This window comes from Wasmannia auropunctata, unplaced genomic scaffold (assembly GCF_000956235.1).
Source record: "Wasmannia auropunctata unplaced genomic scaffold, wasmannia.A_1.0 LD336076.1, whole genome shotgun sequence".
Lineage (NCBI taxonomy): Eukaryota > Metazoa > Arthropoda > Insecta > Hymenoptera > Formicidae > Wasmannia > Wasmannia auropunctata.
Genome location: NW_012026814.1, coordinates 1,428,220 through 1,500,308, shown reverse-complemented (window position 1 = coordinate 1,500,308; position 72,089 = coordinate 1,428,220). Strand labels below are relative to the sequence as shown.

Genomic DNA, 72,089 nt, shown 5'->3' with positions numbered 1-72,089 from the left:
TATAATATTTACATTAGATAGTAATCGACGTTAAATTAAAGTATCTCTATATGAAAGCACAAAACATACATCATCGAAGAGGGAGATTATGAGCAGATCGAGAGTTTTCATTCTTCCAGAATTGCGTTGGGCCCCCTCGTTTGGATACAGCCAATTACAAAAGTGCAATCGTTACCTCGACGCAGTTACAAAAGAAGAAAAGAACTGATAAGCCAAGCAACTATCAAAAAAAAGTGAATAAAAGATTAATTAAAAATAAGAGATTAACAGATTAGAAGAAGCGTCTTTTATCGTCTTTTATCAGTCACAGACCGTCGCTGTACTTCGATCGCAACGATATGATCGTGACGATGTAGCTTTCCGCGGCGATTGCAAACAGGGTGTTAAAAAAAAAAATTTCAAGTTCGATCGGCGGGGTAAGGGAGGGTGTAGACTCGCGGCGCGCGACAGGGCGGCTCGCGACGCGCGCGGATTTGCTGCGCGACGTGAAAGCTCGCGTGACAAACGTTATTTTCCACTTTCGACTTTGCATTTCGCGAGGAAACGCAGCCGACTTGCACCGTGCACATTCGGCATTATTTTTCAAAGTGGTTGACAATTCTCTTCGTTTCGGACGACGAGGCCGAAACCGAAGAAGGCGGCGAAAGCTTCGTTAGGTAAGGAGCTCCCAAATCAAAGTTCTTATTAAAGAGGCCTACTAAGTGGATATTTCTTCTCCTGAATTTTTTGTTGCTTCCTCGAAGCATTGATCAGGTACGATCATTGCAATAGAGGAGGCTGCGCCGCTGTCGAAATAACGCTTTCACGTATAGAATATTTGTCTCTTGTTTCTCTCTAAAAGTAAATCAGTGAAATCATCATTGATTTTCAGTGTATTTCATTTTCCAATGGCATACTTTGAACTGTAATAAGCAGTGACTGTTTTAATGTTGTTTCAGTGATAATATGCCGATTTAAATAAATATCACTGAAAGATAGTGAGTTTTACTGTCAAACAGTTTTGAGAACTAAAATTCATTGTTTTTCAGCGATATTCACTGTTTGAATCAGTATATATTATCACTGCAACAACATTGAAGTAGTCACTGTTTATCACAGTTCAAAATACGTCGTTGGAAAATGATATACACTGAAAATCAGTGATGATTCCACTGATTCACTTTTAGAGAGTACGCTCTTCGTATCCGAAGATGCGAGATTTCGATTTATTCTTTCGATTATATTTCAATTACTGTTCAGCCGCGTGTCTTGTATATCCGCCGAGTTTCTCTCTATGACATATCAATGAAGGTTTTCGATCGACGGCTATAATTTCGCTCGATGAGCAGGCGGCGGTCGTGTGAATCATATAAAAGAGGAAAAGAAAACGAAAGCGACCTTGAGTCGCTGCGGCGATGACGAATCTTAAGTATCGGATAAAAATAGAGATGGAAGGAATGGCGAGGTTCGATCTTCTCGTACGTTCCGTTTCGTTTAACGTCGTGGATAGTGAAAAAGCGTAACGCCTATATACTCTTTCCAAGTGTTTCTTCGGGTTCAGCAAGCCGGAACTCGCGCAACGAAAGTTACGTCTTCGTCCTGAAAGTCTCGCTGCCCGCGATTCTTATTCCGTTTTAATCCCCTTTTCTTCTTTTTATTTTCTATTGTCCGCGCACATATACAGCACACATCACGGATGGAATTATGCCCACCAGTAAAGTCCTACTCTGTGCGCGTCGTAACTGCTAGAGGTAGCGTTTACGAGCTATAGACTTAATCCTTTGCACTTGGACGTCGGTGTTAGGCGAATAATATTTTGTATTGTTGTTGTAACCTAGTTACTACACTCGAGAATACTCAACGAGCATGTCGCAAATGCATACTGAGAAATCGGCGAGTGCTCTCGTATGATTCGTTAGAACGTTGCCGGAAGGAGATTATAGCGCCGATCCCGAATTCCAGGACTGGGCATGGGTATACATTTATAATTGGCGCAAATATTCTAAATAGGATTGTCTTTTTTTTTTTAAATTAAGTCGCAAATATTGCATTTTAAGTCTTGCAACATTTTTTCTGATCAGTTTTCAGATATTTGGAAATACATACTCTCGGAAAATATTGCAGCAATATTTTTCTATTTCTGTTTTTGTGAAATATATATTTGTAGCATATTTTGGCACCCAGTTCTGGAATCGAGAATGTGATATCCGACAAAGAATTCGAGAATCTCGCATCTTCTCGATCCTTTGCCCATGCGTACTTTCCCATAGATGTTCTGACACAGCGGGAAAGAGCGTGGGGAGCTCTGAAAGGAAAGAAATTAAGAGAGAAAAATTCTGCGAGAAAGAGCACTCGAAGGATTTGAGCATCCGTTCGTAAGTAGTATGTTCTCGAATATAGTTAATAAAGCGTCGGGGCGAAGAGTATTTTTTCTAGGAATGTTAGTGGACCAGGCAGCAGGAACATTAATATCGTAAAACCGCGGCGAATTTCATAATTTATAAATTGCAGGAAAATCCAAAAAAAAAAAAAAGAAAAGAATGCAAAACCGAAGCTGTAAGTAACGGAGGAAAATTTACGCGTACGGAAAAAAGAGAAACGTCGCCCATCGGTTAAGGGGAGAGCAGTGGGACTTGTGGGGCAGTCAAATGATACTTGAATGATAGTATAAATGCAGAATTTACGTAGGCAGTAAAAAAACTTTTTTTAGACGTCCTGGAGAGAGGAAAAGGAAGTCAGTGAAAACGAGAGAGAGCGCGAAAGAGAGAGAGAGAGAGAGAGAGAGAGAGAGAGAAATTGAAAAAGAGCGAGAGAGTGTGTGAGAAAGAGAGAAAAAAAGAGTGAGAATGCGTGAGTGGCTGGAAATAAGAGGCTAAAAAGAAAGATGAGGGAAGTATGTGAGAGTGAGAGAGAGAAAGAGAGAGAATGTGAGGAGAAGTTGAGAAAGAGAGGCATTAACAGAGGTAGGAAAACAATATGAAAACGATAATATTATAAGCAACAAGAAGTGCTTTTATGAAATACAATATTATTTATACCATCCTGATGACGTATATATATATATGCATATATATATATATATAAATATCTATATCTATATACATTATATCTATATATGGTAAGTGATAAGAGAGAGAGGAATGTGTATTATGTAACAACAAGGTATAGATAAGTATATTAATATATTACAAATACACATATAAGTATACATATAAATATACACATATATATTAAAAATTATGACCTATTATGACTATGATAATATTATTAATATTGTAATAATTCGTAGTATTATATTGTGACTAGTACAGCATTAAGTAATAAAGGTTGTCCTGTATGTGAACATGGGTATATTATCATGGTGCATATATTGACTTGAAAACATTGATAAACTTTCCGCACTATACTTCCTCTTCCTATGTTCCACTTTGTCATTATCACAATATTGTAGTTTATTTTACGTTACGTATTCGTTTTGTCTCTACTGGCGGCGACCGAAGGTCTTTTAAAATAAGCATGAAGTAATGAAGGTAAGTGCAATTAAAAATTCATATAAATAACTTTTGTTAAAAAATTAATCTTTACTTAGCTAGCCAGTAGTACAGCTCGATAGATTGACTTTGTTAGTAATTAAGCAATATACGATTTATTTAATTACATTATAGTTGTTGATTGCCTTAAAGCAGATGGGACATGACGAATCATTAATATTATCATGTATAAATATTTGTCAATAATTACTGATATAATAAATATGAGATACTGATATCTGAAAATCTTCGTATTAAAAATTCCGATTGCATAGATAAGGGACATTTACGCTTAAAATTGTAATCGCACGCGCGCGTTCGGAATTCGCACAAAGCTTTCAACCAAAGAAAAATGCAAACAAGATATTAAATATTACGTAATCAAAATTACATAAACGTACGTATATCGAGCAATATTACGTTAAAATGAAATTAAACCAATTTTGCGCTTGTCTCATCGGGGAGATCAATGTTCGAATAATTAGTACCTAAATAATTAACGCTGTAAACTATCTCGGTTCAATAAAATTCGAGACTATTTTTTTAAATTTTATTAGTAAAACAAAACTACGATAACACTTCTGATACAGACTCGTCTCTCTTGACTTGTTTTGTCGCACAGATACGTGATGTATCTCCATATAAATTTTTAATTTCACTTTATTCGTGATTGTGCCAACTAATCTCGGCGATAAGACCATTAGCAGCGGGAGAAACGAAGAGATTCCGCGGAGAGAAAAAGACAGAGACACTTTTATCGAATCTCTCAATGTCGCTTGCAATGAACGGAGCTCGTACTCAATTGGGTTACACAATCGTGCGTAAGCGCCGTATGCAATCTTACGTCATTTTCACAACGTTCGAAGTAAAACGACACGTGCAGAGGGGCGTCCCCGCACTGAGCGTCGATTCGTTCCTCTGTGATGACCGACGGACGTCGCGTGAACGACGAATTGGTGAGCCGTATATAATAGCGAACGGGTCTGTACGATCGTGATCAGTGAAGTGATATACAACGCGCGATGGAGAATGGCACGTCCGACTCCCGAACCATTATTCGGTCTCCCGAAGGTTAGTGAAATTTTCGAGCAAGGTCCCCATTACAATTAGGAGAAGTTCCCTTGTAGTTCCTTGTTGAGAAAAATCGTAAAAGTATTTTTTTATAAACTAGTATTCTTCTACTGTGTTTTAATCTCAGATAATAATAATAATTTTCGCTTATCATCCGTGCTATTTTCTTTCTGAAAAATTCATTTACTTCTAAAGCACAATACAAAAGTTACTGTGAAATAAAAAATTGATTTTATAATTTAATTTTATTTATTAATAATTAAATTATTATCTTAATTATATTTTATATCGACGATGAAATAACAGTGATAAATAAGATGAAAATGACAGTAATAATTTTTTATGACAAGAATTTACTATAATATCACGCCACTTATTTCGATTATTATATAATAATTCAAAGTCATTAATAAAATTTATAAATTGTATTTTGTAAGCGAATCATTTATCAATCTTATCATTGTCATCATTTATCAATTATCATTTATCAATTTTATAAAATATTTATAAATATGAAAGTGCATTTTTAATAAATTTTCTAGTTCCCACAACCTTGCGAATATATAATTTCCGCACTAACAATAAGTGAATAAAATTTAACCTTTTCACTACAGTGCTAACACAGCTAAAAAACATTAGCGACAGGTGAAAATTTATTCAAACGACGTTTGCAGAAATTTTTATACCTCAGCGATATTCGAATATATCAGGCGATTACTGTTACTATGCTACGTCAATAGGAGCATTTTATCGATTAAACGATAAAATAAACGTACAGGGTTGAATGTACTCAAGAATTTAACAAAATTTTAAAGTATCAGAAAAAATTGTAATCTCAAATCTGTCAAAGTCTCGTTAGAATTCTGTCTTTGATATAAAGTCACAGTCATTAATTAAAAATTAATGTTTCGGTGGTTCAATGATTTTTCTTTCTGTGTCGCAAAATTAATTGATGTTATGAAAAATAAGATTTGTTTTATATACGAAATCTTTAATAGAATCGATTTCTTTACGTATATTATGTCCTTTCGGATTACTAAATGCTTGTTTATCATTTATGATTTATTATAATAAGCTAGCTGATTACGTCACATTATGTACATCGTATTTATCCGTACGTGGAACATGTAATAGCTTGACTTGTGATCTTTGAGACTTAGTAATTGTCAGGTAAGTGTCAGCTTTAAAATCACTCACATCCGTCGTGAAAAAAAACTACTTAAATTTGCATCTGTTTTTCGTAAACATTACATCGAGTATCCTCATAAAGCTTGAGCATACTATTGTTGAATAAGTATTGTTTGAAATTATTTAAAAATATTATAATGTTAGAATAAAGATATACAATATAATAATATGACTGCGGTGTAATAAAAGCGTAAAAATTAAATGAAAAACTGTATTCGAAGGGCAAAGCTCTTGCATAATGTTAAGAATCAATTTCAATTCACTAATATATATCAACGCTTATGATTACAATTGATTTCGTTACTTTATAAGCACATGGGGTAGGGAATTGGGTCAATTTGCGGATCGCGACCATGAAATAGTAGCTGCGAGATTAATCATGTGTTATTGAACACATATATACGTGAAACACTTATACGCGTAGACTAACACAGTCCAGTGTACTCCATTTTAACATTTTATCTCATCTTACAACTACATATATAGTAATGCTTCGTGAAACATATTAGAAACATTAGTATAGCATTACTTGCAAGTTTTCAAAGCATTTTTTTCGTAGCTACATCGCAGGTAATATTATTTTGACATACTTAATTTTCAGACACGGCAAAAGAGTTCCAAGCTTATTTGAGAAAATACGAAAAAGATGACAAGTTGGTGATTCTGGAGGCCACGGACAGGCCAGGGTCAAAACTCGGCGACAATTATACGTCGGTGATGATCAGAACGAAACTCGTCGGTACACGCGGAGACGGAAGTCGTTAGTATCGTTACTTAATTTATATTTAGCATTGCGTTATTACAAACGAAAATTGTCGGAAACAATGATGTCTGATTCAACAAAACGAAATAATTTTATGTTACGTAACTTCACAAATCACGTCCCGACAGATTGAAAGAGAGAGACAAAACAATGCTATCTTATTATTTATTTGTCGTTGATTTTAGAATTACGTAACATATAAGAAAAGCATATATTTGATATGCTTCTATTTTAAAGGAAAAATTATTTTACCACGAATCCGAATGATTCGGGTTGCATATTAAATCACAATTTTAAAAAATACCTACTGTATGCAGAAGTGAATTTTCTATAATTCTTTTAAATTTTATCATTGAATTTGCTTAACGTATCTTTACTAACAGCTTGGTAAATTTTTATTTTAATATATTGGTTTACCTGTTAAAAATATTGTATTCGTTGAGTATGCGAGAAAATAAATGACAAAGTACAAATACACAGTATGCATACATTTCTTGTGTATTTGTGCACAGCATATGCCAAGACTTTTATGACCAAGAAGATCCTGCGTGGGGTCACCATCAACAAAGTAATAGACCTAACTGATTTATTCCGTATGGAGTCGCATGCCTATACGAAAATATTACCTGTCCTTGGATCTTTTGGCCCACCCTGTATATATGCTGACTCGGACACTATAATAATGGAAGATTTGGCGGAGAAAGGATACGTCAATTGCGAGAGGCGCGATATGTTGGATTTAGATCATACTGTCTTTGCCTTAAAGGTACGTTTTTCAACCGACATTCCGGAACACATGCGCTGCTCTTTTATCTTATCTCGATATAGATAAAACACAATAGATAAGAAAAGATAGTTATACAACATCCAATTACTTGATGTTTCCTCCGGGATGTAATTGCAATTCTGAAGCGTGCGCAATACTTAGATAATTTATTATTAGGAGACAATGAGAAATCTTTCCTCTAGAGACGTAATAAAATAGAGATATTGCTTCAACTAGCTGTTTGGATGCTGAACTTTAAAGATTATGAAGTTTTGTTATCATACGGGGAACAAGTAAAAGTGTTGCTAGACATGACACAGTAATAGTAGTAGCGGCATACGACGGTCAATCCCATGGCTTCATTTATCTTGTCGGTAATAGCCGATAATTACTGACCAATATGACTAATATTATCCTCAGATCCAGGTAGAAATGCATTTCAAAGATTGACTAATCGCAGATTAACATGATTAACGATACTTACGATATTTGTCAAGCTTTTGTACATTAGAATAGTATTAATATGGACTTTTAATACTAAAGCTATCCCTATTCACGTATTACAATAACATCAATAAATCTCGAATTCTTTGATTAATTTAACGTTGAATTTTATCAACAAAAATTTTATCAGACGACACTTTTTTTCTAAATTTTCATTATGTGCCGACGATCAGAGCAGTCTTAAATTTCGAAAATTAACAGCGAAATGATACTTTAATATTTTTATTTATTTGTAAAAGTGTTGTCAAAAAATATTTAATTTTTAGTTCTTCGAATGCAATTTCTAATTCATCAAATTTTAATCGACTTCATTTTTCTCATTGAAGAATTTGTCAGTACGGTAATTCCGAAACTACATATATCGATTCTTTAAAATAATTATATTTAACACAAACGCATGTTTTTGCTCATCTAAATTTCACCTGAATCGCACATATATGTTTTATATTCTCTACAGAAACTTGCCAAGTTACACGCGTCGGCTTTAGCCATAAAGATCAACAATCCGCGGCTGTTCGACGAGTTGAACAGTCATCTGGAAGAGGTAATCTACACGGATAATTCCGAAACGTCGGTAATGAGGCTATGTACCGAAACGTGCGTGAAGACAATAGTACAATATTTAGATATGGTAGAGCCGCGGACGCCGGAGTGGCAGAGTGTTAGAGATCACATGGCCAGCTATCTTGATAAGGCCTACGACACGATGCAGCGGATGTTCACCATGCCGAAGCAAAAGTACGACACGATCTGCCACGGTGACCCGTGGGTCAATAATTTGCTCTTCCTGCATGACAACGACGGCAGGATAATCGATTTGAAGATGGTGGATTACCAGATAATCAGGTATGCCTCGCTGTCCTCGGACATCCTCTACTTCATATATAGCAGCGTGCAAACGTCGCTGATCGAGAGGAGCTTCGAGAGCCTTCTCAAGATCTATCACAACGAGTTCCTCAGCGAGCTCCGTCGATCGCACGTAGACGAGAACGTGCTCGCGGAGCTCGGGATGGACTGGCTGAACTCGGAGCTGCGAGCTTACTCGTTTTACGGAGCGCTCATTGGATGCTTCTTCATAAATCCGCTTTTGGCGGAGGAGGAGGACGTTAAAGAATTTGAAAAGGTCGAGTTCGGCCCGATGAATCCGATGTACCAAATAGACACAAAGTCGCCGACGGCCCACAAGAAGATCGATCGCGTCAAACGCGTCGCGTTTCAATATTACAGGCGACTTAAATTGGGTATTATTAATGACGATATCGAACCGATTCCTATTACGGGATAGTATATTTGCTCGGCATATGATAATGTCTATCGTCTAATCATTTGATATTATCGTCTAATAAACAACTGTAAATTGTGGCGTTTATGAGACATAAAAGAAAGCAATCGTAATTTAAGCCCGTGTCAATGTAGATAGATTACCGGTGTGTACAAAGAGAGAAAGAGTGAGTAATTCTTATATTGTATACATCTGAAAATATAATTGTTTTTAGAAAAATATTGATTGAAACATTTTTATGGAATATTTCTTTTTACAATCATTGCTTGAAATTTTATACCGACTCCCAAATGTGACAATTAATATAAAGTGAAATAACGCACAATTAGCTTTGGTATCGATATCGTAAATGTATGTGTTTAAAAATTGCTACTACTTTATAGAAAATTGAATTTTCGCGAAATACCTCAACAAAGCGTATTTTTAATACATACATCAAATAATTTCAATAATTTATTACGATTAAATCATAATTAAATAATGTGCCGAATTGAATTATAATTTAAATAATGTATCATTTAATATGTATATTAAGTATAATAAAAAAAAAATTCTATAATTTTTGTGTAGCATGTTAATAAATATGTTACGCAAAATATACTGTGCGTTTTGAAAAGCTTATGGAGATATATATTATACACGGATGGAGATTATTTTAGAAATCGTATCTTATCCTAATGCGTCGGTATGACATGGAGGTAAGTGGTATAATTTGCATTGACTCTAATTCTAAGTTGCACAAAACCGTTTCTTAACAAAGCCGTTGTGTAACAATGTTCTAAACGGTGATTTGTGCAAACGGCGGCGTCTTTCTCACAACACAATTTCGTCGTTTCGAACTCGTGCCGAAATATATATCCGCGACGCCCATCTGTTTCATCGCTGCGGTATTATTTCCATTATTTCAAAGCGATATTCTACTGCGATTATTGTTACCGGCGCGGGACCGCATTACGGACATCTCGGGGTGAGGTAATCCCTGAATGTTTATTAGCCTCATTATTTTATATTACGTGAGTGAAGCGTAAGTTAATAATACTCATTTCAGTAATCCCGCGCTGAAAAGGTCATAAAAGTGGAATCGCGGTCAGCGCGGGCGATATCATCTTTATCAAAATCATTTTTATTTGCACACGCCGGGAGATTGTGTATATTAGCGCAAAATATTTATATCGACTGTTGCATGCAACAGCGAGGTCAGCGTTGGGGATTAAATTGCGCATCCTGCATGATTAATACATTCGCAAGTTTAATCGCTGCATTTAGAGTCGATTGAAAATGGGAATGGGATTGAGGGGGGGGGAGGGGGGCACAAAAATATATTTCCAATCGAATTTCGTGTGTAACTATATACGCAAACGTGTTGCATATACAAACGGAAAGGTGAAGGATCAGCAGCGGAGAAAGCGGCGGTAATATCGAAGGTTAAATCACTCGACACCGGTGTGCAGCAGCGGTGTGCACCTACACGATTTCGATATATAGTTGAATTAACGGCGCAGAGGGAGGGACGCGAGTTATGATGTCGTTTTGGACATAGGATGGATGCGTGCGATAAGTTAAGGGTGTCGGTTTCGCAGCTTGTGCGCTGCAGCGCTTGGGCCAATGTCCCAGGGCGTGGGAGCCGCGTGTCGCTTAATTGCCACATCTCCTCTCATCTCGTCCCACCGGCGGGTCGCATTGTTGTACCGCCGCACAGGCACGCGGAAACACGCGTGTAACACCGAGAGGAATATTAAAATGCCGGAAGGACGCGTTCTCTCGCGCCTTCTCGCCGCGTTACGTGGGGAGCTCCCCCCCCCCCTCCTCCTTTTGCCTATTGTTCGACGACGACGACGCCGTCGTCGGTGTCCCGGGGCCGCCGCGCGCCGCGCGCGGTAGAAAGACATCGATAAGGATCCACGAATGGATCCCGCCGGCGGATTAAGGCGTCCTCTCCTCGACGACGACGACGACGACGACGACGACGACGACGTAACGTTACGTCGTCCCACACCGGCGGGGTAGGAACATTTTTAGAAAGTACGAACATCGACGCGCGTTGGACGATCGTTATCTCCGTTCTCAATTCCCGCTTTGCAAGCTTATTTTCTTTCCTCGCCTGCACGTTTCGTCCGATCCGTTCATTATCGCGCGGAGCGATAATAATTATATACGACTGTCGTATATTGCACATGGAAATTATGTATCGCGGCGTATCGTCCCGATCGATTTGCTCGCCGCGTTTGGTAGTGCGAATTTCACGATTTATGCGTTTTCATTTCATCCTATCGGATCGCGTTGGCTTTATACACCCACGCGAGCTCCGTTTATCTGTCTCGCGCATCGGATATACCTTCTTCGAAAGGAAATGCATCACTGTATTGAAATGTTCTGTTCGGTTATCGGAAAACGTAATTGATAACTTCATTACAGTGACTCTTTCACTGATATTAATCACTCTCTTTGGCATAAGTGCTCGTAAAGTAAAAATAATAATTGACAATTAACATGCAGTCATTTCCACGATTTTCTTCAATTAAATAAATTCTTCAATAAAAGATATATTAAGAGGTTACACTACCCAGGCGCGTCGAAAAAATAAGCTTTTTTTGTGAATTTTTCTCTCGAGTTCTAGGTGGTGGATAAAAAAAAAATTTAGGGCTTTATTACACATATTAAAGTTCTCAAAAATATTTTTTATTTATATATGTATAACAAAATGGCGTCGTGGCAGTATAAAACAGAAAAAAAATTTTTTTGTAGGAGAAAAACGGTGTACACCGTATCTCGCTCAATTTTTGTCCGATTGACTTGAAATTTTAACTGCAACTTCTTAGGTAGATTTTCCGTGGAAGTACCGAGGATTTTAAATTTTGTTTGAAAATTCACAAATTTGTATGAGTTTAAATTTTTTTTAAAATTTTTTAGCAAAAAATCGTCCTTAAATTGTTAACTGCAAACGTAATAATTTATCAATCATAAAAATCGTGTGTACCTCCACGGAAAATCTACCTAAGAAGTTGCAGTTAAAATTTCAAGTCAATCAGACAAAAATTGAGCGAGATACGGTGTACACCGTTTTTCTCCTACAAAAAAATTTTTTTTCTGTTTTATACTGCCATTTTGTTATACATATATAAATAAAAAATATTTTTGAGAACTTTAATATATGTGTAATAAAGCCCTAAATTTTTTTTTATCCACCACCTAGAACTCGAGAAAAAAATTCACAAAAAAAGCTTATTTTTTCGACGCGCCTGAGTAGTGTAACCCCTTAAATTATACTTAATTTGCAAAAACGTTCGCTGTTTCGCAAAGACTTCTAAGCAGGTTTCTGGTGCGTTTTCAAATGAATTCGGATGATTAACAATCAAAGCGTATAAAATGCGTGAAAGCAAAAATGAGAGACTTTGGGCAAACTTTTAACTTTCATATGAGAAGTTAACATTAGCATTGGAAACGTGAAATAGAAATGTACAAATCACAAAATGGCACGACATAATTGAAAGGTATATATTGATTATTTATTAATTATAAACTTATTAATATAGTTTTATATACGTAAAATTGTGTTTCCGTGGTACTTATTATATGTATTTCGATTTCTACTACGCGTACAATCCTTGAATATAATACTGAATTTCAATTTTTGACCAATCGTATTGCTGTAGTACATTAATGTGATCATGAATTTTTGAACGCATCGCGCGATATTAGGGTCGCTATATTATCGAAACGCGCCGGACACGGAACGCGGTGGACACACGGAACGCGGTGGACACACGGGACGCGGTGGACAAGGAACGCATCGGCTCCGCGACACGAGCGTCGCCCGCGCGTCGCGATTTACGTTGGTAAGCAAAATCCGAGAACCCGGTGGATTTATCCTCGATTGCAACATCTTACTATCGCGCAACGTAGACGCGACGCTCGTAGACGTTGACGATCGCGTTAAAACGCGCGTATTTCGCAAGCTCGCTCGAAGAACTCTGTCGCGCGAATAGTCGACAAAGCGCGACTCTCGTATTTTTGGTTATCGCGATCATCGGAGTCCGTATATAATTTCTGTCTATATACTCTGTCTGCAATTTCGACTCACATATTTGGCTTGCGTTGCAATGCAGGATAATGACCGCCGTGAAAGTAGACGAGCGTATATTATATTATTTGTTGGTCCGAAACGCGCGGGGGGGGGGGGATGCATGAAAGCGCGAAGCAGCAGGAGCAACAGGTGCAGCACCGCCGCGTCACTCCTGCCGCGTGAAGTTGACCGCGCGACGTCTACGCTCCCGTCCTCCCCCCCCCCTCCGCCCCTCTCGCCATCTTAGACGCGTTCACGCTTCATTTGGCGCATCGTCGCGGGTGTCGGAACGCGCCGCCGGTCCTATTTTTCCCGCTGTCGCCGGCGTGATTGAGTGCCGCGTCGCGCGTGCGATCAACATCGGGAGTGCGAATATCGTATACATAGGAAGTGCCGCGCGATCGAGTGAGCGCGATTAATCGTAACTATAATCGTGTTTTCGCGAACGGATTTGCCGGTGGCGTCGGTCGGCGCCGCGCGCCGGAGACGCCGCCGCGGTGAAACAAGGAAGGAGGAGCGAGAGGGATGCCAAGGAGAGGAGGTATCGGACGACGGCGGAGCAACCGTGAGGTGAGCCATCCATTTCGTAATCCATTTCATTATTCAGTTACTGACGGAAGTAATCGTTCGCGTTCGCGCGGTGGAGAATCATTTCAGATCACTTAAATTTGTGATATAATAGCGGACCGCATACAATGCGGCTGTTTGTGTAATATTGTAAAATATTACGGGCTATATTTTAAGATTTTCTCGAAATATTTTACGGCACAGTTTTAATAGCGACGAATATATATATATATATGTACGAAATATTTCAAAATATCTAAAATTTATAATTAATTTAAATTACATCTATTAATTGCATAGGATTAGGTTATGTCTTAGGATAAATCTTTCGACGAAATAGATTTTCTTTTCGTATTTAATTAATATCTCGCAAATTAATCGTCCGAATTAAACCATTTTGCACTTGTTAGAATTGTCAGACTTTTCAGCTTCAGAGCTTTCGAACGAGCCTAAAATTATCTTGTTGCGATTTTTTTTGCATAAAAATTGACGATTATATCAATCGCGAGATCGCGATTTAACCGCGGCGTGCCGCTACGTTGGCCATTTCATTATTTATTGTTACTGACAGAAGTAATCGTTCGCGCGGTGGAGAATCATTTCAGATCACTTAAATTTGTGATATAATAGTGGACCGCATACAATGCGGCTGTTTACGTAATATTATAAAATATTATGAGCAATATTTTAAGATTTTCTCGAAATATTTTACAGCGCAGTGTTAATAGCGATAAATATATACGAAATGTTTCAAAATATCTAAAATTTATAATTAGTTTAAATCGCATTTATTAATTGTATAGGATTAGATTATATCTTAGGATAAAAATCTTTCGACGAAATAGATTTTCTTTTCGTATTTAATCAATATGTATCTCGCAAATTAATCGCTCGAGTTAAACCATCTTGCACTTGTTAGAATTGTCAGAATTTGAGCTTTCAAACTAGCCTAAAATTACCTTGTTGCGATTTTTTTTGCATAAAGATATTGACAATTATATCACTCGCGAGATCGCGATCTAACTGCGGCGTGCCGCGGCGTTGGCCAGCGCGTTCTCGCGCTTCAGCGCGGCGGCGCGGCGGCACGTATCGCGTTTCAAAGCACTCGTACTGCACGTGTTTTCGCACTTGTTTTTTTTTCAGTAACGCAGCCTGTCGAGTTACGTGCAAAAATACGCGCGGTATTCTTTCACGTACGGTGCGTGCGCGTGCCGGATTTTCAAAACGCTGTAACTTAACGACAAATTGACGTAGCGACATGCGACGAAAATTGATTTTCTGCGTTTCGCGTTTCACAGATGCCTATGTTGAATACGTACTCTTTTAAAAAAAATTCAACATGCATAATAATTAATTTTTGAATTATTGATTATTAAGAGCGCTATTTTAATATGTTAAATTTGTATTATGTTTCAGTATCACAGACATGATCACCGTGCTATCATTCGTGTGGACAAGCATCAGCCGCGTGAGCTACTACATTCTCGACTACATATGTCATTATTACTTTTTAAAGCGCAGTTATTCTTTGAACAATTAGCGATTATCGGTTCGCGCAATTAGTTAATTCGTTTAATAATTCACGAGTGTACGCAAAATTTCGGATGCTGATATTTCGCGCATTTTATTCATTTCACATTGAAACTGAAGCGATAACGAGTAGAATTTATAAATGATTGTAGTATGATACTTTCGGATGAAAATTATTTCCCTATGGCGCTCAGGTTCGAATATCTCTCACATCTCTCTTTGAATATTTCATCAATGTATTTAAACGTATATAATTTGCGCACTATTTTCGCATGAAGAGCGTATAGAATAATGTATAAATCGTCAGTTTGATTCACGTAGCGGAAAGCCTTGACACATATCGATTGCTCATTAATGACATTTCGCGTAAATTTATGCCGTTTTCGAGATTTATGCGTTCCAGTTACATTTGGAGCGCAGTATTAAACTTCGATTGCATACTTTCGCGGTACGTCACGCTTCAATTAACTATCGATTCGAGTTTATCAGTAATCCCTTTATATCAATAATTTTTTCATATCGTATCGTATGATAAATTAACACGAAATCTTTAAGGGCTCATATTTGAATACGGGATTGGCAATTCCGAAATACCCGAGCTATCCGATTGCCATCTTAAATCCTGGGCCCTTTCGGGCTTAGAAAGCAGCGGTAAAACGGGAGCGTCGTTACTGTTTGCGTGCATTACACTTCTCTCGCGTTATTCTCCCCGTCACAATATATAATCAAATGCACGTTTTATAATCAAAAAATAATCGCGTGCGATTAACGTCGCAAGTGTCGTTTAAAGTGCCGCGCGATCATTGTCTTCTCGGTGATTAGTGCGCGCACGATTATAATTAACCGCGTTTTCGCGAGTGAGTATTGTGTAAATGACACGAAAGTACGCGAGAGGAAGAGGAGGAGGCCTGGGAGAGAGACATCACACACGGGCGACAACGAAATAACCGTGAGGTAATCTTTATTATTTAAATTTATTGTGTAATCTATATATGCGTATATATAAATGCACATCAATCTTTTCCATCGAAATCTAAGCTATTGGTGTTTACATATACGAATCATCATAAGCATAAATCTACTTGTTGCTCTATTAATATATTAACAGGAGAATAATTCCTCATTAGAATACATAAACTAAAAAAAAAAGAACTTTCGCGTGTATTTGAAGATATTAAAATCGCGCACGAATAATGTGTGAAGATTTATGGAGAGGATATTCCCAAGAGATCGTAATTTCCTTTGTTTTGAAACTAAACATTTTTCAACTAATTCGCACTCGTGGATTATCTGAAAGCAAATCGTGGCCGAAAGAATTGCAACACTTTTTCTTTCAAATTTTGGTACGCGCAAAAAATCGCAAGGACGATCTCACGACATTTTGGGCGGTTTCTCAGTCAAATTCGTTGAAGGTAAATGTTGCAACTTTTCTGTCCACGGTCGTACGTTCGTGTCGATTGGTTCAGTTGGTGCATAATAAATTAAAAAAAAAAAAAAAAATTGAACACCCTCTTCGAACTGGCCGGCGATCATCGTGCACGTCGGCATGCATCTCGTAGGATCCGTTATTTCCGTCTCCGTTTGTTCGATCAAGATCCTCAATTCCCTTTCAGCGGATCGCGCCGTAAGATCGATGTGACGGCGATGAACTTTCGTTAGCGATCGGTCGCACCGGCTCTTCGTCGGTAATATCACGAAAGGGCGTCCTCTTTTTCCGTGACTCGAGGAACGTTAGTAAGTAATACGCTTTCCCCCCTCCCCCCCTCCTCCTCTCTTTCAACAGATGTTATCCAATCCCCCGCTGTCCTCTTGAGAATCCTCTCCGGCATAATGGATGTCCTTCCATCCATCGGTGACATTTCGCCTCCGAGGATTTGAGATTGGCTAACAAGTCGTAATAAGTTTCACGCGGAGATCATTATTCTCTTATTAGACCCCCGTCTGATTGTTCCTTGTATTAGGAAAGCGGACGCAAATGCATATAATAATATCGCTTTATGCCATTATCGTCTTAACTCCATACTGCGAGGTTGTTAGAAAACCAATTGATTTTTATAGAGGCAACTTTACAATATAATACAAACAATTCTCGCGAGTTTATTCTGTTGAAATATCAATTCTAATACGTCAAGGATGTAAAAAACATGCTTATTGCTCATATATCTAAAAAAAAAATAATCTGCGAACTATTGTGATTTCTACATTATCGTATTTATTAATAAAAAATTGAGAAGAAAACGTAAAAAGCTTCTTCGTAGAATAAGCTTTAAATCTTTTTATCCTTTAAAAAAATAATACAGAATTGTGACAGCATTAACCTGTAAAGTTGCACGAAATATCTAAATATTTATTTTAATACTTTAATACTTAATTAATTAAACAGTACAATTTTATTTTCACGTTAAAACAAATGTATGCAATAAAATCATGTTGAAAGAAGCGTTTATATATAGCAATCATAACTTTTTATCGCCGTCTATACTATTATCTTATATTATTACCAACGGTTTCACTGCTACTCGGAAAGCTTTTGATCCTTCAATTTTTAATTTTTGCTTTATGTGCTTACGCTACTTCCTGAAACGTGTGCGAATAGCATGCCGGCCGGCGCGGCGGGGTGTACTGTAAATGAAAAATTGAATATTCAACCGTAACGCTTTATCGATGCACCGTCAAAGTGTTTGCCACGATAGGTTTTCCGTGTATTTTCCGGAGCTGTTTCTCACGTCTCGATAGGAATATTTAAAAGCTTTTTAAAGTTACCCGAGCGTTTCTCGGTGGCTGTTTTGCCAATATGTACAACGTGTCCGATAAAATACGTTTTGACGTACGTATAGAGCCGAGCTATTATACGATACTTAATCTCTACTTAAGACCGTGTACCGGTCATTATAGTCGTTGGATTTTACGACATCATATGCGAGAAACCGTAGGTAATTTTTGTTTGCAATACGCGAAATAAATGCGTGTTTTTTTTTCCATATGCCATCATTCCCGCTTTCTACAGATTATCTTGTAAAATGCGTCGCAAATTTTCTTTTCATCTCTCTCTCCTTCTGTCTCTTATATTGATTAATGATTATATAATTTATTTTGAATATGCTTTGCGAGACCGAATTTTTCGATGGCTGGCCGATCGCTTATTATTCATAATTATTGAATCGTAAAACAAAGAAACGCAAGCAAAGATGCAAAGATGACGTTTTACAACTATATTCTACTACAAGAAGAAATTACATATATACGGTTTCTCGCTACTGGCACCGCAGATTCAATATGATTAGTCTGATGCCTTCACTCTGACGGAGAATAATAGCTCGAGTTGAGATGATAATTCCACGTTTCGCTATAGTGTGCTATTGGATCTGCGAAATTACAGTTTGCTGATTTGTTTCCCACATCTGACATCGTTACGAAGTACCATGTATTCTCATACACCCGTGAAAATACTTTTTACGCATCGTAAAGCGAAATGAAATACCGCTGCTGTGTGTGGTGTTTAAGAAACTAATCAACAAGTTTCAGTCGCAACGACCCCAAGACTCTCGTTGCTCCTTGATTGCTTTCTTAGGTTACTGAGATGCTCTTAAAATCATTTTTACAGCGTCCAATTCTCTCTACCAAATTGCGCTTCTCTTTACGATATTTTTCCAAATTAATTGCTGATAGTCTGAACGTGATTAATATAATAATATATATTAAATAATTATATATAGTCATATATATTAAATAATTCACGATCTCAGTATTTCTTTCACGATAATTACATTTAAAATATTAAAAATAATTTCTTTGCTGTTTCGTTACGCTATATACATATAGAGTATATCAAATGTTGCTAAATTTCCATTAGTTTCATTATCTTTCTTTACGGGAAATTTTTAGCTTATTCATTTCATTTTGTACGTAACGTGATAAAGATAAGACATTCCATCAAAATCTTTTTTTTTTTTTTCAAATTAATATCGATTTTGAATTTTCTTGGGCCTCTTGAATAATATTGAATTATATTGGTAACGTGTTGCTTTGAATGAATGTGAAAGAAATTTAAATGCGATATCATCAGTAGTACAAATTGATCGTATGGTGTTTGTGTTTCTTTCTACGATTAAACGAATTAGCAATCCGCTTATTGAAATACCAGGTGGCAAGCTAGGCGTAACGAAAACGCAAAGAAGCCGGAGGACAACGACCGAGCAATTAGTTTGCATCATGACAGGGAAGAAAGTAAGTCCTCAGGCTGGCTGACGCGACGTCAACAAACTGTCGGCTGTAATTTATAGCGCGTGATGAATAATTCTTGATTCTATAGTCGCGAAGTTGTGGGACACGCCGCCTAACTTTCCAAAATGGAATTGAATGTTCAGGCAAGTTAATGCAACGCAACGTGACGCGACGCGTAACAAAACTATTGCGAATAATCAACAAGCTGCTTATTAAAAATTTTACCATAAAATCAACAGTGCATTTAACAAGCATCAGTATCGACAGCAATATTACGATAAAATTACATCTTTGACAATATCGATAACGTGCGTTGTTGATTTTGTATTAAATTTTTTAGGTTTATGTTTTTTTTAGGTTTAGGCAATTTTATTAAATACTGATAAATTTGAATATAATTGAATATTAAATATTACAAATGATATTTAATAATTACATCTTTTTAATTATCTGTAGAAATATTGAACAAAATGGAGCATTTTAATGCGTTTAAATAACATTAAATTAGAGAATATAATGACATAAATATAAAATATAATATTAATATGAAACTCTGCACCGCGAGTTTTATATCAATCAGACAGAAGGACATTTTAATTCCCTGCAAGTTTTTTTTATTCAGTTATCAAATGCAGCAGTTACGTCCGTCTTAAAGGATTTATTTTGTTGCCTCCGCGCTTCGCATTGAAACGATGATAACGTTGAGAAAATAATATAGGTTGTGTCAACAAAGAAAAAAAAACATCACGTTCACATTAATTCTGTTTCTAATTCAAAAGTTCCACGGTTTTCCTGGTTTCCCCGGGGTGCGAGAATGCACATTTAAAAATATCCTTTCTCATACTTCAACGCCTCGTAAGTGCCGCCTAGCTTCGTCGTTACGTCGCGGCGTAACCACGTCCGTATACGTTATTCAAGAAAAGTGCTCGCCGTGAGGCGCTGCGCCGGTACCTCCACTGTAATTTGACTTTTTCGCGAGGGGGTATATTTTTCCACCTTTTTTTTTCAACACGTGCTGCTGTTATTACTAGCACGAAGAAGTGCATCGGGAGACAATGGTGCGCGCACAGCAGCGTCATTTCGTTTGCACGTACAATATACGACAGAAAAGGAGGACAGTACACAGGATTAAACCAAACACTGGCTCTCATATCCTCGTCACTGTCACGTTCGCAGATCGTAATCACGTTAAGCAGCTCGTGTTAAAATAGGAAAACCGCATTAAAAAAGAAATACGAGAATTGAACCACGTATAATAAATCACTTAAACTATACCGAATAGTAATTGCAAATGAATTCGGCTCACGTGCGGAGCTCTATACTGCTCAGTCAGCTAATGTATTTCTTCTTTCATTTTCGTAAATTAACACAATCCTCGGCGTAACACGCATCGCGAAGGAAGAAAGAACTCCTGCAATTATTTATTGTTAGATTCTCCGCTTCGCAAAAGTATCTCTATTTTAATTTTAAATTTAGGACTTTATTCGAGAGCTCGGATTGTCGGTATACAGAAGTCTCGATAAACGTTTTACTTAGCATTCTATTTCTATCCCGTCGACTCGCATCGGTGTCAAACACCCTCACGGGTTAATCGTCCGTGCGAGGACGTTTATGGACGCTCGGCGGGCCTCGATCGTGTCCCGGCGCGCGCGAATCGAAAGGCGAATCGCGCGCGCCTTGCGCCTTCGCTCGCCTTGGCTCGGCTAATATCACAGATGAAAGTGAGTTTACTGGCGCGACGCGTTCATCAGTAAAAGGATGCGTCCCGCAAGATTTTACCTCTCTCTTCGCTGCGCGCGCGCGCGCGAGAGAGAGAGAGAGAAAGGAGAACTTCCTCTCCGCCTCGCGCGCACAGCCAGTCAAGAAGACGAATAGAGAGGCGTGGGAGATCGTGTCATTCACTAGGTAGTGCTTACTACGGGACGCTATCGGTACGTCGCATCACGAGAAACGATCGAAAGTTGCGCTCCGCGCGGCTGTGTGGTTACTTTTACGATTCCGGCTGCACGGTATGGCACACGTCGTGACCCTCACGGCAATTCGCAAAACGTTCCGCGGAGCGTCTAAGCCGTATGATACATTGCATCGCCTCGGGGACTTCGTCGCGCTTCCGCTATTATCCTTCGGTGTATCTGACGATCTTTTCCCCGGCGAAAAGAGATCCGATTTGCCAAGTTTCCTGTTTTACAGTGTCTCGAGAGTTTTAATACTTGCAATCGGTCTTGGGAGCGAAGCGACGAACTAAAATAGAGCTGCGTGTGAGAAAGGGCAAGAATAGGACGAAGAGGTAGAAACGCGTTTATTATAGTTTGCATTTTAATCGACTTTTTGATTGATCGTCGATCCTCGACACGCCTATACCTAAGGCGTGAACCCATCTATCCACGCCTTGACATTGAAACTTACGCTAGCCTTTTTATATCGGCCTACATTACTTGCCGGGTCGGGGAGAAAGTGCCCGCGGTGCGCTCAAGATCGTATATCAACTGTTTCGTAAGATTCGCATCAATCTTTAGGGGCGTCGTATCTGATGAATTTGGAGGTGATAAAGTTTTATACGCAACTTTTTTCCATGCTTTATAGAATTTTACTTTCATTTTGTAACGCATTATGTCAGCCGCGCGATGACGCAAGAGGAAAAGGATCCCTTATAGCTGATTAAAGAAATTGAATATATCTGTGACTTATAATAAGAAAAGGAGAAAGCAGTAAAGGCCAAATTAGTAAGACTAGCCTTTCGATCGCGATGAGAAGGATGACGAAGATCGGAAAGAATAGGATTCCTTTTTTCGTCTCTTCTTCCCGCGCCTCAGGCATTTCTTTATCTTTCCACTTGATATTGCAAATCAATCACTTGGTACATTGTTATTTCACATTTTGTATTTCTTGCTTTAAGTTTTATGGAAAACGTTAAATCTTAAAGTTTTAGTACACACTTTGATATTCAATTTACGCTTTCTAATATTTTTACTTGCAAATGCGTCATTTCTATTATTGCAGTCGATAACGCGATTGGAAGTTGGCAGTTTTGTGCCTTCTTGTATACATAATAATGACGATACGTAATAAACGGCGCAATCCTGGAGAAGATTCAGATAAGGATCAGAGAGTCGTGACATCGAAAGTTCATAGCAATAGAATGCGCGCGTCCTGAATGGAACGGCTGGATGCAGCCGCAGGTACGTAGTATCGTATATAGATAGGTATAACTAGAAACAACTATTACGACAGCGTTTTATCGGTGAATAAACATTTACATTTAAATATTTGGCGTTATCTTTATTGCGCGCGCGTGCGCGCGCTAAATTTACAAAAGCCGAAAGGTATAGTTTTAGAAACGAGATGAGTGTTTCAAACAAACCCGATTCATGAAACGCGATAGAATTTCATGATGCAATGCGTGCGTGACCACGCAGGCTTAGCATTATTGCTCTAAATTAATGTTTATCTAATGATTTTTAAATAACCGGCTTTAAAACTTTAAAGACATTGATATTTCGAGAATTTTGACAATTCCTTTAATCGTAAAACATCGACATTACTCGAAAAAAATTTCGACAAGTTTAGCGTAAAAAGAACGAATATTATCTGTGTTTTGATGTAATTACAATTATAATTTTTTTTTCTCTTATGCAATCGATAGGATATATTAAAAATACTTTAGGTCTAAGGTATATCAAGGATACAACAAGAAGGATACTGCCAATTTGAATCATAAGTAGAGTCAATTAATTTCCTCGATGAGCTAAGATTAACTTCTAATTTGTTACTGGAAAAAAGCGCGATGACTGTGATGACGGTTAATTACGCTTAATACAGACATCCATATAATCAATACCCGTTCATTAAATTTATTTCTATTTATTTCCATATCTTGCGATTCAAGTATTGCTTAAATAATTACACTGTCACTTAAGCTGTCCGTGCGTCTTATATAATTAACGCGGATTAAGTGATTATCTGTTTGCATCAATGTAAAATCAGTTATCTTATTTTAAGCAGCGTAAAAATTGTTTACATAATAAAACCTATGTTTTTTTCGGGCGGTCACACGTACAGCTTTCTCTCTACTAGTCGATAGTCCCAAAGATTGCCTCTAGTCTTTTTTTCGCCACACAATCACGTAACTTTTAATTCTCTCGATCTTAACTCGTCCATTCGGGAAGGTTTGCCTTGCTCGTGTTCGTTCACATCAACTGTCTGAACGATTGAAAGGCACAAAGAAAATCTAAGAGCGGAAAGCATGACGTAATAACGAGATCGTTTCGCAAAAAAAAAAGAACCTGAAACATACTTCGTAAAAGGACGTTTGTCGTTTTAACGATGATATGTAATTATCGGATACTTTCGAATATTGGACACTCACCAAAGAATCACAATTATGGAGTACTGGAAGGGTCAGAAAACTTAAGGGCGTTCTGTGAAACTGAAATTTTTCGGAAGCGACGCTCCGTTTGCGACGAGCCGATGGCTTTTTACGGTCGCGCGTTAACCCACATGCGGTCAACTAATCAACCCTAACGCGGCAGACGATTGGGGGATCGCGGCAATCCACCGTTGATCAACCGGCCCTGAATATCGGCGCCGCGCCACGCCGGATCGGTGGGGATGGAGATCCTGGCATGAGGTCCGTGCGCCCCACGGACGACTCGTCAGTATCGTGCCGCGACTCCCTCGCGTCGAGAGAGAGAGAGCTCGCTCCAAGTTCCTTCGGCCCCGGCCTGTACGCTGTTGACTCTTCCCTTTCCTCCCTCTCCTTTTTCTCTTTTTCTCTCTATCTCCGTCTCTCTTTCTCTCTCTCTCTTTCTCTCCCTTTTCCTCCTGACGATCGTTCGCGTGAACGAGAGATCGCGTCCGTGGCGTTCGCGCGCGTGCGAACGGCTTCGCTCCGGTATCGTACTCCGGAGCCGGCCGCGTGTGTGCTACGACTTTTTTTTTGGAGATTTAGGGTATTCAGCAGTCGAGGATTCAGGATAGTATTTTCGCCACCATCGGCGATCGTTACCGGACGCACGCGGGGCTTAACACCAGGTACGAGGTCGCCGTTTTACAACGTTTTACAACGATATGAAATCGTATAAATCAGAATAGATACACGCGATATATTAGTGGTAGTATCATTCTATTTAAAAAACTTCGATAAGTATTTATTCTTATCTGCCGTCTATTTTATTTATTCATCTAGATTTAAGACTGCTATTGTCCTTTTCGAATTTTAAAGTCAAATCGGAATAATTAATCGAAAAACAAGGAGTAGACTAATTAATGTCATACACGTAATTTCCCTTATTTTAGACTATGTAATTTTTTTAGTATTAAATTTTTTAATAATAAAGATAACCAAACTTTTAATAACAAAATTAATTAATATGTAAATGATACGTTATAGTCACGTATATATGAAACAAAGAACAAGATTATTCAGATGATTCTGATAAAATTTCATTTCGTTTAATGAATTCAAAATGCACAGCAATTTTGCATACTCAGCATAGCTGTAATTCGGCTAGGACTGTTCTATACAGAGTGCCTGATAATTTTATTCAAAGTTTAAGATTCGGTTCGGTTTACTTCTCGGATTACAAGAATATTAGATATTATCGCGACATTCTGCATTATGCGCGTGCTTTTAAACATAGATCAGATTACGATTTCTCGCTTAAACATCCTTTCGAGTTACTTACCAGCTTGCCCGTTATTGTTATTTAGCTTAAGAGTGGTTTTCCTCTTTATTTAATGCGGTACATCACTTATATCGGAGAGAGGATTACGCGCCCAAAACAGCTGATTACACGGTGTACACGCTTGTAAATACCGCACTCGCGCAAAAATGCAAGAAGTAAATTCAACCGAAATTTAAAAGCGCATTAAGTATATACGGAGAATTTTCCGACAACGCGTCCAAGTGAAGGGTCATCGTCGGGCATTTTCGTAGCCGGAGATGTAACGCGAGCTGACGGCGGATCGATGGAGCATTACTTTACAAGAAGGAGATCTTTAACGAGTAATCCTCTTAACTTTTGAGCAAATCGCATTTTTGGCACTTTGCCGTTCAGATCTATTTCTCGGCGAAATCTCAGCGTCAAGTGTATCTCGGCTCGTTCAGCTGTTTTATCGGCTAGTTTTATCATTAATTACGCGCGATAAGGTAAAAATTTGGCATTGTTATTTCTTTTTTATCGTGAAAATAGTCGACCTGTATGTATATTTATATTATTTTTTTAATAGAATGATGGAACGTGCGTATATAAAACTGAAAATATGAATGCAAACAGAAAATACGTAAATTGAATTAATGCAAAAATCTTTATTACGTGTAACTATACGATTCTGGCAATTAGCTCCGCTACGTCATGTAAAATCGGATTTTTAATGGAAATTTCGAATAATTTCATCGGGTGTTCCCCAACATTTTATCGCTTAATTTCGTTACGTTTTACCCGACGCTTCTACCGTCCCTGAGGGTTATAAACGCATCAGGGGAAAGGGTTGCCATTGAATCGAACAAACTTTGGCGCGTTTCCACGCGTCGCGTCGCCCCTCCCTCCTCGCCCCCGCGCTCATGCGAACCATTTTTATTATTCTCGTCGACACCAGGAAAGGCGCAGTTTTTCAAAAGCGTACATTTAAATAGCGGGGCCACCGGGGCCCGACATCATGAAAGGCATTTGTCATGCAATAACTTCTCGTTTATTTTCGGCGGATTATTTCCCGCGTCGTTAACGTCTGCGCAATATTATTTAAGCGTACTAAAAAGGAATGTGAGTGAATTTGTATGAATTTTTTAAATTTATTTTCTTAAGTTTTAATTCAGCGCTACTTTCGGCACAGATTCGAATGAAATTCAAAATTCACGTGTATATCTCGGAAGTCACGGGAGTCAATAAAAAAATGATACAGCTCGCGGATGCTCGGGATATCACGTTAAATCTTTAAATATTTCGAAGGATTAGCTTCAGGAGCAGCTCTGAGATGTCAGGTATTTGTATTATTCGTAATGTTCAACATCCGCCGCGTTGCACAATATACCGGAGAGAGTGTGTATACCGGGCATCCCGGGCATCTTCCGCTCCCGTTCATTGCGCGAAACTGGATACGGAATATTTGCGGTGTATCGCAAACTAAGATTGAAGATCCGTGATGCATTCGCAATGCGAAATGTCGCGATATCAATGATATTAGGTTCCCGGAGTATCATTATCCGCTTCGCATCCGTCGCTGACAGTCGACTCGGTGGAATTATTTACTGAAAGGTGTAGCTGCGCGCGAATGTATAAGGGAAATTTCGCTGCTCCGTTATCGCGCGAGCAGACTGACAGATTCTTCCGAGAATCTTTAGCTTTCGCTTCGTCGTCAAACTTCGTGCTTAAGTTGGATGTACCAGTTGATATAATAATGATATTCTTGCGCTTGCTGTTTATTAATTTTCTCACGATTATTTCATTTACGTTATCGTGAAATTAACGAATGTTGCCTCCGATAATTCTTTCCATTAAATATTGTATTTTAAATCTGTTTAATTATGTCTCAATTAATGTATAGCGTAAAAAATACTTTTATGTAATTATAATTATATATTATTAATTATTTTTCCGCGTTTATAAATGATAGATGAATGATATTAATCTTCTATACAGACAGAAATAACGCACGATAGAATAACTTGAAAGATAGTTGCGCGATGTCAGGCAAATTTCATTCCCTTAGGAGGTTCTTACGTGCGGACGGGGCAGACCCAATTTGCGCTATCGTGCCGACAGATCCTTCTGAAAGTCCTTAACTTTAGCAAGAGAGGAAACGAGCGAGCTCTACATTCAGTATTACTGACATCAAATTCAAAAACGTTTTTATCTAAAATGTCTTTATTTCTATTTTTGCGATGTTTATAAATTGCATTGTTTCCACTCTGAATGCATTTTTGTATTTGACATTATATTATTCGAGAAGTAAATTAATTTAACAAGTAAATATAGTGAAATGTTTAATGTTATAATGAATGGCATTATTATTTGCTTTGTAAAGTTTATATAATAAAATATAGCAAAACTCTCGTTACGTTCGTTAGTTAACATACGTATACGTGTAAATCTAATTAGAGTCGAGTCCTTTGGTCATGAGAATCAACTTCTTGCGCGACTCGATGTCGAACACGACGTCGAGTATAGAGACCGAGAAGCCCCTAGGTCGAACTCGTCGAGGTCGCCGTAATTAATTAATCTTGTCTCCAGCTAATTAATCTGTGCTCGCCAGTTAGGTGAATGAGGCACGCAGAATGCGATGTCGGACAAAGCGGTGGATCGTCGTTGAGCAATACGTCATAACGAAATGTGTGTATGACCCATTTTTGCACGCGAACTTCCAAGCACGCGAAGTGGCTTGTGGAAATCTCGTCCCGTCCGTCGTTTCGCCTTCTCTCTCTCTTCATCTCACCTCGTTTTGTGTCGGTCTGACAAAAACCGTGGCGCAAAAGAGTCTCACGCTGTATGACCAACATCAGTGTAATTACACGCGGGTGTAACACGTCGCCCGGCACACTCGAGCTTGTAGGCGCGCACGAGAGAAGCTCGCGCGAGAGGGAGAATGTACGGACGAAACGTTCCGCGCGTTAATAAAGCAATAAAATTTCTTCATCCCGTTAATTTTTGCATGCGCCATTCAGTCGTTTCCACTTCTGCCTTTGCGAAAGGGAGGGACTATTGGATACCGCTCCGTTCGCTCGGTTCGCTTGAAATTTTCGTTCGATGGGGAATTTTATTAAATACGCGTAGTCTCTGTGTACAAAATTGTGAATTACTTCGAGTTTATTACATTACATCTAAGCCAGCTTTGATAAATTTAATAGATTTAACGAAATTACGTAAAAGACAATATCGAGTGTTTTTCATCTTTCGCTAATTCTTCCTTTTTACTAAAACAAGTATCAAGATAATGGCGTATATCCGTGTATTCTGACTTTAAGAAGCAATTCATCTCATTTCGTTAGATAATGCGCAAAACGTTCTACTTTCGTAACTGTGTAGTTTTACTTATCGCTCGGACAGATCTCGCGCCTGCTTTTAACGCCATTCGAGGAACTTATTATTTACAGAGTTACCGAGTTACAAGGATTAAGAGCTGATGCTAAAGAATGCTATTATTCATACAAGAGTGTAGACACAGATATATATTGTTTCGCATTAAATTAAAAGATTTAATTGATGCACTCTCGCTCTCATGTACGCGCTCTCGTACGCTGCAGAAATTACGCCTGAATATGGATGGCATTCATCTATATCATTGTTACCTCCATTTGTCTTTATATGATTGCCATTTGATACAAATCAAGTTTCCTGCAATTATTATCCCCGATTGATCCGGGCGGGAGCTTCACTCGCTGCCCCGGCACGGCGCCAGATTAGATCCGGATTACGGTGATTAGTTCTGGATTTGATTGTACCCTAATTCCGAAACGCGTGTGTGATACCTAATACAAAAACCGCAAGTTCTAAAAGGGAGTCGCTAATCGATTCAGCGTCAAATTGGCCGTTTAATCAGAATAGCGGGGAAAAGCGATCGTTCGGAGTTAGGATTAACGCGATCAGTGCGAGTGAAAATAAATCTGTCGGACGTCGTATAATAAAATCCGTGCGTTTTGTATCGTATATGCGATATTATTAAACGGTACGCGATACGTGTGGGGCTGAATTGCTAATTTATTATTTTATTGGATTTTGTTTCGACGTGAAATTGTATATATATCGCGACACGTGAAATCCGAGTTTCGAAAATGACAAATCCGGCGATAAACAACAATCTGCATATTATGACAGTAGAAAGTTTTTCAACGGGGCAACACAAAATATCGCATGACAAAACAGGGATTATTTCGCAATTTAATAATTCTCCCTCTCGCGTCGGATGCGACGACCGATTTTTATACTCCGCCCGACACGAGCGTCCCTCTTCAATTTCCGAAATAACGGTATCAACGTGCGTGTTGCGACATTATGACCGCGATATGACGGCGCAATCACAAACGCGATAATCACAGACGCGCGTTTGATGTAATTTAATATGTAATAGATGGATACTAATTCGGGCACACGGCGCAATGACGAGCTCCCGGGTTATATCGAGGTTCAATGCATTTCGGAGGGCGTGCTTTTGCGCAACGCGCATAATTCGCCTCACCGAGTGACGTTAATCGCGCGCAATGTAAATGCTCTTGTTCAGCATTACGCGCCGCATTAAGCCCGTTCTGCGACAGAACGAAACGAGGAGGGGGGGGGAACGTATACGTGGGGGAGATTTATTTATGTAGCTTTTTTTTTGCCAGACTAATGATTGTGGCATTTGTAATTAAGCAGAATGTTGTTATGTAACAGAAAAAGAATCAAGTGTACATCTGCGGGAGTACATGCGCTATTAAATGCAGCGACTTCCTTGCCCCTTTTAAATTCCATATTGTCGCGGCAAAAATACGCAGCCGGGCGATACGTAAATCCTTTAACGCATTATGCTTCACGTTAATTCAAATGTTGAACGCGAGATAAATCACGCGAGCAAACATTCGCTCGGTCCCTTTTTCAGTTGTTTGCTCTACGGGCGAGGGGGGGAGGGGTGGTGGTAATATCGCGCGCGATGGATTTGCGTTATCCGGGCGACTGCACGTTATACGGTCGCATTCGTACTTAAACCGGCGGGGAATCGGGAAATGACTCCGAGCTGGAAGCGACGGGGGCTACATCAAAGTTTCGATATTGCCGTAATTCCCAATTTGCCGAAGGTACCGCGCGCGGAACCGTGGGCCGTCCGCTAATGCGATAAACGATCCGGCGGACGCCTGGTTTCTGGCTATACTACTAGCGGCGTCCGACCGGTTTCCACATCAAAGCGGTCCCGGCTGCCACTCCCGCGGACAAGTCGCGCGGCCAACGCGAATCCTATTATCGAGAAAATGTAATACGCTTTGACGTGAACATCGTATAATGCCGCAAGATCCTTTTCTTTCACCTCAAACGATCGCGGTATTTATATAGGGATACGTGATCGTGCGTAAAAAAAAAAAAAAATAGTGAGTTACGTTATTTGTTGTATTTTTAATAACGGATTTGACGACGTCTAGACCATCGAGGTTATAGATTTGTCAATTATTTCTTCTGTTTCTGCGCCAGGATTCCTTTTTAATTTTATCGAGTAAATGTTTAGCGCGAGTGAAATGTTTAATTAAAGTATTACAGAGAGAAGAGTTTACGTGATTTAAACTCAAACTTTTTCATTTACAGTTCTACAATTTGCAAAACATTTGTAATTAATTATAATTACGATCTTCTTAGCATTTAAAGACTGATCAAGTAATACAGTAAGAAAGAAATTTCTTAAAATTTTTTCACATACATACGAACACGCATAAATAAGCATAGCAATTTATAAATTTAACTTATATTAAGTACGCCACTTTTGTGAAAGCGATTGCCTTAAAGGACCTTTCCTACATTACCAGGAGATTAACGTTTCCCTATTAGGCAGGACGTGAACGAACTGCAGCACTAAATTTATGTTTCAGCTGTTTCACACTATGTATTCTTGTCCAAAAGGACATTTACAGTAGAAACGGTGTGTGTAAGGAACTCAGCATATTAATAAGAAATTGTTATTGTAAATCTCAGAACGAAATTGTGCGCGAATACGAACGCATCCTACAGTATAAATATATTATGTACTTATACTGTACGTTCGATATTTGTAGATACAAGATTTGTTTGATTGATTCTCTGAAGTTGGAAAAAATACATGCGGCGATCGGATATGACGTGCCTCGAGATAACAATTAAAAAGGAAAACTAGCGCAGGCATACGAATCGACTCCGATTTCAATCCAGATACTTGATATTTCGCGTAACTCAAAGGTTTCCGCGAGGTTTACAATATCGAACTTGTGAAATGCATACTGCTATCCGAAATATGTGATGGATGATCGAAAATGATTATCCACCAATGCAATTTAATAGGTTGTTCGCTATTGGATTCTCCATAGTTTCTCCCAAACGGCATTGTTTCTGATTTTGCGCGAGGTACATGTCCGTCTGTAGAGGAAAATTTTACAAAAAGAAATGACATCGTATTTTAACTAAGTGGATATACATAAAGAACATCGTTAACGAATGTTTTTTATTTTTAAAACAAATTGAAACTCTTTATATTTAAAACAGATATTAAAAACATTGTCTCTCTGCTGCTTGCAAATGAATTTTAATCAAAATTCTTTTTGAAATTAATTATTGTAATATTTCACTTATAATTACTAAAATATGTTTTTAAATTTTAAAAACGTTGTGTAATCTTTAATTAAAAATGACAGTCGCAATATTGAAACATTTTGCATGTTTTCCAGGTCTGTTTATTGAAAAATATTGAAAAATTATTGAAGAGGCATTATTGGAACTGTAAACAACAGTTCGCCGTTATTACTTTTTTCGTGGTCTTTGAGTTTCACGTATTCGACGTCGGTACAACGGACGAAAGTCGAAATCGATCGACAGCTGTGTACCGACGAGGGTACATCGGTGAATGTTCAAAGTTATTGATCTAATAGCAGCAGCAGCAGAGAGAGAGAGAGAGAGAGAGAGAGAGAGAGCATGCTATAGATCTCGTGCACGTTCCGCCGCCGCGATTCGATGTCGTCGCGCGTGCGACCATATCGATATTATACCCTACGGCATGTTGCTTGGCACTTACCCTGTACTTCACTGACAAACAAACTTTACGTGCCATTTTTTATCTCGAATTCGAAAAGTTCGACGATAAACGCCGTCGCGAAAATGCACCGCAATACCCGGGTCGCGAAATTTCGTGGCTCGCCGTGGCTATACGGGCAAACAGAATGCGTGCTTTTGCGGATCACAAAGAGAAGCGTACATGTATGGATCACGCGAGAGTATACATTCCGTCTACATGGTTTATTTTATCAAACCGGAAATTTGTGACGACGCTTGAAAATAAATTTAATGCATTAATTTCTGTAAACAGTTCTGTAAATTTTCGCTTAATGCAGATTAAATCGATTGCAACGGTATATATTGACATATCTCTCATTATATTTTTGTTAACCTGATCATTAATTTAGAACTTAGCTTATTGTCGCTGCTTTAATTAATTTCGGTTTATAGCTGGTTTTGAACAGAATTTTCATTTTAAAGAGCAATTTGACGTTGGAAATTTTTGAGCGAGGCTTCGTGGGCGGAAAAGCGATTCTACACATATATACGAAGCGTATTATTAAAATATTTGTAATGCAGTGGAGTTATGGAGTGCACTTTGCGTACAGATTGACATGCGTCAATTTGCAGAAGGTAAAGTAGGATTTTATTCGACAAAAGTGAATGAATATCCAATCCATGCGTAAAATCTCCAAATCCGTTTATGAAAGATTATCCTACTCACTTTGGACAAATTCCATCGCACTTTTCGACGCACATACGTCTTCTTTTCTCAGATACTTGTAAACCTCCGCTCTCCCTCAGCTAATCCTGCTGAAATAATTATCGAATTAGCATTACAAAGGAGGAAGGAGGTACGTACGTAGTGCCTTCTGAGTCGAGATGCCTAGCTTTGCTTCGTTATCTCGGTTGCCTTTGTTCCGACATCGGACTTCCCTCCTGAGCGACTATCAGAAACGTGAAACTCGTTCTCGTTGTGCCCAGAGGAGTCCTCCGGGCCGCTGTCACGTTAATTAAACACACGATGTAGTATAACTCGCATAAGACAGCATTCGACCTGAACGCTAAACCATCTCAAAATGTCCCAGAAACGTGAAATGTTGAAGGAGAGGAACAATTTCAAACTTAGGAGCAAATATCATAACGTCGGGAATTGATTGACTTTGCAGTAATTGAAGAGGGAAGAGGGGGAGGGGGGAGCAGGATCTTGGAGAAATCACAAGATTTAAAGATTCGTTATTGTACTGAGAGAACAAGAACCTGAAACTAAATTTTAAGCTTCATTAACAATAAATGAAATAGTTAAGCGCAAAGAGATAACTTAGGAGATAACTAATGGAACGTGAATAAATTAGGGCTCGAATTAGATTTTCGTCCGGGATATTAGAATGCAAATTAGTTGCGGAATATTTTCTCCTCGTTACACGGGATGTCCCTGATGCGCGACGCGTCCTTTTCTATGATACGTCAACAGCCCTTTAATGAATTCAGAATCGATTCGCCAAGAGAATGCTCCCATTTCTCTCTCTAGAAGCACAATTTTTAATCTACGATACAAAATTACGCGAGAACGTAGTAAAAAATGTGAAAGTTGAAAATTAGTTGAAATGATAATTAGCACGAAGCTTTTGGCAGTTGTAATTTCAGGAAAACCTTTTGAAAAATTCTTTTTTCCCAAGGTAGGAAACCTTTTTTTTTCTCCCTCGAATCGCTCCTGTTTTGCGCAGTGTTTTATAATGCTTAATTTATTGTTAAAAGAGTGTATGCAAAAAAGCTTCCTCCCTGGAGTTATACACCGTGAATAGCTGAGCGTGCTAAAAGGAAATCGTTGTTGGTTCGATCTCGAGATTTCCCGGAGCTCCCCGTCGTACTACTATTATAGGTTTTTGCGTTTAAATATCGCGAAGCAGATGGAAATTTCGATCCTATTATAAAGCTTGTACAATATTATGTCGAAAAATATTACGGTAATACGATAGTTTACTATTAAATTATTATTCTAAACTGACGTTCATTACGAGAGCAACAATAGTTGTTTTATGATATAATTGTCAATTATTCAGCGGGTAAATTTCATTTAACTTTTTTTTACATTAACATAATTATTAATAATTGTGTGAATTATATATTTATGAAGCCGGAAATTTGCGGTACTTGAAAGTAAATTAGAATATTATTTTGATGAACTGTTGCTGGAACGTAGATATACATATTTCATTGTTATTTAAACGAACAAATTGATAATTATGTTAGCAAAATTTAATATATTATTTAGTATAGTTTCAAAAATGTTTAATGCGAATGGCATTAAAGATCGCATTAAGTGATAATCACGTCAAACGGCACGCAGCGCTGACGGTTTCAATCGTGAAAGGTACGATAGGCAGCATGTCAAAAGTTAACGCGGAGAGAAATGCAGCCGGTGGCTCTGAAAGGAGTAAATCTCCTGTTACAGAACAAGAGATTCCCCGCTGTGTTATGTGTGTGCGAACAGAACAAAATCCTCTCGGGCGATATCGCTCGCTGCCGCGCTGGCGCGCTGGAATACGCGGCAGATGATGATTAGAGTGCATCGGGGGGATTTTCGAGGCGAGCGCGTGGGAAAGAAAGTCTTTTATTTCACCGAGAAAGCGGGAAGGCCGCTATCATTATATGCGATTATGGCACGTATCTGCCGCACGTTGACGTCTCGCGTTACCGTTCCTCCTTGTTCGCGCTGGATCGCGGCGGAGCGTGTGCGCGCTTCGTTACACGCTTCGAGATTGCAAAGCCAAGCGCCACGTGATATATCTGAGATTATTATACAATCATGCGCGGTTTCTCCCCCACGAAAATAAGACTCGCGGCTAGTCATTTAGCCGCGCGATTCAATCAGCTGTCGGCTAAATTCAATTAGACGCGTCGATCGCATCGATTGAATATTACATTGCACGCCATCGTTACACGGAACGATGTAACACTTTTTGCAGCCGGTAGGACCAATTAGACCGTTAATTTCGTTATCTCGTGCGGAAAGCGACCGACGTTGCAAAACGTGCGGCGGCAAATTGGGTCACGAGACTAAACTTTGGCCCTCGTATCCTCACCGCATGCTAAATGCGGCTGTCTCGTACTGTCATTAAGCGTTTGCCTCTCGTAGGCTAGACAAATAACACTCGAAATCAGGGAGCCGCGCGTGTAGCGCGCTAAATGTAACGCTAGATTGTATAGAGGCGGAAATGCATAGTGTCGGTGAATCTTTGGTTCATCGCTCGCGAAATGTAAAATTTATTGATAAATGCGACGGTTTTATTTTCGTGCATCAGTCAATCCGTCGGCATGACATTTGCGCACAGATAAAATTCGAAATCAGAACATTTACATTTGGCGCTAAATGGAGTGTGAAACAGGCGTGAGAATAAAATCACTGCATATTGAATTATAGTTAAAGTATCGAATCTGTATTAAAGGTATTTCGATGACTTGCAGTTTTTTTTTTATTGATCTATTCTTTAGTACATTTGCGAGAATGCAAGAAATACGTATCTTTAAAAAGATTAATCTTTAACTTGCATCTTTAGGATTTTACTTCATAATGCTGAAACGCGAGAAGAGGTGTTGAAACAAAATGAGACATTTTGCCACTTAATTGCTACGAATTAAACACGTGTGACCGTTACGTCACAAAACGGGTGTAACCCTGATAATTACATATGTATATATACCCGCACATTCTAGTTCTTCAACGGTATTAAATTACCGTTCCGTTTGCCTTGTGCTTATTTTTATCAACAGCTCATTTCTGCGATGTTCGGGGTATCATAGATGTAATTACAAGATTATCCAAAAGAGCCTTATCTCGTTGCCGCGATGCAGCGATCGCCTTCCCATTGAGGAAGCCAGAGACCTGAGATCTCTCCCCGACCACCGAATAATAGCATTCTGGCATTATCTGTCTTTCTGATCCACTGATGCGAATTTTTCTCCGAAGGCGAAACTTTCATAATTTCTTGGTATAAGGCTCGGTGAGGTATTTCGAAAAATTTTGTGGCGCGGCCTTCCACCTTCCTTGCCGTTGCGCGATTGCGTCATTTCCCTTAATTCAAAACATGAGATTACACGAGTCCCCTCCGCGGCTTGCGACACGGTGACTCAATATGAGAAAATGTAATACCTCCTGAGAGCGAAAATTGACAGTTCGAAAAACAAGCGAGCTTACGGGCTCGCGTGAATAGCGCTCGTCAAAAACCGCGACGGTATGGCAACACGCGCGAATTCGAAAAATTTACGAAACGGCCGAACGGGTGAAACGCTCGCATTTACCTTGTTCGTATACAGCGGCGCTGATACCTTTTTTTTTGGTCGATATAACTTGTTAGAAAAAAATTCAATGAAAAGTAAAGCACGTTTCAGTTTATCATCCATTTAAATGATGATAAATTTAGATAGAAGCGTTCAATATCGGGGCCAGATAAACGGCACTCACGAAACCGGATTGCAGTGGCTTTGAATATTTTATTTCTACATTTGCAGTTGGCAAAGTGACCCACGAAAAACGAAAACGCGGAGCTCTGGAAGAGACGGAAAATGAGAGAGATTTCCTCATAACTGTGGTATTTTTTTTTCACGCGAGAAAATTACGATTTAATAATAACGTATTTTGTAATTTTGAGTGTTTATTACGGGAGCGACTCTCTCTCCTCGATTGAATCGCGATATTAAAAATTTATATTGCCAGAAAATGATGCATCGCGTAAACAAATATGAACGTTTACAATCTCTGCGTCGTAATTTCGCATTTTTTTTTTCAACATGAATAATGCAACGCTCCGTCCCTTTAAATATGTAATACAAAGTCTCTTCGTTTTAAAAATTTTCAAAGAAAACCGTAGACGCGAGGGAAAGTTTTGCCTGGCGAAGCGATTGAAAAATTGAATAGTTTGACGCGTTCGTAAAACCGATTGCTCATAATTATTGTGCTCGCGACGGCTGTTTTCGAATCAGCATAACTATCCTATCCTTCTATTGAGATGGACGAGGCGAGGTGCGAGGGGGCGACGACGGTGCAGGCCGACGGAGCAGGGAGAGCAGCGCTGGTATTTGCATAATATGGGAATCGCTTCTGAGGCCAAGCCATTGTTCCGAGCGCGTCTATGCGCGTGGTGTAGTATGTGAGAAGATTCGACGAGCGGAAGAACATCCGAATACGTAACCCGGCGATAATAATTACGTTCCTGTTCCACGTAGCGCGCGGTGTGCTGCTTGGGCAACGCTCTCTTCCTTTCTCCCACACCGAATTGGCTGCGCGGGGGAATTCGCCTGGTACTCTACTTGTTTGAAGACCTCGTTTCGCCACCGATTGATCCGGCGATCTGAGAAAGAGAGCCGCGGAGAACGGGCGAAGGGGTTCGAGGGGAGGGGGGGGGGAGAGGCAGGGAGAGACCGCTTCTCGCGGCGAAGAACGCGAAAGCGATTCGTACGTTGACAAGGATTCTGGCCAATCGCGGAGGTAGAAGTTAATGAAACATTCCGGAATGCTTCATTAACTCTTGGTCGATCCTTCGTATAAACGTCAATTGCGCCGCGTCTAAAACTTATACGAATCAAATCCGTCGATTAATCGATTGATTTACCCTGATTTACTGGTCTAATCAATAAAATACAAGGTAATCGATTATTTTAAATTATCTGAAATTTTATTCAAAGCCAATTATTTATCGCAACCTTGCAATTTTTAATGTATTAATTCTTTTTGTGTAAGCCTCAATATAAATTTATCGTGTTGGTTGCTGAATTTGAATGCTCGAAATCACATAATTCGACTAGAACGTAGATATTTACATAATGTATCTTTTTAGGTATGCAAATAGTTTTCATGGTATTTTACATTCGAGCGTAAGCAAGCGTTAGAAGCAGGCGTCTTTGATGGCAATCTGTGTATGTATGTCTGGCTGCAAGCGTTAGGTGTACGAATCAAGATGCAGCACGATCGATATCGATTCTAACAAGCTGTTTACTGCACAGTTACACAGTTTATACATTGGTGTTATTTCGGCGTTCTGATGTGTCTCGCCGATTGTCATATCGCATCTGATCATCTTGTGTCATCTATCATTAATTCTTGAGTCATCCAGCGTGGTTCTCTTTGTGTAGTATAGTGTGGCGACGATGTTACTTCAATACGATTGACATACGAGAGACTCCTAGATGTATTTTGTTCATATAGGATTATTAGAAATTATTTTGTCCCAATAATCTAATTGTAAGACAATGTCTTGAGAATTTTAATTAAAACTTTACTTTCATATTATTTTGCTGCTCGAACAAACAAAACTGTGCTGCAATAATATAATTGCACGGTATAATCACAGAATTTAAACAACTCGAGGAATGTTTCAACTATGTACTTCAGAGTAAGAGTTGAGTTAACTGACCGTTAATAATGAACATAACAACCTGCAGCTATTTAAAATTTTTATACGGAAAAACTTTTTAATTAGTTTATCTGAAAACGTCTCAGCGGTATCAAATGTTTGTCAAAAACATTAAATTTCTACAATAACTAGATATTTCCCCAAAAAATTAACTGTAGAAGTTTCTAAACACGTCATGCGTATTGAAATATACATGAGTATTTTTTTCAAAAACGATTATGAAAATATTTTAGGTTATATAAATTTTAACAATTCCTTGCAATTCTGTTCGTGTTCTACAATATCAAATAGAAAATAATATACAATATATAGAAAAATATATTTTAAATTTTACACGATCTTGGAAACATATATACATATACATTATTAAATAAAATGCGAAATAATCTTTGATCTTTGCTATCTTGTTTAGCTGTGTCAAATTAACGCTAATTAATATTAATTCAGCCGGTCGTATGACATCTCAGATTCTATACCCGCGTGCACCGGCATAGACGGCAAGCTCGATGGCACGACATCTGGGCTAATAACATAGGGTAATAGAATGGCTGCCAGCACGATACGTCTCCGTCAGTATAGTGCTAGCTACCGATTACAATCCATTAGCGAAACGGCTTCGGGTCGAGATAGAGATGACGAGAGAGAGAGAGAGAGAGAGAGAGAGAGAGAGAGAGAGAGAGAGAGAGAGAGGGGGGGAGAGAGAGAGAGAGAGAGAGGGAGGAAGAAAGAGATGGAGAGCTAACCAATATGACGGAAATTAAAATACTGTTACGATTACAGGCTTAAGCGGATCGTATATACAATCTTAAGCGATGGCAGAAGGTCCGCGGACCCCAATTACGGTGACCGGTAGCGCGGTAACATAACGGCAGCAGTTACGAAAGCGAGCCAGTGGTTACGGAACGGGAGGTGCAAGGATCTCTCTGGGAGATCCATCGTGACTCGCGGCTGTTGTTGTCGGTTCAGGTGATTTCGGCCCGGCCGATCGCTGACCTTTCGCCATGTCATAATCACACGAGTCGCGGCTTTTTGCGAGTCTAATCGACACGAGAATCGGTCTCGTGACGGACCCGGGTATCGATCCGTAAAATCGGCGTCCTCCTCCTCCTCCCCCTTACCGCGCGAGATCCGCGACACGCGAATTACACGGTGCGCGCTTGTAAAATTCGGCGCTACGCCGCCGCGCGATAGTGCCTTATTGCGTTGAACGCGGGGGAGGGGGATCGCTTAAGGCTCGCGCGCCGCGCGATTATCTTCTTTCGAACGACGAAATGCCATGCCGATCCCAGTGAAGAAAACGCGGCAGTGCGGCTTCTTCTTCGGTTGTTTCGTGCCCGGTCCTCCGTGAGGAGGCATAAAGGAAGTAATCACCCGCGCTGATTGCGAAAAACTGCCGACCTGACGCGAGCCTCGTCCTTTTCACGGTTGCCTGCACGCCGCCATCCTCGTCTGGCTGCCTCTTTTTTCGCTATGCATCATGCAGGAAGGCAATCGATCACTTACATTGTAATCGATTAACTCTCTGTGGGATCCGAGCGTTCGCCTGTAATAAAAGGATAAAAGGATAAGCTGTATTTATTGAAAACAGAAACTGATGTATCCCTACCTCATTTCTCTTAAACTTTTACCTTCCAAATAATCCATAGTGATTTACAATCTTTAAAGTTAATAAAGATAAAATTATATTTGCAACGAGATAAATTAAAATTATTTTGTATATCAATTTTTTAAAAAAATATAAAAGGTTTTGAATACACGGGTATATAGAAGCATATATTGAAATAAGATACTTTTTTTTAAACAAAAAATGATTTTTTATGCCTCGAGTTTTTTAAATATAATAATAAGCAGTTATTTAGCGCGAATAAATGAAAATATCAATAAATCAAATTATTTTTGTTACTTTTATCTTTTTGTATTTTTCTCTTATATATTTATCAGTTTGTGTGTATTGACAATGAAAGTAAAGTGTGAGCAGTCATATATCAAGTCTAATCCTCGTCATGGCAATCGCGAGCTCTGTAATTAGTTTTAATACAGGAGCAATCGTCATTCCTTGCTTTAATTAAATTCGCTGATATTGCTCTCATTAGTGTTATTAACCGATGGTACCGTCATGCAATCAAATCTCCTTATTACTTCCATTTATTTATTTTCTTCTCTTTATTTCTTGTGTAAAGTTTGATTTTCCTTTTTCCTGTATAAATATCAGCTTCCGCGAGTAAACATGAAAAGATAAACAACATGGAAAAAATGCAACTCGTTCATTTCAGTTAGAATTATTACATAATTTTACCTCGCTGTTTTTCGTTTCTTTTAATTAATTAATTATTTCTTATTTTTTAAATTGTAATTACGTGCCTCAATGGAACCGCGAGTTATCACGGGCAGAGCAGTGTAAAAATAAAAGTGCGCGGGAGGCTGACCTACCCGGGTATTCTTTCCCAATCGCTATTCAGCGCGGAAGACCAGATGCCGACGATAAGCGAGCGAGCGCGCCGCGTTGGAGAAACGCATGGACGAACTGAAGTGTAACCTCGTAAACACGGGAGAAATGTGCCGCGACAAAGAAAAGGAAGACGCTCGAAAGTAACGCCACGCGGAAACCCGGCGACGTAACAATTATCTCATCCGCGTCATTACTTTCTAAGTTTCTAATTAACCGCGGCGGTTTCGGTATACGCAGTATCACTTATTAGAGAGGTGTTAAACACGAGAACAGTCGGCCGCTGCGAAATCGCGAAATGTAATTTCTCGCTCAAGAAGACTAGCTTATCATCTCACTGCAAGAAACTTAAATTTACGTATTTTTACCATTAAAGTATTTTCTACAATTTTCGCTCAACGCTATTTATTTTCACAATGAATACATGGCGTTTCCTATATTAACAGATAATGCGGTATGCGGTTTCTTGATGTTTTTATTCAAATATTTGTAAAACGGAGAATATTTCTCTGACGGATAAATTAATCTATCTCCGACGGATAGATTAATTTAAACTATATTTCATCAAAAGCCAAAAGAATATTGCAGATATGTTTACGTACTGCCAATTGGTGTGTTTCGCAATCTTTGGATATTAGAGGAGAGGCAATATTCGATTCTGAAACTGGTGCGTGAAATCGTTTCAACCAATCGTTAGACCGAAACAATTGATTTGGAAATCAGTGGTATTATTTGGTTTATCGGAAAAATCTACACCGAAGTCAGTGCGTATCTGTCTGTTTCGCGTATTAGTTATATTGGTATGTCAATATCGAAGTTGTTGCACATATTCGATTTTGCATATTAGCTATATTGGAATCGTTTGTCCCAATTACAATCAATGTGCGCGCATTCTATTTTTTAATAAAACAATTTGAAACAAATTGAGATACTTAAAAAAAATCACGTGTAAAATTTAGTATATTATTTTATTTTTCATAGCGATAGAGGTGAGGAAGTAGCGATAAACGCAAGTTTTCTAAGTTCCGCGAAGTTGAAAACTTTTTTGTGAAAATCTTTCTTGGAAGAAATATAGCATGTAAATTTGATTAGGATAAATTGGATTTGTTCGTCTGTTTTCTATGTATCTTAATGGGCATCAATTTAAATTGAATTTGTGCACAATCAACTGTTTAATTTTCATTGTTAAATATAATTTTGTATCTAATCGAGTGAAGATCTTGTTGATTGATCTGCTTAGAATTAACCGAGGAATAAGAAGAAAAAGTAGGATTTGATGATTTATTTGTAACAAAGCTTAATTAAAAAAAAACCTCTATGTTTCATTAAATTATTCTGTATAGAATTCGTTTGTCGACATTGAAACAAGCGCGCCATTGTTTTTTCAATATTTTCAAGAGGAGAAAGTACGAGATTTCTGAGACATTCGCATTCACATGCAACTATACAACATCTGCGCGTTGTGCGCGCTGCAACATTAAGTACTCCATTAATGAGCAACGGAGCTGCAGCTCGTAAGTCGAGACAGAGCAGCGAACGTCGCACTTTCCCATCTATTCGTGGATGTTCGTCTCAATGTTCTCCGATAAACCGGAGATCGAATCGTTCGCCAAAGTTACAAATCTCGCTTTCCCTCTCTCTCTTTCTCTCTCCCTCCCTCCCTGTCGGCGCAGGGAAGGTGAGCGCAATCTTTGCAGTTCCTCCGTGTTCAAACGAAGATGAAAATCGGTGTAACTTTCGACGTGTTTAATTCTCGATATCGCAGAAAATGTGCTCTACACGCCAATTGTGCGGCGCGTTTCCATTATCACGATTAGACAATTCCCCGTGGCTACACAGTATGAAACTTCGAATTCGCATAAATTATGGCCTCACGGTTCCAAACGTCGTCGTCGTCGTCGTCGTCGTCGTCGTCGTCGACAATGAGTAACGCAATTAGAGCGCTTGTGTACGCCTCTGGAAGCACGGCGACGATTCGAGCCGCGAGCGATTGCGAGCCGCAGGCGAATTAAAATAATAATCGGGCGCCCGCGGAGAGGCCCCGCGGATAAAATCGGTCCGAAATTCCAGGACCGCCCCTAATGACCGGCCCGCTTGTAGTCGTGACTACGACAAATGGACTCCCCGCCTCGACGACGGCGAAAATCCTAGCCCGTCGTCTGCACCCGGGCTAATCGAGACATCACAACGCGATATTACCGAAGATTACGTGCGGCCCGTCGATAGTCTTTAATATTTCGAATTAAATGGTTACTCAACCCGCGGCGCAGAGGATCTCGCTGATTTTACTCGGTGCCCGGCCGATCTTGCACGCTTTCTGGAAAATCGCTAATATAAGTGCCTCTGCGATAAGCTGCAGCAACCCAAGTAATTTTACATAATTAATAATAAATATTTAAAAATATTGAGTTCCGCGTAACAAAATACAATTATATTTCATACATCCTATTAAATATCCTATTATATAAGAATAATATTGTACAGTAAGAGATTAATTTACATAAAGATATCATTCTCTTCTTTGACAACTATGCTGATAACTTTCTCTCAAGCAGTAAACAGATTATAAATCATTATCCAATAGATTCCTCGTTTTTAGTAATCTAACATTTTCGAGCTGCACAAAGATACATAACGTATATATAAAATTTGAAAAAGTACGATCCAAATAACTAAACGTACTCATTATTAATACGTGTATTAATTTATATTTTACACGTGCGTGCATTTGGTTATTCCAGCGCGTATTTAATGTATTTCTGCAAAATGTTCATGCTTTTCTCTTTTATATGTGTCGCAGCAGCAATTTCGATGTTGGTCTCATCTGCCCATATCTATTTCCGCTGATGCAAAAGCATGATAACGCGTAATACTTCGCATATATTGCTGGGATAATCTAGCGTGTAATACCTCGACTGCATTCTTTAATTTAGCTCGCTGTTCATTAATAATTAGTTAATTAATTTTCATCAATAATTTAGTCGTCGGAATGATGGATCCGACCGACCGCATGACCCGATCATTATCTCTTTCCGCTAATTGCATATAATATTATTTAATGCTTGAAATTTTAATTGATGAGTTATATACATGTTACACGATCCTAAAGCAGATGAGGAAGATGCATTATTATTACTAAAAATAATTTTTATCCTTTTTATCATGTTATATTTTATCCCGTTACGTCATAAATTTGCTTTGTTCACAACAGAACACGGATAGAACAATTTTACCGGATCCAGATCTGAAAATAATTTTTGTTCAATAATCAAAATAATTTTGGAAAGTCACAATGATTGCCAGAATATCAAAACGTTTGATAGCAATAATGCTTATCAGTTTTAACGTTTCAACAAATTATTTTGGTAATTCAACAAAAAATTACTTTTAGATCTGTATTTAGCAAAATTCTTAGACAAAATTTTCAACAAAATCGTTCTTTCCGCAAACAGCTGTATATATAACACAGAAAGAAATGATATTGACACACAGATCTGTCAAAATCATTTCTTTCTACAATCGCTACAAACGAGCCATCCACTTGCCTTCTACGAGAGCGACTTTTATGCTGTTATTTTATCGATTCGCTGGTGAATGAACGCACGGAACGGACGTCAAACGCAACGCATTCGCGTGACTGAGTTCGTGTGTACGCTTCGCAGTCCTGCAAAATGGCTATGATCCCTATGTTGATATTTCAGTTATTCGGCGAAACGCGGCCGGGCCGCGGGCGCACGACTCGCGCTGGAAAACACGAAAGCGTTTTCGCTCACGGCAAGGATCCGTTCTCAAGGATGATCTCGGCGCGCTCGCGCACGAGCTGGCTTCGTCTCCGTTTTAAACGCGAAAAGGTGAAAGTTGAGCGAGGCATCGCACTAGAGGCTTTTCATATTTAAAGGTCAACAACTGGTGGTCGACAATAACTGCGACGTTTCTTCCGCTTACGTGGCAATTTTATGCCAATTTCATCGGTACGTGACGGTATCGGAAGGCGGGGACCACCGTCCCGAGGAGCCTTATAATTTTTTTAATAATGCGCGACGACGAATTCGCCGGGGAACTGAATAATGTAACGATCCGAATAAAACAGCAGTGTTAGAAATTGGGGTCTAAAGAATTTTTAATTCGAGCTCATTCGCGAGAAGTCTTCGTTAATTCAGTTTTCGCATTAATATCTGAACGCTCAAAATCTCCTTTCCAAAATCCCGATAATTCAAACCCGTTTTATTAGTTACAACTTTGAAGCATCGATCATATTAATAATTAATTTAAATAGAAAATTACGCATACTGCGCATGAAAACGCTGATAGTCATCTATTATTTCGGCAATTTGTTCTTAATTATTTTAATTATTACCTCAATTTGTGCTTCATTATCTAGAAATTTCAATAATTATTTTAAGACTTTAATACCCCTTGAAATCAGATATTTAATTTTAATACGTGTGATTTTAATTCCCGATCTCTTATAATCCCTCTTCATTTAATTCTCGTTTTATTACCCCATTTACAATTTTAGTAACGTCACGAAATTAATTATTGACGAACAAAGGCACGCGGACCGAGGGGAATCTCGAAAAGCGACGAGTGAAGACAACGCGAAGACGACATGATGAACGGCGTTGAGTCGCTCGTGCACGAACGCCGCGCCGAACGGCTTCTAAGGAGCCCGGCTTCAGCGACCTCGTCGACGATTGTGCATTTCTCACTTTCTTTCGTGCAAGCGGTCCATTAATCGCCCCATATCCATTCACTGAAAGGGAAGTCTTAAAAGCGTCGCGCGCGCATGAAAGAAATATATATGTATATACATATAAGTATATGTACGCGCGTATATACGCGAGCGCGTCTCCGCTTTTCCCGCTATCTCGCGCGCCGACTTCTTTCGCCGGGAGAGCGGATTTTATAACGGTGCATCCCCGGCCGCGCGCGTTCTCGTCTTCTTCGCGTATCTCGCAGCGAATGCTCTCCGCGCGCGCGGGCTCGTTAATATCGTCGAACGAAAGTAAAAACTTTCATTCGCGCCGCGCTGTCGATGTCGTGCGTGCTTCCTAGGAAGAAGATCCCCGGCGGCGTTACGTATTCGATTCGCGTATATGTGCATCAGCAACGTGCGCCAACCAACCAGATATCGCGACTTTACGAGACGCTTGGATAACGCGTACTTTCGATATGTTGCCGGTACGGTTATTCCGCACTCTATCAGCGACGTTTATAGGCGTCCTTAAATCATTGGAAGATATCGCTTGCTACAGTTACGGCGGTAGACTGACGCGTCTCCGTCGTATCTCGGAATTGTAATTTGAAGCTGCATGCAGTATTTCACGACATTACGAGTCTATTCCATGCTGCATTTTGAGTGACGTTTCTTTATAAATCAATAAAACATCATTATTATTAACGTAGTATGGAAAATGTGTATTTTCTGCACAGAAAGAACGATTTTGCTAAAAATTTTGCTGGGTATGCAGATCTAAAAATAATTTTGTTAGAAACTAAAACATGATGAGCTGTATAAAACTTTTGCTAGAAAACGTTTTGATGTTCTAGCAACCAGTTTGAATTGCCAACAAAATTCTTATGATGGTTCTACAAAATTATTTTCAGATCTGTATCCAGCAAAATTTTAAGACCTTTCAGTAAAATCGTTCTTTCTTTGTGCTCTTGATATTTTATACATCGCTTTCTTCTCGCACTCGCGTATCTAAAAGCGTTCTATTATGGTAACTTCCTGAATTGCCTTCGAGAATGTGACGCTTAAATATATATATAGATCTGCATTTCCATATGTATATCAATTTGCACATGAACGTGAACTCCTTTTTAAGCATACCGAACTACTGCGCATCTGCGGAGTGACATAAAAATTATCATTTTAAGAACCTATACAATCTTCTTTCCATGACCGTCTATGGGGGAGGGGAGGGAGGGTCATTTCCTTTATAATCTCGTAGACTTTCATGGATCGCATGGCAAGTTGGAGTGGAGATTGACCGGTTGTTGCCCTACATCGCTTCAATTTTCTTTTGTTCCCTAATGCAGCTCGTCGAGTCTCCCCCTGGGGTTTCCTGCCCAGGGAATTTGATTGATTTGCTACGATTTCCGCAGAATTCCAACGGAGAGCCCGTTGATGCCGTCGGAAATATCTCCCCGAATAGATATAGATGTTTAAGGACCAAAAGAGAGAAGATTAGCTTTTGGTCGGTGAAAGTGCGTCATTACGATGCTCCGTCGTGATCGTGTCGTTGTACTTTGCTTAAATTACATTGGAAATGAGATGCCCATCCGACGATTTCCACGGTAATTACGAGGTCTCCCTGTAACGAAAACCATAGGCGGCAAAACCATTGTGGCGATTGTGGTGACAGAAAGAAAGCAAAATTGTGGAGAATAATTTCACATTTCCTATAATTCCGCATTAATCGGAAGCTATTTCTTGAGCGTTAATAGACTGTAAATTGACTCCCGTTCGCGCAATTTTGCAAAATAAATAAGAAAGATTCTATTCCATGAGATATTCTATCCGCGTAAAATTTGAAATTTATGATATTATTGTATTCTATATATAGAAAGTTCTGAAGCAAAAACTTGTGAATTTCATTCATTAACATTTAATTTGGAAAAATAAAAAAATTAATTAAGCTATAATTAGTTTGTAAAGAAGAAACATACAAAAGATTTAATCAATAAGTAATCTACTTAAGATAATACATAAGCAAATATTTCTATAATACATTAAAGTATTTTTTATTAATTTTTACACACTTTGATAATTAATTATTGATATTTTTACTTTAATTGATTTGATGTTAAAATAATTTGATGTTAAAGAATTTAATACAAGTTTTTTTGCTTTAGAGATAATATAAAAATAATCTTTACCTTTTTACATAACATAAAACAACTGATAATGCCAAGGTGGTGACTAGACGTAATCTCATTATTGATAACATGACTTCATACCATATTGTGAAAAGGTATTGTGAAAAGGTGGTAGTCGTTAGCCGAAATAGCTCAGTTGGGAGAGCGTTAGACTGAAGATCTAAATGTCCCTGGTTCGATCCCGGGTTTCGGCATCTTTTTTTATTTTGCTAAACGTAATCCATCAGAAGTACAGAGAAACCAGTTTCATCATCATTTCTCAGACGGTAGCCCGCAACGAGCCGAAATAGCTCAGTTGGGAGAGCGTTAGACTGAAGATCTAAATGTCCCTGGTTCGATCCCGGGTTTCGGCAAGTGTTTTTTTTAGCTATTTAGATGATTTATGTGAAAGAGATGCACTCGGACTTGTATTTTTATCGTGAAGAAATTGTCAATTAAAAATATTTTATTTTACCTTTTTTTTATATTTTTGAACATAGTATATTTCTGGTGTTTGTAAAAAAAGCAGCGAATGCTTCAATTAAATTACATTTTCCTTAAGATCCATAATTATATTGTCTAAACGTGACGTTGGAGCATTTCGAAGAGCTACGCGAAAGATTGGCTTATCAAGAAATAGATAATTATAAATCTTTTCTTCCCTCTAATTAATTTATTTGACCTTTTAGTTAAATATATCCTTAAATAACGGTTATTATTAAATTATTGCGTATACGGATCGAAATCCTCTCGATTATCCATATAGCGGTCGACCTAGCCCCAGGCTACGATTGTATCATTCGCGTGAGTAAGGACGCGATTATATCGATAATAATGGCCCTCGATGTAAAAGTCAGCGAGCGTAATTCACGATTCAACGACCTGTTCATTGAGCATAAACTGGCGGAGTATCCGCGTATGTTATACGTTTGGCGTAACTGCATTACACGCACAAATTGCAATTATACACGTTCATCACGCTTGTTTCGTGGTGTGGCAAGATATTTGACACGGCTGACACATTATACGTGTCGCAATCCATTGTACGTTAGAGGTATTGGCGTTAAACCTTTGGCGTTTAACGGATTATTTATTACAGAGTATTTCAAAATCGGCGTCGCGCCTCATTCCATCAATCGAATCGTGCTGACAACTTTTTCCTAATGCCGAAGACACAGGGATTCCTCTTGAAGAGCGCCTGCCTCATTGCGAAATACGCAAATCGCAAATAAATTGCAGTTTATTAAATATAAGACTCGAGATGATTCCACGAGATGATCGCGCACGTCGAAGTACGTAAATGCCCGGTTTGCGAAATGTCGATGCGGGTGTCTCTCTCATCAGTCATTTTCGCGTGTCTCGAACTGGAACGACCGTTCCATGTTACCTAATGCCGTTGCATATTTATCGCGATTAATTAATACGCCCGTTCCAGATTCGGGCACTTCGATCTGCGAACCATGCTTCCTATGCGCACGCGTTTCCCTCCTTCGAAATTTCGAGCGATATGTGACTGCATGCCTTCTCTTATCTATATACGCTTATTACCTCATCGACCGATATTGCCTGCGGGAAATTCCGAAATGTGGCGTGCTTCTGGAACAATTATCTCTTAATTAGATTTCTGCTTCGGGAGCGTATATGTGTTTCGTGCAGCTCCACTACGCATCGATGCGCTATCTTCGTTTCCGTTCCACTTAACATTTCGTCTGCTCCACGGGGAAATATCCCGTGGAAATAATCGATATTTCTATATATTAATAATTCGTACATTTATAAGATCTCATTTTCTTTTATTGTGCTGATTTCAGAAATTTTTCAGACTGAAAATTACATCGTTTAACGAGCAATAATATCGCCATATCTCGCTCAATAAATTGTGTCTTGTTTACAGAGTCGTGATTGACGATCTACCAAACATGTTACGCCTCGTGATTCTTCTATTTCTGTGTAAGTATACAGTTCAAGTTTTTATTTTTAATTAATATCTCAATATTCTGTATTTTCGATAAACCAATACTATTGAAGAATCGACATTTATTCCAAACAATTCTAAATAAGATATAGCAATGGAAATAATATTATATAATTATATAATGTTATAATGGAAATAATATTATAAAATTATATAATAATAAAATGTAGACTTTGTTTTATTTTATTATTATGTAATATATATAATAATAATATAAAAAATTATTTAATTTATTATTACATAATATAAAATAATAAAATAAATGATTCCCATATATACTATGTCATTAGGATAATTCTTTATTGAAAAGTTAGATTACGAGAAATCGTAACAAACAATTTTTTAAATAATACATTTTTTTATAATCTGAATTTTTTATATACCGAGTTACAAATATTCGGATTATTTAGTAGAAAAACGACGCGACGTGCGTATTGACGTTAGTGAAGACAGCAATGAAAGAAATAAACAAGTGTATTTCACAGCCATGTCCCTCGCGATTCGCGGGCTTCGTTCTTCGAAGAATCAATTCACCCGCGATGAATCGGCGGAATAAAAATTCCTCCTTTTGAGCTCGCACGCATTGATGTCGTTCTCTTTTTGTCGTTCTTTATCTTCCACTGGTCTGGCATTTAGAGGATCGATGGGAATACGGGAATACAATCGGCGAAACGGCATTCACTGGCGCACCATTCTGATGATCATTGGCCATCAGCGGTGGACACACCGATTAATCTCCACCGCGTCGCGCCGGTCTGTGCGGGGATTACTCAATATTTTTATTTATTATTTCTCTCTTATCGCCGCTGCTCATCCGCGCTGCTGGCCGATAATTACGGACCAATCGCGTAGCCGTATCTCTGGCAGCGTGGGAGCGCCGTGGCATCCTGTCGCGCGCGGATAAAGTCAAGGATTCGCTTCCGCGGCGAAGGTGAATCCGATGTAGGATCGCTCGGCCCGGGGATTTATTGCCGTTTACCTCCTCGCGCTTCTCTTCTGCGTCGAGGAGCAGCACGGTACAATCTGCGGTACAAGAAGATCGATGTTGTTGACTCACCGACCATTCACGCGGCATTTGTCACCGCGCTTGTCGTTGCCTCTCATCGCGGAAATATGGAAATTTTTATTCTCCTTCCCGAGGAATTTCCGCCGTACAAAAGGCTTTGGGGAAACGGCATGCTTAAACCACGCTTCAAGGAAAATCATAATAAGTGGTCGACTTATATTTATTAATAAGCTGTATTGATTTCTCGATGAAATATTGAAGTTGGAATTGTTAGGGATATAATACATCTCATTACATTATTAAAATATTCCTTATAATGAAAGGCACTTGCCTGTCGATTGTTTATCAATTTCTCAAAGATTGACTTAAACGTAACTTCAATTTATTTTACACAATCCTGGCGGAAATTTAATTTTATCGCAGGTGATTAATAATTCTTTCAAATAATGCCAGATAATGCAAAAATAGACATAAATGAACAAAGTTCATGCAAAGAAGTAATTTCTAATAATAGAAAAAAAAATTCAGGAAGACATAGAAGAAAACGTTAGATTTAATGAACAATTCTTTATACCGTATTTTCAGCTCTCTGAAAAATTTCATGCGCCGCGTTATTGTTGCACAAGCTCGTATCTTTATACAGTAATTTATAACGTAATGGAGAGATATATTGGATTAACTGGAGGAGCTACTGAATAACGTTTGAGAAACCTCTCAACGTAGCGAAGTAGAAAAGTTCACGACTACTTCGTTGGAAAACGCGCGATTCGATATCCGGGACTTAGTGCAAGTATGCGCGGAAAATTTTTCATCGCCATGAAAGTTCGTCGCTTACCTTCGCGAAACTTTGCACGTTTTCCACGATCTCGTAAAGAATTTCACGGAGCAAGTTGCGACTCCGTCCGTATCACTTTTTATCCGTCTTTATTACTCTGTCGCATCTCCTTCTTTCTCCTTCTGCATTTTCCAATAATGTTCCGTATGGTTTTATATTCAGCGTCATTAAGTACCTTCTGCCGGGATCTCACGGTGTTTGAAACGTCGCTGACGGATCGGATATAGTCAAACCATTATTAATTCCATCCGAAAAGAATTACTTTTCACCGACGATTAGATATTTCTATGAGGCATTTTCAAACAGCTTATCAATATTATAATGCTTGGGAACGGTAAAATACATGGAATCGCCTTCAGTTATCATCCGTTATTGAATACCGTGCGAACTTCTCGTATTATCGGTACGTCAAACAACATGCAAACAACAAAGTGACGATGGCCCATCGACCTCTGACTTGAGTTTTTACGCTTACGTAACGTGTCATAGGTATCACGCGCTTTCTCCCAACTATAAATTCTTTGGTGAGTTTTCCCGCAACTCATTGCGATTGAAAGTCATGATCTTCTGCATTCCTGACAATTTTCAATAAAAGCGTAATCAAGATTTGTAATCAAAATTTAATTTAAAATTTTAAAGATTAATTTACAATTAATTCGATGAAGGGAAACGTCACTACAAACAAATATTATGATCGGAGTTTTTTTCAGACGAGATAGTTCAGATCAAATAGTTTATTAAATAACTATTTTACATTTTTAATTGTAAAGAAGATTTTTCAGACCCTCAAGTGTTATCTGAAATATTTAAGATATTGAAATGTTATTGTAAAAAGCAGAGTTAGGATATCAGTATAGATACATACACTTTTTTAGTTCTTATAGATATTTATTTTTTGTAATATCCTATGTCTGTTAGTGTAACGTCATTCTCAATACTACAACATCCAATATTCAAGCACTTAAAAAGAATCAATCAAATTCTGTTGCCATCAAATACATGAAACATCGATTGCCCTCCGGTACAACAGAATCCAATTATTCATGAGCCAAAATGAAGTTTGGCAAGATCGATGTAATGTTCTCGATATTAATTTAGCTGTTGATCCCTGTTCTACCGCGGGTAGTTCTATGCCGAACGCGATTCTGTGTCGAGAAAAAAAAATCGCGACATGTGCAATTCTATCATAATACCTCCACGGGATTATACGGGTGTATCGACCGTGCGATTCTGCCGGTATGCTTGTCGTTGATAAAGCTTCTTTATTCAACAGCGAAAACAGCGACGATTGCCCCGCCGCTCGTATATTTTCACAATGTCCCGTTTCCAGCGCGAAAGCAGCTATACAAATATGCCAAATGGTTGCCATAGGGCGACTATAGAACGTTCGGATTAGGCAACTGCGTCTCGCTGACCTAATTTCCCGTAGAGCGAGACGCATGATTATTTAATCTTGAACTCTAATCCGCGCTTCCGACTTTCAGGTATCGCCGCTACTTACACGCCTGGCCACTGCGAGACAGGGGTAAGTGCGCTCCTTTCCGCGTTTTTACTTTCTTTTTATATTATTTGTACAAAGTACTAAAGAGTGTAAGAATAGCCGTGTAGTTTTAGTCATAAGAGGTACTAGAGGTAGGTATTATCTTCTCCTTAAATCTGATTGAAACTGGAAATAATCTGAAATTTAATCTGAAATTTTGTAACTGTAGTTTTGCTTCTACGTAACTTTCAATGCCACTCTTAATTCCATAAAAATGTCAGTCAATTTATCACGCAGTGATAATTTCGGTACAATCTCTCCGCGATTCTCTATAAGTTTAATATTAAGTTTTCGACTTTTCCATAAAGTTGCTACGCGGATGATGAGGTCTTTATATCCACAAATTATCCTTCCCGCGATGTTTCCATAGATTCGCCGGGCGCAAGCTTCGCGTCGGTTAGTTTAGAAACACCTTGGAATATTTATCGCGGATTTTCTTAATTTTCTGCAAGAAGTATAAGTGACCGAACGATGCTCTCGTAAATATTCAAGTGGCGCTAATCTCAAGGCTCCGAGCGGCTCCAATCAGGCGGGCACTTTGGACGCCGAAGTTAATTAGCGGCTAAGTAATTAAAGTCCCCCGCGGCTCTTATTTCAAGCAGTGCAATTTAACTTTCGTAGAATTCCGCACGGACGGTGTACGCGCGACGGTTATTGCGACGATTTACGGTTCGCGAGCAATCGATTCGAGGGAGGTGAAGCGCGCGCGGTCGCGCGGGACGCGCGCTTCGGGCGCGACGCGCGACACGGACGCGAAATTTCCAACCGCGAGCGTGACGAAATGTTACGTTACGAACGCTCTTTTCTCATCCCTGCAGATGTAACGCGGATTTTAATTTACGGGAGCGCGAGATCTAATTACAGAGCCACGAGTTACGCGCGCGGGCGCGCGCGCGCGCGAGCAAACGGGCGAGCGAATTCCGTTCCGCGGTACCGTGAAAAATCGCTCGCAGTGGTATTACGATATAACGCTCCCGCGAATGTCGCTTTGAAGTCGCCGTTAACGTTTGCTAATAAATACCGACAATGGTCAATACTCGCGACGCACCGGTTTACCTGTTAACCGTGATTTACGCGACGCGTAGGTGTAGGTAACGGCGACGGACTCCCCTCTTCCTTCATCCCTCCCGCCGTCCGCGTGCTCAACAGCGAAATTTAATCAAACTTTCGTTTCCCGAGGGAGAAGCGAGTTGCAATATCGAATTTCATCGTGTGCAGGATAACGCAGCGGCGAGCGCTCGTTCGCATTTTGTGCGTCGTATCGTCTCGCGTACGCAAAATCAATAGCGTTTAATGCACTCATCCGCGGCTCGTTCAAACGTACGCGAATGCATAAATTCATTTTCCTAATTACCAACTTCAACGGTGTGACGCGTATAGAAAAAGGAATAGGAAGTTTCACGACTAATTGAGACGCTGTTTTTTTAACGGGATAATATCTCCGATAATACAGCTTGCGGCTAAATCCACAAATTTATTTTTTTATTTTTTTTTTGCGAATTGCATCGTTCGGGAAAAAAGATATTGCAAATATTGGAACGAATTGACAGCTGATTGCTCGGCATTGTACGTCCTCAAAATGAGATCCAAACTAAAAATATTGTAAATAAAAATTTTTTTCTAAACGATTTTACATTAACGTTATCAGTATCTGCAATCTTAATTAAATGTTGATTGGATTACAAGATAGCGTCTATAAGGATGCAAGCATTGGGAGAAAAGTAATCCAACAAGAGCAAGCGCTCTGTAGGACGAGTTGAAAGTAGCGTACCTTCCGAGAGACCTTGCGGAAACTCGTCATCGCGAGCGCCTTTCTGGAAGTAGTTCTACATTCTGAGAGCGTATTACGTTGCAGGCATCGCGAGATGTCGAGCACGCGGGACTGCCAGAGTTCCTCACGGAATTGGACCTGTCGAGTCTCGAGGCATCCGAGGAAGACGTCGAAGCGCTGAAGAAAATCGTGAAAAGGCTGGCGCCCGAAAAGAACGGCGAGTACCAAGTTTACCAAGGTTCTCTCACTGTACTGTCCTACTAACCTCGAGACTACATCGCTAATCTCTTTTTCCTTTCCGACCTGACTAAAGCGACTCGCTTTTTCTTCCATTGCCAGTCTTCTTCGGAAACGAGGATCTCCTCAAGGAGTGGCTCAAAGGAGCGGGTATTATTATACTTAAAGCGTTTTTCTCCCCCGTGCATGCTGCGTCCCTCTTTGATGTAACCGTTCTTATTCGCGCATTGGACTCTTTTATTATCGTTTGCAGAATAAACTGTTTAACATCGCGTTTAAAAACCGCTTTGATAAAAACTGTTTATATAAAGTTAAACAACAAGTTAAGTGTCCTTTAAAGAATGTTGAAAACTCTTGAAAACTTCTATCTGTAACTTCATTCCGTTGCTTGTTAATTACTTATTAATCCCTGCAAAGTTTTAAGCGAAATCGTGGACGGGCCATAAAGACGATCGTATAAATACGGATGAAAAAGTTGTGCATAAATATATATTTCTTTCGCTCGTATTTTTTTTATCCAGGCATAAAAATAATATTTGCTTATTCCAACATTTCACTCCCCAGCGCTTCACGTATTATCTTTACCCATGTATATATTTGCATTCTGCATGTATATTTGTCTTTCGCATGTAGACATAACGTGCAGTCATACGAATACACTTCTGCCAAGTTGTGCATCTGTGCAAATATTTACCGGAAGCTTCTACGGTAAATTCGGAACACCCCATACATTGCAATATCGTATACTCGCGCAGAAGCGAAAATGAGAGCATCCCAGATATCTGTGTGTGTATGTGTGCGTGTCGCTTCGTCTTACCGAAGCGTCAGATATTACGTAAAACTGTGTAAGCGAAAGTCATTGAGTGCGTGCGACTATCTCGGGGCGATCGGACTGCGTTTCTGCTTTCCCACGAGGTGCAATTTTTCGTTTTACGATGATTGTGCGCCGGCGCTTCGTGACTTTCCACTGAGGTGACAGACTTTCTACGGCGGTGCTGGTCTAGCCGATCTGCTATTTCTCTAAACGTGACGTAATTACATTGTTACGTCCTGCTAATTAAATTTTCGAAACGCGCGACGCGCGTTAACGGATACCGACAGATAATCTATCGCTCGTTTATCATCTTTCGCACGAAGCGATATGATGGGGGATCTTTGTCAATGGCCTCGACAGTGTGTGCTATCGGGGGTTTGCGTAAAATTCTTCATGCACGGAAAAATCGATGGCATAACTCGCATGGCTCTGCAAACGATTATGTTGCGATGTTCGTGTTTTAGAAGCACGGCCGTGAAAAAGGCGGGATAAACGTCGGTAATGCCGCGTTGATGTAACAAGCGCTATAAAATTTAATAACACTCCACTTTGTACTCAGGCGTGACGGGACAGCCCGGGGTGGATTATCCAGCCCTCACGTCGATTCCAACCACTTCATTCAGCTGTCGCGGTCTGAGAGGGGGATATTACGCGGATTTAGAGACAAATTGCCAAGTAGGTGACATCGATATTTATACGTACGGCACGGCTCGTTCGATTCGAACAAAAGTCACGCGGATTGATGCTCAATCCAGCGATTGCTATAGTTTCGGATTATCAAAATTCCGACATTTTTAGAAAGTCTGCAAAAAGTATAAATATATTAAATGACAAATTAAAAAGTTTGGGAAATGGAAGGAAATGAAGAAAAAATTTTCTGTTCAATATAATTTCTGTACAAAATTGCCTTTGGAAGAAGTATAAATAATATTTATGTATAAATAATGACGCTTGTAGCGTTGCTACAGAGACTTCACGGTTAATGATACACTTGTCACCGAAACTGAATGTAATTTCAGGTGTTCCACATCTGCGACAATGGACGCAAGATCTCGTTCCTGTGTCCCAACGGCACTATCTTCCAACAATCGCAACTTATATGCGACTGGTGGTTCAAAGTGGATTGCAGCAGGTCCACGGAATTGTACGAGCAGAGCGCCGAGCAATTGGCCGAGGAGGAGAAGAAACGTACGGAGGCGAGAAAGATGAAGTCCGAGTTTCATCGCGCGGCGGAGCAGCAAAATAATAACGCGGATTACTACGAGAACGTCGACTACGACGGTAGACAAAACGGCAGAACGAATCCGTACGGTCAGCCCGCCGCCAAGCAGAATCAGATCCCGGAGAGGCAGGACGAACCGAAGTCCAACCAGCACTTCGGGCCGAACAACGTTTTCGATAACACTCGTGGTTCTGGTCGCTATTTCCAAGACAACAACGCGAACGCGTTACGGGCTAACGAGAAGACGAGCCAGACACCCGAGAATTACGATCAGTCGTCGAAACAGCGACAATATCACAACGGTGGATCGAATTATCAGGCGTCCAATAAGCAGAGAAATCAGCTAGATACGCAGAACGGCAAGTTCAACTACGATCACAGCAATAAGTTCCAGGACAGTCGGCAGAATTATCAGAGCAACACAGAAAGGCAGGATCATTATCAGTCCAATCAGAATACGCCGCGCAACAACGAGAAGCCGGCGTTCAATAATCCGAAATCGCGAACCTCGACGCGAAACAATCTGTTCGGTTCCAACCAGTCGCAAAAGGCTACGCCGACGTACATGGAGACGACGACCTTCAGAACTACAACCGCGACGCCTCCGAGGGAGTACCAGCAGTTTGCGGAAAGCGCCGCGTTCGTGTCCAGCCGGGGAAATCGCTTTAACGCGGCCAAATCTGAGAACACTCGACAGTATTATTATCATTCGTACGATTATCGAGATCGTACCACCACCACCACCGCTGATTACCGTGGTCACGAGACGACGACCACCACGACCACCACGTCCGCGCCGCGGAGGAACGAGGAGAGCGAGACGGTGTCCTTCACGCCGAAAACGGGCGCCCCGCCGTATCCCGGGCCCACATACGCTCCTATCTACAAGGCCAGAACGACGACGTTACCACCTTACGAAACAACGTTGCAGTACACGCCGACGACCGAGACGTCTTATTACAGCACTCCCTACTACGGGCAAGGCGACATTCCGGAAACCACGTACGCCAATGCCGACACGTCGACCGTGACTTCCTCCGCGGAGGAGTACCCGACTACGTCCTTCACTACGTACAGCGATCTGCGGACGCCCGCCGCGATAGGTAGAGTGCCACCGGCCCGCGGGAATTATCAGAGTCAGCAGTACGTTGATAACAGGGTGACCGAACAGAGAGACGCCGACACCTCTTTCGCGACTACGCGTCCGTACGTGAATACGGAGAGCTACCGGCACAACGCCGCCAACGTCACTGCGACCGTCAGTCCGGACCCGTTTCCCTCGTCGACGCCGTTTTACGGAGACTGTCGCGATCAAGTTCACTCCAATTGCCAAAACGAGAACAGTATCACGAACGTCGGGCCCAGAGGTACAACGGGGGATCCTTGGCGCGCGACTTTGCAAAGCTTCCAGCAGAATTCGATCAGCTCGACCGAGAAGCCGTGGAGAAGCACCAACGGTTATCAGCAGAGTGGATCCACCAGTAAGACCTTGAGCCCTTACGACACCAGTTTCACGTACAAGCAGGGGAAAGTGCTGTCCACATTAGGCCCGTATATACCTTTCACTAAAAACTACGTTTACTCCACGATGACCACCACACCGACGCCGAAGCCGCCGACCACCGTGCCGATATACAGCCCCACCACAAATTATCGCGTCACGACGGGTAATTTGATACCCAAGGTGAAATCGTTGCCTCCAGTGACGAGCAGGCCCAAGCAGGACAGAGCGACCTATTTACCTGAGGTTGGCAGCAAACCGCCACCATCTTTGGAGGATAGACCGTACGCCGAACGGGAACACGCGCTTAACATGTTGCATTCTCTTCAAGGTCTCGAAAATAATGTGGAAAATCTGAGCGAGATCGGCGCGAAGGATGGAAATAATCGAAACGGGCCCTCCGCGCCCGGCCCGTCTACCTTGCACTCGTTAGCTCTGTACTTTGCCACAGCCGGCGACAATCTCGACTCGAATGAGACCATCGAGTCTACCGCGAGCGTCGAGGAGGCCGAGGGTACAGAAGGGAATCACTCGGATAACTCGTCCGCCGAATTACCGACCAGCATTCTCACGCAGCACACCATCTCGTCGTACGTCGAGCTGTTCAATCTGAACAATGCGCTCGAAGGGAACGCCACGACGGCTGAATTCACGTCATCGGAGGCCGATGACGTTGGCGGCGAGGTGAACGACGATCTGGAGATCGAACAGAGCGAGGGTCCAGTGAACGGCGCGAAGAGATCGAACAGCACGAAGCTGCGCGAACTGGCCCAGGTCTTCACTCACGCTCTGTCGGCATACCTGCAGGATCCGGACACCTTCAAGAAGGTGCTCACGGAAATCAGGCCCACGCAACCACCGGCGACGACCACCGATGACAGTCAGTTCGAGGTAACGACGTTGTATCCGACCACGGCGGAAGAGTACGCATCGGTGACCAAGGAGAAGGATGAAGTCCTGGATTTCTCGGACGATACCGACGTCACCAGAAGGCGCAAGCCGTCCACGATATTCCCCACTACCCTACAACCACCGACTGTCACCACCGACAGATCGTATTCGACTTACTACACGACGCCGTACGATGAGTATTACACGACTTCACAGAGCCAGACGCGAAGGCCAATTTACTATCCGAGCACGACGTTGTTACCGCCCAGCGCTTCGTCATACGACTCGAGGGATTACGACGAGTCGTCGACGCAGGGTGGTAATACGTTTGCCTTCGAAGTGAATCGTGTGTTTACCACCACTGCGAACGATATTCAAACCTACGACGGCGATACGAGAGATTCGACTGATTCATCGATCTATGATAATTATTTCCCACTGGACGACGACGGAAATCGAAATAGGATCGGTGGCTTCCAGAATAACACGGCGGGAACCTTCCAGCCTTACGGTAAAAACGTCAAACCGATCGGCGCTACGCCTATAAACAATTACGCGGCGTCGTCCACGGTGGCGTCTTTTCAGAATCCCGGAGTAGGGACGACGCCCAGCTGGGGTAGAGGCTCGGCTGGCGATAAACCCGTGCAAAACCTCACGCCGCCTCATTACGATCAACACTTCGGTAATGTGAGGAGCTTCGAGGTGTCGAACAGCATCCAGTCGGTGCGCTCAACGACGCCGTTGTCGAGAAGCAAATCTACCTACGACACCGCCAGCAGCACCGTAAAGCCATTCAGGATACGTTACTACGAATCGACGACAGCACCGTCCGAGTCTCTCGCCACAGCTCGCAGCTCGTACGCGAAGTACAGGAACAATTACAAGCTTGAGGGCAATCGCGTGGAAGGCACTCGCAAGCCCACGACGGTGCCGACGACAATTCGGGACGATGTCGAGATACTGGATCCCGTCACCGCGACCGTCAGCGACGTTACCCCGTACACCGCCACCGTTACTCGCGCCACCTCCAACAAGCCCGCGGACGCGACCACGAGACACTCCAATCTGCTGAACAACGATCACTGGACCTCTTCGCCCATGGTCACCCAGCTCTGGGAGACGACGGTGTTCGTGGATCCACGGCACATTAATCACGGTCTAGAGTCGAACGTCGGCGTCACTCAGCCGCCCGATACGACCGGTAACGCTATTTACGAGGAGACGGAATCGACCGTGGCGGCGACCACCACGAGATCGCCGACGCTGCCCGTTGCAGATCCCGACGCGACGACGGAACCGCGGACCACCAGCACACCGAGTCCTTGGCAATGGGCGACGAGTAACAACGATCCACCCGTGACGTTCACTCTGCTGCCGACGACCTTCGCCGCGGAGAACACGGCAACGCCGACTCCGATCATCACGACGCGGTCCAGCATAACGACCACGATCACCTCCTCGGTAACGTCGACCAACGGCGTCTCCCGGGAGAACCTGTCGTCCACTCTGCTGCCATTTGCGGCGGGCAACGCGCTGAACGCCAGCGAGAGCGAAGCGATCAAGGCTCACGAGATGTTCGGCAACCTCAACGAGACGAGCTCGAACACGTTGATGCGAGTGATGAAGCAGGCCGATAACAACACGACAGTAAGACAATTGGTGCTATTGCTGGTAACCCATTGCAACGGGCCGAAAAACAAGACGCTGGAGCAGGAGAAGGAGCAACTGCTGGACGCTCTTCTGAGGTTGCCCGTTAACGAATTCAGTTCGGAAGAATCGCGAGAAATTGTCGCCGGCATCAACAGATTTAATCTTTCGACTAGTACGTATTACACTGCACATTTAATAATGATAGTATTTAGGTATGTAGAATATTTTATGATAATATTAATTTTAATTCTACTTATTTTAAAATATCATATTAAAGTAATAAAACGGCCGTTTATTAAAGTAATAAAATCCAAATAAAAAAAGGCTTTATTTGGATGAACATCAAATATTAAAAACTTAGGTGGATGTACTTATTACTGTCAACGATTAATTTCAGTCATGTATATTTGTAATTATTCCAAGATGTAAGCAATCACACAATCTTTGTTTTATTAATGATTATTTTTTACGGATTATCTTTAACGTAATAGAGTTAATCTCATTATCCACCTTAACGTGCGCGCGAAATAATAAATTTAAAATTAATATAATAATTAAAGGATTCCCAGAAATAATAAAAAAAAAATAGAAATATCGTAAGCTAATGGGAATCGGCGCCGTAATTGGTGCACAAAGTTAAACAAGTGATTTAACGTAAATTCATAAAGCGTAAATAAATATATTTCCAAACGTTTCGTATAATAATAAATATAGTAATGAATTTGATAGGTTTAATAGTGGCAGAAAAATCTTTATTTTTTTAATATGATATTTCTTATTCCTACGATGAATATTAGACTTACTTGGACTTAAAAAAATACAAAATATCGCTTATTTTACACAAAAAATGATATTACATTACTTCTTTACCTTATATTTTACGATTTGCTAGACAACGCAGATTAACTATTTATTTATTACTTTGTAGGTAAATCACGAGCGACTTTGGCAAATTCCACAACGATGAGGACTCCTCGAGCGTCGTCCGTGAGACCCACACCGTCTGTACCATCCATCACCACATTTCGCAGTAGGACGGGACGAAAATTTCGTACGACCACCGAGAATACCAACGTTCTTGTCAGAAGATCGGACGATGCTGTCTCGGAGACAAATAATTCCTTGTCGGAGAACGGGGCCACCGCTTCTGACGGCCGCGCCATCGAGCTCCTCAGGTCGCTCTACACGGTAGCCGCTAAGTGGGGCTGAGAAGCCGCACAATCGACGACCGATCGGAACTACGCGCGCGTCGGAAGACTCGCGAGATGAAGATCTCGCTGGAGTATCAGAAGACGTCCGCCTGTCAATACGTCGGAGTAGATCGTTGCTGTTATTCATCACCGTGTCCACTCCGCCTAGCCTAAATTCGAAGGTTTAAGCTCCGTACGGTGAATCGGTTTTGATCTCGGCCCATCAATCGACGTCCACGACGAAACGGGAATCTGCTCTACGAGCGGATTTCTTCGCGAGAGACCGCCGGGACATCGTAATTCTTGTCTCGAATATCATCGTCAGCAGAAGTCGGCAACATTGAGTTATTATTGATTCTGGAACTCTTACATTATTAAATTCCGACTGCTATACCATTACACTTGCATGCAGTACTGTAGGAAAATTAGATTTGGAGCCGACGAGTCGGCTTCTTCGAACTCGAATCGCTGCTGCGGAGTTCGATTTAACTTGGGGCCGAGATTGACACCTGCGCTCGCGGATATTAAGCAGATCGTGTAACGATCGATTTCGGAAATGTAAATCCGCAAAGCGCCGCGGCTGCTTGATACCCGCGACCGAGCGTAACTCGTGTCGGTTAATATGCGGAGTCCCGATCGATCATCGATCGACAAGATCGCAATGTAATAATTAACCGGCTGTAGTCCGACGTTAAGATATTATATATATTGCTCGCCGTCCTTTTTATTAAGAATAAAAGAAAAAGAAAACATCGATCGCCTCGAAATATCGGCAACTATTATTTGAAGGAAAGAAACGCCTGCCATACTTCGTCCCTTCTGTTCAGCGACTTTGCATGAACGCCAGACTCAACTTTACTCTCTCCTCTCTATAATCAAAGAAGTTCGCACATATTAAGCAAGGTAATTTCACTTGTGTTTATCACATGCAATGATATAATAACAAAGTTTCTCTAAATGTTTCTTCCTTACATAATTTTTATAAGTCCTTAAACTGAGCGTCGTGTTACATTGCACAATCATCGAAGTCCATATATGTCCCGTAGTATCTGTGTTTAGAAGAATTAATTTCATTGGAAAACAATTCGACAAAATTTTATATATAACCCTTTGATTGAAATCCTCTGGATGTGGGTAGACATTTGAGACTACACGTATTCGAAACGAGATGCGAATTTTAATTACTGATATAGAATATGAGAGATCTTTATTATACATTAATTTTTTTTTTACATTCCTAGTATACGTACTCGTGTAAAACAGTGATTGTCCTGCATGCCAACAGTTAAAAGGGGGTAAAACATTTTAACACGTTCGCGCTCCTCTCGTAATGTTGCCGGGTACATCGTCAAATTGCAACTCGTCTTCGTTAAATTACACGCGAAATTGGTGGAATGTGGTAAATTGCGCCATGTACGCTTATGGTTATCCGTACCGGTTGGACTCTACGTGACACAATTAAAACCCTTTTCCCCTCTCCCGCGTATCTTCCGCCCCCTCGCTCTCCCCCGAAACGAGGTCACTATCGTTCTCTGTCGAAATACGCGTTAATTTCCAGGCGGTATTAATTTCTGTCGGCAGCATTGAATTGATACATTCGGCGGAACGTACAAATCTCAATTCCAGCTGAAAAAACTGACCGTCGAACGATTCAGTATTACAAAAAGACTCCCTATAGAAAGGATCCGTCCAGCTTTCCGGCGGATCACGCGAAATTATTTATTCTCCCTCGCTGTGTTGCGATATTCCTATGTACCTACGCGGCTTAACAGTAAGTTATTACTTATATCTTAAAATTACGGTGTTGGTAACGTTCTCTTTCGTTTGGGCAGTTTCGAGGTCGGCGATGCGCTTCCGTTACGATCCCGAAAACGTCCAAATGGGGTTTCTAGGTCATTATTTAAGTACGCGACTTAGCGTGTAGTTGTGTATCAACTTTATGTAATATACCTTTGTACAGTATGTGAATAAATATATACAGGGTTTTGTTTAGCTGCGCTCTATCCGTCACGTACGTTCTTCACAATACTTTTACAGGCGCTTTAATTTTTTTTTATTAATATCTTTCATTTTAGAATACTATTCCGCAGTGTGTGGCAGTTTGCTATACCAACATTATTAGAAAAAAGTACACGTGTTACACTTATTGCATTAAAATATATTCTAAATAATTTATTACATATTAAATTTGTTTCTTATTAAAATGGCATTTCGAAGATATGTATATTACATGGTTTAATTTTGCGATTATAATAATGTGATTCAATATTTTTATGTTGCACGTAGATCACTTGTGCACGACGTATTATATTATTAAATTGACAATAAGTGCAATCAGTTAATTTACAATACTTTCTGTTAATTTCAAGAGCTTTATTACTTTTGGTGAATCATTCGCCATGATAATTTAAATTCGCCGAAGAGAAAACATCATTACCGTCGAAAGTAGAACGCGAGCTATAAATTTTTAAACAAGTCATTTACACTTGATATATGTAGATCGCCACAGATGTCAGCGCGGCAACATGTTAATAACTCACGCAGACTAACGAGCGTCATTAACGCGTTTTTGCTGCGGGTCCTCGGAAGAACGAGGATGGAGAAACGGTTACGGCCGTCAACGATTGCACAAACACCCAGAAAACAAGAGGAAGGTCCTTCCTCTTTGTCTTCCTTCTCGTGCGTGTACCTTGACATCCGTATACGCGTATATAAGTACACGGGCGCACGTTCTGGAATCCCGCAGTCCGCGAGTACGAGAGGCTCTCGGATGCCGCGATTTTTAAAACGAATTAACGCGTATTTCGCAATTGACAGATATGGACTTAACGGCGTCGTAAAAGAATAGCGATGAGATTTCCGTAACGCGTCATAAAACGCCCGAGAGAATACGCGTACAATTTCAATCGACCTAATGAAGAAACGCGAGAGAAAGAGAGAGAACTGAGGATCGTGGAAAAGACTCGCTCTCGGGTCGGAGGCCATTGCACAAATGGCTGATTAATATTACTAAGGACGTACGCTTACCGCGGATCGTAAGCGTCATGAGCAGGATGTCGGATCTTCTGTTACATGGAACGTTACAAAACTATCTTACAAGGACGACACTTTTTCGCGTTACGTTCGATCGCCCCGTGGCTGTTGTCAGAAGCGTCGACAGATCGCGAAACTTTGAGAGAAGAAAAATATGACGAGGATATAGATAACTGTGGGAAAATAATTCTGCAAATATTTTCTTCGTATAAATAAAACAAATGTTACTCAATATTTTTCCAATTTATATTTTCGTAGCGTAGCTATGACATTTTTTTTTTAGTAATCTACAAATGCTATATCAATAGCAAATATTTTTTCAAAAATATTTGCGATTTTATTAGTGTTTAAATTAACTTTTATTAATGAAAATAATTAATTGAAAATTTCAGACCTTCTCTCATTGATTAATTACTTCTTGTATTAGTTCGGCAATTTAGAGAAAAAATTTTTCTGATGGTAATTGCAAACGTAAATCAATATATGAAAGAACTGTATCTAAGTTGGCCAACTTTTCAGGCATGGAGTCTTTCGGATTCAGATACCTCGTGGCGCAACTTTTTGCCTTCGCTACAATGCGAATGGACATCCGCCTTCAGCAAGACCGAGATCGATTCGCCGCCTCGACGCAACATATTCAAATTAATGTCCGGAGATCGGTATCCGAATGAAGAGTTACAAGAGGCAGGAAGAAGATCGTTACTCCTTCAACATCTTGCTTTTTCCGTAAATGTAAATGAAACTACCTGATAATTATACTTAAGCGAATATCATATTCACTCGCAGAAATGTTTAACACGATGTAAAGCCGATGATAAATTTATAGTGTGACTTTCTTTACTTTCATAAAAAATCTTTCTCTTTTTCTTTCTTTTTTTGGAATTTATGTATTATATGTTACGTTACCAAGAAAGATTTCTTTATATAACTATAGCCTGTCAAGATCATCTTGAAAAATCTGTTAGGGACAGACCGTTCAGATAGTCGCAAATGCACTTAAAATAACGCTGCAAGGGACGTGCATTTAGATACTATCGCGCGAGATTCAAGTAATAAATAATGATAGTCACTATTGAATAGTAATTTGGCCCACGTAATGGGCGATAACGTCGTGCCAACATGCGCGAATCTCGATGTCTGATGGCGACGATAAATCACAAGCCGATTCTCGGCGACACTGTGGGGGGAAAAAAAACTCCATATAAAATGAGCAGAACTGGAGCGATATATAATCTGGATTTGTCGCGCGAGACAGATTTGGAAATCTATTTGCGAGAAGGCCAAGATTATCTATTTCCCTTGGAATGACGTTGACTCGTGTCTACATTATACGTTGACCTAGTCCTTTTTCGAACGGATTAAAACTTGCGTAAGCATTTCGCTGCGTAACAAATGTACACGCTTTCGAGAAACTTAAGTATTGTCTAATTCTTTCTTTCCTATAGAAGTTACTGTTTACTGTTTATTATGGAAGTTACTATTTACTAACGAATTTATTATATTCAGCATCTTTTTCTCGAAAATCAAATTCTTTTTTTCTATTTCTATTTAGCATTGCTGTGCCGTTTTTAATCGGTATCAAAAAGTTATCGAAATAGAAAGTCGGTATAAAAAAAATTTTACATTGCTTATAAAAATTTAAATTGTGCGTCTCGATCAAAGATGGTATAAAAAGTTTTATCTGTATTTCTCAGGTTTGCCATATTTTGAGCCTTTGTCTTTGCTTAACAAAGATTTAAATATGAATAAACCTCGGCAGATTTTTTCGACACATTCGAACGAATTTCAGATGATTCCCATTGTACAGCCTAAACGGGACATCTGGGATCGAGGCCGGTCCGATTCCGAACGTGGATCTCCCTCTGTCTGTACAATTATCTTCGCGCTCTACTGGTGAGGCGGTAAAAGGTCGCGGTTGATGCAATCGGCCACGATATACTCTGCGGAGTACGCGGTTAGATTACGGCGCGTGTTGGCCAATTGCCAGAGCTCAATTAAGGCTTTTTAATTTTACGAGCGCTTATCGGCCGCTCGTAACGTTAAGTAGTGTGTGGATTATTGTTTAAATATGGATCGTTGATTCTGGAATTGTGCGCGCTTTAAATGCTCACCGACGTACTCGTGTAAACGCACATACTTCACGTGATAACCATGTAAGAAACGTCGACAATTACGATATACTATTTACGGGCGCGCACCAAAGAGAATGGGGAAAAAAGATATTAGTAATAAGCAGTTAAAGATACTAAGAAATCTTTTTACGAAGAAAAGGAACGCAAGATATGTGTTTGAAGTAACTATCTCATTTTTTACATTTTAAATTATTTCATCTTTTTTTTTTTCAAAGATCTCTCTCTCGAGTTTGATCTTTATACCGCGATCTTTATACCGAACAGTATATCGACACGCGCATATATATTGCCCTAAAGATACTAAAGCTCGACTAATTTTTCATTTAACATTCTCATGCTCGTCGCATTCATCGCGTGTTAAGTGAACCAAAAGGTTAGAGCTTGCTAACCGGCTATTACACTTAAGGATACATTATTTTTTAGATAGAAAGATTATGATTTACATTCCTATCGATCACGGAGGAATTATCGGTTTTAACCAGTATTTTACTCAGCGAGACGTATACGCTTTTAAACTGGTTGAAAAATTGCCACGACAAATAACGCTAATCGTTTCTCCTCCACAGAATTATGTTAACATTCACATCGAGTTGTTTGCCTTCTTCACAGAAAAATACACAACCGGGGAAGTTTCTCTATAAGAGCTACATCGTATATGTTATCGTATACCATTATTCGATTGTTTAAAAAATTAATTTTAGAGGCTTTTATAATGAGGGGCTTTATAACACGGGGTTGCCAAATTACGATAAAGTTAGTTCTAACTATGGTATTCGCGTTGAATCGAACCGAGAAGCAATATCGGAATATTAATAATGGTAATCCGGCGGCTCAATTATGCGCCTAAATGATATACCTATACTTTACCAATGGACCATGCACGTGCCATTTCTCCGGCGAGCGAATTACCGAACGCTTTCACCGCGCCAGTACTTGTTGCATACCGATTCGGATCGCTGCCTCTTTTTAGCACTGATGACACGGTGTGTTACCGAATCTCGGGCAATCTCACTGTAGAAAGAAAAAAAATACGAGTTGGGGGGGGGGGGGAATGATGCTAGAGGTCACGCGCGGATGAGGTAACGGTGCAAGGCGGCAATTAACCCGTGATCGTGGAGTCGCTCTCTTTCCTCGACCACTTTCGTCGAAACGCGGATGCGGCCGGGCGATTCGTCTACTTTGCGTATATCGAGAGGTGAAATGAGGCGTATTTTGCGCGTTAGCGCATTCCCCGGCAGCTTCCCCTTCGTGATTACACCTCGCGCGAACGAGGTGTATTTCACATAGAGGAGATTCGCGCCCCACCGTACGTTTAGCGCCGAATAACGCCTGTCTCACTTACTCGGCCCATGGTAACCCAAAGGCTGGGCATTCACGTCTTCTAACACACATGGGAAAACATTCCGAGCGCACGGTTTGCTCAATGTAAGCTAAATAGAGAAAGCTAGCGTAGTAATAATAACATCGCGATATGAACGAGTGAAGTTTTATTTATAACGGCAAAAATACATATACAAATAATAATTAGAAACGCACGGGCTCTTATCCGGTGCGATCTCTTATTCATATAAAGTCAACAATTGGCTGGAAACAATTGTATCAAACTGACGTTCCCAATTTAGCAGAAGATAAGCGCGTATAATTCCACAGAAAGATAAGCGTAATCGAATACTCTTCTCGCTTTAATAATCAGATTAAACGTCCCCCCCCTATCTCGGCATCGGGGAAATAAATCAAGTCGCGCCAGCTGGCTTCATTTCAGTAATGAAATTAGAGGCTTCCGACGCGCGCATAGAAGAATAAACATCATCCGACATCCCTTTCTCTTGAATGTGATTAAAAAAGAGGATCCTTCCACCGGCATTATCCTGGCCGCGTCATAATTTATGCGAACAACGGCGCGCGGCGATCCCGGCGTTGCCCCCATCGATCATCCTCCTGATGTCTGCTGAAGACGTCAGGAGAGGAGGTGGCATCTCGAGGCTGCAGCGCCGAGGTTGCATCCGACTTGCAAACGAGAACCGAGCCGTGTGGCGCGGCGCGTCTTCTCTCGCGCGCACCCACCTTCCTCTATATAGGAGGCCTATTACGGCCGGTGAAGCACCGCGCGCGCGACTTTCTCCCCAATTCCTCTGCATTCCGCCGTAGATCGCGCTTGTTAGCTGCAGCGGTCTCGTCGCCGCGCGGATGCGCCTCCGCGCCTGAACCCGCTGTTTTAACCACCGCGGTAGAGTATAGAAGCATGGGTTCCGCGACCGCACACCGGGCGCGTACCACTTTAATGGAAAGTATGTCAACCGCTCGCGCGCTCGCGAGAGGAGAGGATGAGCCCGCGATCAGATTATCCGATAATAATATCGGATAAGGGTCTTTGTGTGTTGGCGGCGCGGCGGCGGCGGCGGCATCCGGGCGAGAGCAATCACGCGTGTCACGTCTAGGCGCGAGCCGTCATCGAGAGTGTCGGAGGATGACGGTGAGAGCGCTCGATCGAAGATTCTTCGATTGGCGTGCAATTATTTATCCCGGCGCGGTAGCTCCAAGATGTAGATAACACTTTCGTGATGTATTTATAACGCTCGGTTGAACGATAAATTCATGCTCGTTCGTTATTGCGAAAATAGGTAATTATTTGACAGATTAAATTTATTTTTCTATTTTAAACTTCAACAGAAATTGACTTCGAGACTTGGACACTGAAGTATTCAATTTATAATACACGATAAGTCTTGTATTTAATTTTTTACTTACATACATTTAAGATTGATTTACAACTAAATATAAAATTTAATTTTTTGGTCGGAACAATAGACTACAACTATTCCGTAGGAAATCCAGAGAGAGACAATGCCGTACTTTCTAGCTCCCGCTCTTTAGGGCAAGTCTAAGATTGACGGAAAGATAGCTATAATACCGCATTCAACGAACCCGTGGAACGCGCACGCAATCGCATGATTTAAGATCATCGGTTAATTTTACGGTGACGTTGTACGCGACGTTCGCGATTTACGCTGCTACTGTACCATTTGTTCCGGGATATAGGATTGTGAGCGCGGAGCGCGTCTATTAATCAAGCTTAATAGCGATTATTCATTTCCGTATCTGGAAAAAGCCAACTCCTTCCAGAGACGATGAACTTTTGTCGTCCGCACATATCGAGAAATGACCTAACGTACTTATTATACCATGATACATAAACGACAAGAAGTCGCGTACAATTATAAAGCCGAGAACGAGAGAAATGATCAGCTAACGTCCGATGAGTTGAGTTATATCATCGCCATGTGCAATCATGTGGCTTGGAATTTCTCTCATTAAATCACATTTCTGTACGTTACGGATTCCGAATGTCATATTCGCAGCGGTAATCGATAATTCCCGTTGCCGTAACTCGGGGAAAAGTGAAATCATATGTTTTGCACTGTATGTGAGGGAGAAGCGCGATATTGCAAGCGCGGTGCATTATTACGCTGTACCTATCCGTGAGCGTGCCGTTATGCGATTGATCGCTCCGCCGAGAGTCTCCGGCGTTGTCGTTCGTTCGTAAGGCAAGGTTTGCTATTAAAAACGATTCGTGCGATACAGGAATTTATTTTATGTGCCACGTGCATCGCGGGGTCTTTTGCGTCTTTTACGATCCTTTTGTTCCCTAATGATTGACGGTATAGACACGCACGCGATTATACAATCATTCGGTTAGGTTTACGCAATTTTACGTTCCATTGGAAAAGAGGAGTTTTAGAAGAGTTTTCGTTCCTCGACGAAATCGATCGAGATTGCTTTGTGCCTGCAATTTTTCTTATTGTTCCGTCTTTGTTCTACAAATGCCTGCAATATGCGGCGTCTAATGATAGATATCCAATTATCCGTGAAAATTGAGTTTATAATTGATAAGATTTGTAGGAAGTATACTTGTATCTCAGATTACATTTTAAATAACCTTTATTTTAAACAATACGTTTTTGTTTTTAGGAGAGCATTTCATAATATCGGAAATATTTAGTTTAATAATTACAACTACAAATAGCTTCGAAATTTGCTATAAAATAAGAATTTATTCAAAGAAGATTTCAAAAGTACACAAATCATTGATCACAATTATTGATTTTAGAAAATTTATTTGTTTGCGTATAAAAAAAATTACAGTGCTCTTTCAGAGAACAGATAAAAATTCCAAGTTTAATAAATTTAAATAAATATTAAATAAATTTAATAAATTTTTTAAAAGTCAAAACACGTAAATACATTAATATTAACTGGCAGCTCTTTTGTTCAGAACGACGGTTTTGGGTGTATCTTTTTTTTTATTAAACACACTCAATTACAACGCAAATATTCAAAGATTAATGAAGGCTGCTTCCCTAGACGCAACAAAACCTGCAGGACTAATCGATACAAACGCTCCCTCTT

General features: G+C 40.2%; 2 protein-coding genes and 2 non-coding genes across 4 annotated transcripts; all 4 read left to right on the top strand.

The window, feature by feature from the left end:
- The first annotated feature begins 4,336 nt into the window (after positions 1-4,336).
- LOC105449208 lies at positions 4,337-9,408 on the top strand. Its single transcript, XM_011688222.1, has 4 exons — positions 4,337-4,580; positions 6,370-6,528; positions 7,044-7,297; positions 8,259-9,408. Exons 1-4 carry the CDS (start codon positions 4,532-4,534, stop codon positions 9,084-9,086), a joined length of 1,290 nt encoding a protein of 429 aa, XP_011686524.1. The 5' UTR covers positions 4,337-4,531; the 3' UTR covers positions 9,087-9,408.
- A 14,912-nt stretch (positions 9,409-24,320) lies between these two features.
- LOC105449207 (flocculation protein FLO11) lies at positions 24,321-64,583 on the top strand. The gene is made up of 8 exons (XM_011688221.1): positions 24,321-24,498; positions 49,780-49,835; positions 53,186-53,226; positions 55,097-55,250; positions 55,352-55,399; positions 56,623-56,738; positions 57,083-61,499; positions 62,256-64,583. Exons 2-8 carry the CDS (start codon positions 49,805-49,807, stop codon positions 62,534-62,536), a joined length of 5,088 nt encoding a protein of 1,695 aa, XP_011686523.1. The 5' UTR covers positions 24,321-24,498; positions 49,780-49,804; the 3' UTR covers positions 62,537-64,583.
- Positions 48,028-48,100, top strand: Trnaf-gaa. The gene has a single exon. It is a non-coding gene; the product is annotated as a tRNA-Phe (tRNA).
- Positions 48,187-48,259, top strand: Trnaf-gaa. The gene has a single exon. It is a non-coding gene; the product is annotated as a tRNA-Phe (tRNA).
- Positions 64,584-72,089: the final 7,506 nt, after the last annotated feature.

What these genes read in the sequence shown, in the direction of transcription:
- LOC105449208 (XM_011688222.1), top strand. Translation starts at nt 4,532, where the DNA reads ATGGAGAATGGCACGTCCGACTCCCGAACCATTATTCGGTCTCCCGAA. An exon ending in TACACGCGGAGACGGAAGTC is followed by an intron (nt 6,529 to 7,043) that starts GTTAGTATCGTT and finishes ATTTGTGCACAG; the next exon opens with CATATGCCAAGACTTTTATG. An exon ending in ATACTGTCTTTGCCTTAAAG is followed by an intron (nt 7,298 to 8,258) that starts GTACGTTTTTCA and finishes TATTCTCTACAG; the next exon opens with AAACTTGCCAAGTTACACGC.
- LOC105449207 (XM_011688221.1), top strand. Translation starts at nt 49,805, where the DNA reads ATGTTACGCCTCGTGATTCTTCTATTTCTGT. An exon ending in CTGGCCACTGCGAGACAGGG is followed by an intron (nt 53,227 to 55,096) that starts GTAAGTGCGCTC and finishes ATTACGTTGCAG; the next exon opens with GCATCGCGAGATGTCGAGCA. An exon ending in ATTTAGAGACAAATTGCCAA is followed by an intron (nt 56,739 to 57,082) that starts GTAGGTGACATC and finishes ATGTAATTTCAG; the next exon opens with GTGTTCCACATCTGCGACAA.